Source organism: Coregonus clupeaformis, unplaced genomic scaffold (genome assembly GCF_020615455.1).
Source record: "Coregonus clupeaformis isolate EN_2021a unplaced genomic scaffold, ASM2061545v1 scaf0342, whole genome shotgun sequence".
In the NCBI taxonomy this organism is placed as follows: domain Eukaryota; kingdom Metazoa; phylum Chordata; class Actinopteri; order Salmoniformes; family Salmonidae; genus Coregonus; species Coregonus clupeaformis.
The window spans coordinates 59868-131956 of NW_025533797.1; the positions used below are offsets into that span (position 1 = coordinate 59868).

The window sequence follows — 72089 nt, forward strand, 5'->3', positions numbered from 1 at the left end:
CTCTCGTCCCGCAATAGGTGGAGGCGGAATCGACACGCTATCTGACGTAAGACAATGGACTGCTGGAGGTTGCAAAAAAATTAACATTACTATTGTGATGCATAATTGCCATGGTAATATTGAATGTCTAGTCAATGAACATTAGGGGTAATAAGGCCTAGTCATTCTATAGTTTCAAAATTGATCTACCAACGCTTACATCAAATGCTTTATAAACAGCATCATCTCCCGTAGGTAACGGTGCCATTCCAAACACAAAAACCAAGAAAATTAACTAAATCATCTAATAATAACAAGAGAAAGTAATCCAAGTTAGTTAAAGGCCCTAATTTCTATTTAGAAGCATTTTGCCCAGTGAGCTTTGCAGCCCAAATAACATTCATCTAACCACTAGCAAGAGCCCAAACGTCTCCTACTGCCAACTCTCCTCTTTCGCCTCACGGTCCGAATGGCTCTACGCCTCTGCGGACTGGGCGAGAAGTGGATCGTCTGCATCTGGGAGTGATGATTGTTATACCTGAGTAGCTAGACCAGCGCTTTTATAGGCTTTGCCTTGGGAACAAAAAAAAAAAAAAAAACTGCGGGATATAAAGTAGCCTAATGGATCTAAGAGGATGACACGCTTCCTTTGAGAATAAAATTTAAATTTTACATTTTAGTCATTTTAGCAGACGCTCTTATCCAGAGCAACTTACAGTTAGTGAGTGCATACATTTTCATACAGGCCCCCCGTGGGAAACGAACCCACAACCCTGGCGTTGCAAGCGCCATGCTCTACCAACTGAGCTACAGGGGTAGACACTCCCGTAGCTTAGAATGCTTAGCGTATTATCATTAAGTGATAATGCCCGAAAGGCCGGTTTTTGGAGGATATATTGGCATGGGTGTTAGGCCCGAGACAAGTATTTATTCATACTATTTCATCCTTCCACAAATCTAGGGTTGCTACCCAAGCCGGCTGGTCGTTCTATCGGTTCGGTTGCCAGAGACTCAACCCAGTCATTCAGTGTTTTTGTTCAGTATCTATAGACGAGACCCAGTCATTCGTTCTAAATGTTCCATTGCCATACTGGCTGGCTCATCAAACTTGCAAAATTATTTTCCCTTGCTCGCTAGCTAGCCAACTACGGCAAATTTCAGTGAGGTCAAACGGTGCAGCCAGAATAACAACAAAGTAGCTGCATTTGCATAAGCTGTTTTCTAGTGACATTTATTTGGATATATCCATGACAATGAGCTAATGAGGTATAGAAAATGTGCTCTCGTCAGGACACTGTTGTTCAGAGAGCCAACAACCCAGTTAACACAATCACTTCAAACTGAAGCTGGAAAGACTGCAAACCAGCTGCACTTCGTTTCGTTTTACCTTTTTTCAATTGACGTCTTTGTATATATCCATAAAAATTATGCCAGCTGATTCACGATTTCGACTGGCCGAGAAACGCTGCCTGCCTGTCTCGTTCCGACTCCCGACACGTTCATTACTATGGGACAGCTGGAGATCGAATTTGAACATTCAAAACATGTTGCAAATGTCGGGGAGACAGACAGCAAGTTTTATACAAATCTCCGCTGCTGAAAACTAAATGTTAGTCTAAAAGAAATGTGAGATAATGTCTAGATGCTTTTTTTTTAGTGGAGATCAAGTTAAGAAATTGCCTGGCTGGGCTGATGAGACAGTGGATAGCGCAGTCAGCTGGAACAGAGTAAATAGGCATTTTAACGTCATAGATTTAGCCGGTAGTAACTTGTAGAATAGACACCGGCTGGAATGCGGTTTTAACCAACCAGCATTCAGGTTTAGACCCACTCGTTGTATAATATAGATATTATGGTGTCTGTGAAATGCAATCAATGACTAACAGACAAGATACATTTATACTTTTGTTTATTGAGGAATTCAGGGTACATACATGGTGAACAAGCTTGAGTATATACCGTCAGTAGTATTCACTGTGACTACACTACTGAAAGTCCTAACTGATATCATACCTCACATTATGAAAAGAAACGTCTTGCAAGTTTGATGCTAATGGCAAATGTCAAGAAAAGGTACAGAAATCAATGTCTGTAGTAGTTGGTCGTGTCATCGTCTCAGTATGTCCAGTCATGTCCGTGGTCATGTCCAGTCATGTCCGTGGTCATGTCCGTGGTCACCTCTGCAGAAACAAAAACATTCAGGGTACAGTGAGACATGTGGCTTCTAAAGCTTTCCCTGGCATTGTCACTCAGTTCAAACTGTGACTACCAGCCATCTTCAATATGATCTGGACTGAGGGAGTAAACTTCTGGGTAGTCTCACCAGACTCGGGGCACTCCGCACGCTCCGTGAGAAGAGACTACCTTTTGGTAGAGTGTAATTACACTGTAATTAAACATTGTACCATTTTTGTCTGTGTCATATGTGCCATATTAGTTGATGGTGCTATGTGACCACAGTGTAAACATAACCAGTTGGTTTAGTTAATACTAGAACCGCCAGTGGAGTTTGATTTTGCAAGGACTCGAGCTGTTTCTTCGACAAGCTATGCTACTCGGGCTACACGGAGAAGCAGCACAGCTTGTTTGGGAAAACAATCGAAGTCGCACAAAATGGAATATAACATTACGGATAATGTTTGGAATTATACAATTTCATGTGTATTTTCTAAAGGACGTATTTGGGTGTTTTTGGAGCCTTTGTTCATGTTTTTCGTAGCCCCCATACTGCAGAACGAGCAATGAGGGAGTCTATTGCGGGTGGGGTGTAAGTTTCTCAAAACAAAGTGAAATCGCAAAAAAAAAAATGTCTGGACCCTTTTATAACATACCATTTACATAAAATTTTTTGATTTGGTAGTAAAATAGTGAACCAATCCTTTAAAAAAAAGGTCCAATGCAGCCATTTTTTCTCTCAATATTAAATCATTTCTGGGTAACAATTAAGCACCTATATATTCACTACCGTTCAAAAGTTTGGGGTCACTTATAAATGTCCTTGTTTTCAAAAGAAAAGCAAAAAAATGTATCCATAAAAATAACATTGTTAATGTTGTAAATGGCTAATGTAGCTGGAAACGGCTGATTTATAATGGAATATCTACATAGGCTCTACAGAGGCCCATTATCAGCAACCATCAGTCCTGTGTTACAATGGCACGTTGTGTTAGCTAATCCAAGTTTATTATTTTAAAAGGCTAATTGATCATTAGAAAACCCTTTTGCAATTATGTTAGCACAGCTGAAAACTGTTGTGCTGATTAAAGAAGCAATAAAACTGGCCTTCTTGAGACTAGTTGAGTATCTGGAGCATCAGCAATTGTGGGTTCGATTACAGGCTCAAAATGGCCAGAAACAAATATCTCGCATGGAATAGCTTTCATTTCTCAGAACAAGAATAGACTGACGAAGTTTCAGAAGAAAGTTATTTGTTTCACAGGACTGATTTTTTATAATGGGCCTCTGTACGCCTATGTATATATTCCATTAAAAATCAGCCGTTTCCAGTTACAATAGCCATTTACAACATTAACAATGTCTACACTGTATTTCTGATCAATTTTATGTTATTTTAATGGACCAAAAAATTGCTTTTCTTTCGAAAACAAGGACATTTCTAAGTGACCCCAAACTTTTGAATGGTAGTGTATATACATAGTACCAGTCAAAAGTTTGGACACCTACTCATTCAAGGGTTTTTCTTTATTTTTACTATTTTCTACATTGTAGAACAATAGTGAAGACATCAAAACTATGAAATAAAACACATATGGAATCATGTAGTAACCCCAAAAAGTGTTAAAACAAATCAAATTATATTTTATATTTGAGATCCTTCAAAGTAGCTACCCTTTTCCTTGATGAGAGCTTTGCACACTCTTGACATTCTCTCAACTAGCTTAATGAGGTAGTCACCTGGAATGACAGAAAATAGTAAAAATAAAGAAAAACCCTGGAATGAGTAGGTGTGTCCAAACTTTTGACTGGCACTGTATGCATGTATGTATGAATGTACAGTGGGGAGAACAAGTATTTGATACACTGCCGATTTTGCAGGTTTTCCTACTTACAAAGCATGTAGAGGTCTGTCATTTTTATCATAGGTACACTTCAACTGTGAGAGACGGAATCTAAAACAAAAATCCAGAAAATCACATTGTATGATTTTTAAGTGGTCCTCTGTAGCTCAGCTGGTAGAGCACGGCGCTTGTAACGCCAAGGTAGTGGGTTCGATCCCCGGGACCACCCATACACAAAAATGTATGCACTCATGACTGTAAGTCACTTTGGATAAAGTGTCTGCTAAATGGCATATTAATTAATTTAAAAAAGTAATTAATTTGCATTTTATTGCATGACATAAGTATTTGATCACCTACCAACCAGTAAGAATTCGGCTCTCACAGACCTGTTAGTTTTTCTTTCAGAAGCCCTCCTGTTCTCCACTCATTACCTGTATTAACTGCACCCGTTTGAACTTGTTACCTGTATAAAAGACACCTGTCCACGCACTCAATCAAACAGACTCCAACCTCTCCACAATGGCCAAGACCAGAGAGCTGTGTAAGGACATCAGGGATAAAATTGTAGACCTGCACAAGGCTGGGATGGGCTACAGGACAATAGGCAAGCAGCTTGGTGAGAAGGCAACAACTGTTGGCGCAATTATTAGAAAATGGAAGAAGTTCAAGATGACGGTCAATCACCCTCGGTCTGGGGCTCCATGCAAGATCTCACCTCGTGGGGCATCAATGATCATGAGGAAGGTGAGGGATCAGCCCAGAACTACACGGCAGGACCTGGTCAATGACCTGAAGAGAGCTGGGACCACAGTCTCAAAGAAAACCATTTGTAACACACTACGCCGTCATGGATTAAAATCCTGCAGCGCACACAAGGTCCCCCCTGCTCAAGCCAGCGCATGTCCAGGCCCAACTGAAGTTTGCCAATGACCATCTGGATGATCCAGAGGAGGAATGGGAGAAGGTCATGTGGTCTGATGAGATAAAAATAGAGTTTTTGGTCTAAACTCCACTCGCCGTGTTTGGAGGAAGAAGAAGGATGAGTACAACCCCAAGAACACCATCCCAACCGTGAAGCATGGAGGTGGAAACATCATTCTTTGGGGATGCCTTTCTGCAAAGGGGACAGGACGACTGCACCGTATTGAGGGGGAGGATGGATGGGGCCATGTATCGCAAGATCTTGGCCAACAACCTCCTCCCTCAGTAAGAGCATTGAAGATGGGTCGTGGCTGGGTCTTCCAGCATGACAATGACCCGAAACACACAGCCAGGGCAACTAAGGAGTGGCTCCGTAAGAAGCATCTCAAGGTCCTGGAGTGGCCTAGCCAGTCTCCAGACCTGAACCCAATCGAAAATCTTTGGAGGGAGCTGAAAGTCCGTATTGCCCAGCGACAGCCCCAAAACCTGAAGGATCTGGAGAAGGTCTGTATGGAGGAGTGGGCCAAAATCCCTGCTGCAGTGTGTGCAAACCTGGTCAAGACCTACAGGAAACGTATGATCTCTGTAATTGCAAACAAAGGTTTCCGTACCAAATATTAAGTTCTGCTTTTCTGATGTATCAAATACTTATGTCATGCAATAAAATGCAAATTAATTACTTAAAAATCATACAATGTGATTTTCTGGATTTTTGTTTCAGATTCCGTCTCTCACAGTTGAAGTGTACCTATGATAAAAATGACAGACCTCTACATGCTTTGTAAGTAGGAAAACCTGAAAAATCGGCAGTGCATCAAATACTGGTTCTCCCCACTGTATGTATGTATGTATGTATGTATACACACAGTACCTTATTTGAGCTGTTCTTGTCATAATATGGACTTGGTCTTTTACCAAATAGGGCTATCTTCTGTACCTTGTCACAACACAACTGATTGGCTCAAACGCATTAAGACGGAAATAAATTCAACAAATTAACTTTTAAGAAGGTACACCTGTTAATTGAAATGCATTCCAGGTGACTACCTCATGAAGCTGGTTGAGAGAATGCCAAGAGTGTGCAAAGCTGTCATTAAGACAAAAGGTGGCTATTTGAAGAATCTCAAATATAAAATATATTTTGATTTGTTTAACACTTTTTTGGTTACTACATGATTCCATATGTGTTTTTCATAGTTTTGATGTCTTCACTATTATTCTACAATAAAGAAAAACCCTTGAATGAGTAGGTGTGTCCAAACTTTTGACTGGTAGTGTGTGTATATATATATATACACACTACCAGTCAAAAGTTTGGACACACCTAGGCCGTCATTGTAAATAGGAATTTGTTCTTAACTGACGTGCCTAGTTAAATAGAGGTTCAATAAAATAAATATATATATATATATATTTTAAACAGGAAAATCATGTTGTTGACTGCACTGGGCCTTTAAGCTTCTCCAGCGTCAATCTAGGTCAACCCTGAGGGCATGGTTCTCCTCGAGTTCACAAAACAATATTTTATTCACGTGGATCAGTTTCTAGGATCATAAGAAGCCCCAGTATTGTGTTCTATAAGAATTGCTCATTTTGGTGAAAATGACAAAATTAAGAAAATATAATTTAAAAGCATTACAAAATTAAGGGTTAGGGTTAACAATGTTAATTTAGCATCAACAAAATACATTCATCTTAACTTTAAAAATGACTTACCTCTTCTACCTAGGAGTTGGCTAGTATGTCCGTGGGCGCTTGTGGGACTCCTCCCTTGGTTCCCTCGGCGGGTCAGCCAGCATCACCTTCATCCTCACTCCGTTCACCATTTTACCATGCAAGGCAGCCATAGCTTCACCCGCACTCTCTTTCTCGGCATACTTCATGTAGCCTACGTTCCTCCCAGGCACGAGGTGCACCTCCACAAGGGAACCAAATCGACTGCAGAAAGAACCATCAGTAAGTACTTGTGCTTATTAGGCCTGATTGCTTATAAAACATTATGAAATAGTTTGTTTAGGTAACTGTAAATATTGTAGAGTGGGGAGAACAAGTATTTGATAGAGTGGGGAGAACAAGTATTTGATACACTGCCGATTTTGCAGGTTTTCCTACTTACAAAGCATGTAGAGGTCTGTAATGTTTATCATATGTACACTTCAACTGTGAGAGACGGAATCTAAAACAAAAATCCAGAAAATCACATTGTATGATTTTTAAGTAATTAATTTGCATTTTATTGCATGACATAAGTATTTGATCACCTACCAACCAGTAAGAATTGCGGCTCTCACAGACCTGTTAGTTTTTCTTTAAGAAGCCCTCCTGTTCTCGACTCATTACCTGTATTAACTGCACCTGTTTGAACTCGTTACCTGTATAAAAGACACCTGTCCACACACTCAATCAAACAGACTCCAACCTCTCCACAATGGCCAAGACCAGAGAGCTGTGTAGGGACATAAGGGATACAATTGTAGACCTGCACAAGGCTGGGATGGGCTACAGGACAATAGGCAAGCAGCTTTGTGAGAAGGCAACAACTGTTGGCGCAATTATTAGAAAATGGAAGAAGTTCAAGATGACGATCAATCACCTCGGTCTGGGGGCTCCATGCAAGATCTCACCTCGTGGGGCATCAATGATCATGAGGAAGGTGAGGGATCAGCCCAGAACTACACGGCAGGACCTGGTCAATGACCTGAAGAGAGCTGGGACCACAGTCTCAAAGAAAACCATTAGTAACACACTACGCCGTCATGGATTAAAATCCTGCAGCGCACGCAAGGTCCCCCTGCTCAAGCCAGCGCATGTCCAGGCCCAACTGAAGTTTGCCAATGACCATCTGGATGATCCAGAGGAGGAATGGGAGAAGGTCATGTGGTCTGATGAGACAAAAATAGAGCTTTTGGTCTAAACTCCACTCGCCGTGTTTGGAGGAAAAGAAGGATGAGTACAACCCCAAGAACACCATCCTAACCGTGAAGCATGGAGGTGGAAACATCATTCTTTGGGGATGCTTTTCTGCAAAGGGGGGAGGATGGATGGGGTCATGTATCGTGGAGATCTTGGCCAACAACCTCCTTCCCTCAGTAAGAGCATTGAAGATGGGTCGTGGCTGGGTCTTCCAGCATGACAATGACCCAAACACACAGCCAGGGCAACTAAGGAGTGGCTCCGTAAGAAGCATCTCAAGGTCCTGGAGTGGCCTAGCCAGTTTCCAGACCTGAACCCAATAGAAAATCTTTGGAGGGAGCTGAAAGTTCGTATTGCCCAGCGACAGCCCCGAAACCTGAAGGATCTGGAGAAGGTCTGAATGGAGGAGTGGGCCAAAATCCCTGCTGCAGTGTGTGCAAACCTGGTCAAGACCTACAGGAAACGTATGATCTCTGTAATTGCAAACAAAGGTTTCTGTACCAAATATTAAGTTCTGCTTTTCTGATGTATCAAATACTTATGTCATGCAATAAAATGCAAATTAATTACTTAAAAATCATACAATGTGATTTTCTGGATTTTTGTTTTAGATTCCGTCTCTCACAGTTGATGTGTACCTATGATAAAAAATTACAGACCTCTACATGCTTTGTAAGTAGGAAAACCTGCAAAATCAGCAGTGTATCAAATACTTGTTCTCCCCACTGTATAACCAGCATGGCTACCACAGCATTCTGCAGCGATATGCCATCCCATCTGGTTTGGGCTTATTGGAACTATCATTTGTTTTTCATCAGGACAATGACCCAACACACCTCCAGGCTGTGTAAGGGCTATTTGACCAAGAAGGAGAGTGATGGAGTGCTGCATCAGATGACCTGGCCTCCACAATCCCCCGACCTCAACCTAACTGAAATGGTTTGGGATGAGTCGGACCGCAGAGTGAAGGAAAAGCAGCCAACAAGTGCTCAGCATATGTGGGAACTCCTTCAAGACTGTTGGAAAAGCATTCCAGGTGAAGCTGGTTGAGAGAATGCTGAGTGTGCAAAGCTGTCATCAAAGCAAAGGGTGGCTATTTGAAGAATCTCAAATATAAAATATATTTTGATTTGTTTAACACTTTTTTTTGTTACTACATGATTCCATATGTGTTATTTCATAGTTTTGATGTCTTCACTATTATTCTACAAAGTAGAAAATAGTAAAAATAAAGAAAAACCCTGGAATGAGTAGGCGTGCCCAAACTTTTGACTGGTGCTGTATGTATGTATGTGTGTATGCATGCATGCACGCACACACGCACGCAGCGGGAGGAGTTGTCCCCGCTCCTGCCATAGGCTCTGTCGATGTCGCTATCTGAGGCTCTTATATAAGACCTTTAAATAATGTGTTATCAGAGTAAGGACTTATTGGGATTGTGAACTGAAGGACACAGCTTAGCTATTTTAAGTTCTTCCATACCAGAAGACATCTTCCAAGACGTCCATGGGAAGAGGTGCAGGGCTGAAGACCACAAAGAGACGCTCCTTAACCCGGCTATCTGGGGGTGCCAGGTTCTTCAGAGAGGGAAGTGATACATCTGTCTGGATCCGGGGGCATCGGAGAGGCTGTGCGGTAACCCTGATAGACACACGTCACATTAAGAGATTAACAGAATACCCATTCGCACACCAACATCCTGAAGTTAGTCCTAAAAAGCAAATCATTCTGAGTCTTGAAAATCTACGATCTGTCTAGATGTGATAGTCCATGAAAAAATTAGTTGGAAAGGTTGTGAGCTCCTTTGAGGAGCTATGCCAATCTTGATACTAGAATAACTGCAAGTGCAAGTACAACACTGTTGCTTACTGTGCTCGTCTTCATCAGTTGCTGGCTGGTGGTAGGACCATTCCACACCATTGACATCATCTGAGCAGCAACCAGCTGCATCGCCATCTTCCCGACAGGACTAACAAAAGGACATGACAATTGTCTTACAATGGTGACCCACTCGTTTTTTTACCCTATCAGCATCTCTAGAATGTACTCGAACGGACGGGTAGGGACAGAGACAAACACATAAAGTAGACATACAATTTGATGCATTCATTCTATCGATTTGACATTTATTATTGTGAGTGCTGCTACTTCTAGGGAAACTAGTTGTGAGAGAAAATAAGCTGTGTGTATCCAATTGTAGTTAATACTATTAATAATAACTGATAACGCTTTTCATTGAAAAACAATGACAGTGAGTGCAATAAAATAAATAAAAACAAGAGACGTAGATAAATTAAGGCCACTGACAAAGAACACAGTTGACACTACAAGGGACAAGGAAAACAAGGAACACCGCTATAACTAAGAGAAGGCCTTCCTAAAGAGTGTTTTAACACTAGAACTGTCATAGGCCAACGACCACTGACGTTTGATTTTGTACATTAAAAAACTGCCAAAAGAATTCCAACGTCCTGCTCCTAAATATTTATATTTTACATTGCTCAGTTGTCATAATTTTCAAAACACAAACAGGAAAGTATTTAGATATGGAAGCATGTAGCTGCCTAAAGTCATGTTTTTAGGGTGTACCGGCAACAACAGCCAGTGTGAAACCCCACAGAAGAAGTAGAACAGACTCCTGAGTCTCCTGAGTGGCGCAGTGGTCTAAGGCACTGCATCGCAGTGCTAACTGTGCCACTAGAGATCCTGGTTCGAATCCAGGCTCTGTCGCAGCCGGCCGCGACCGGGAGACTCATGGGCGGCGCACAATTGGCCCAGCGTCGTCCAGGCTAGGGGAGGGAATGGCCGGCAGGGATGTAGCTCAGTTGATAGAGAATGGCGTTTGCAACGCCAGGGTTGTGGGTTCGATTCCCACGGGGGGCCAGTATAAAAAGATGTATTCACTAACTGTAAGTCGCTCTGGAAAAGAGCGTCTGCTAAATGACTAAAATGTAAATGTAAACAGACAGTGTTTGCGAGGACTTTGCGGGAGGGGACTATAAAGCTCAGAGGAGGGGACACGGGGAGATACTAGTAGCTAGCTAATATGGCCAATTGGCTATTATACACTGAGGGTAAAAACATTAGGAACACCTTCCTAATATTGAGTTGCACCACCCCTTTTGCCCCCAGAACAGCCTCAATTCGTCAGGGCATAGACTCCACAGGGTGTCGAAAGCATTCCACAGGGATGCTGGCCCATGTTGACCCAATGCGTCCCACAGTTGTGTCAAGTTGGCTGGATGTCCTTTGGGTGGTGGACCATTCTTGATACACACAGGAAACTGTTGAGCATGAAAAACCCAGCAGCGTTATACTTCTTGACACTCAAACCAGTGCAAGGCTTAAAAATCCTTATTTAACCTGTCTCCTCCCCTTCATCTACACTGATTGAAGTGGATTAAACAAGGGACATCAATAAGGGATCATAGCTTTCACCTGGTCAGTCTATGGCATGGAAAGAGCAGGTGTTCCTAATGTTTTATACACTCAGTGTATGTAGCTAGCCACTGGTAGGTTAGCCAGCTAGTAGCTAGCTTTCTATGAATAGTCACTACTGGCTAACGTTAGCTAGCTAGCTACCTTCACAACAAGACACCATCGTGGAACACCTTTAGGTATGATAAGTGGCTTTTTTGTCTTGTAATTTCACATTTGGAAGGGGCATTGAAACAATTAGCTGGATAACTAGCTAGCATGGTTATTTATTTTCTTAAAGACATCTAGCAAGCTATGATGCACTAAAGTAACCACTAATGGTATGTGGCTATTCAAAAACAAGGCAATTATCTGAAAGCATGTCATCTGACTATATAGTGTAACGTCACATGACGGGAGATGTCAAGAACATAGAGATACATCCAAAGTGTTTGCTCTTGGTAAAAGAAAAACGAATATGTACTTTATCTGCCTTTTCAATAAGAACTAGTAATAGTCTTAACATATACTTTATGGAAAATACATGTTCTATGTTTCTGAACGTTGAACCATGCGGTCTTGTTGACAATATGACCAGGGCACTCCTCCTCACAGCTTTCACCTATTCACGTCACGGGCCATAGCTCGGTGCACCCGGTCCAGCTTAATTAAACTCCCTCAATATACGGACTACTCTACGGCATGGTAGTGTCCACATTAGAATAAAATCTAATTCTATTCATATTGTAGTCCCATGATCCTCCCCACTGAATTCTTGTACGTGACATTTTGCTTATTGCAAGTCAAGCTTTCGTTTGCATGCCAGTAAATATTGTCAGTATTAAATTATTATACCTGCAGGGGACAGTAACAGAGACTCTGTAAGGGGGCAGATGATCTATGATATGTACTGGAACGAGTCGATTCTTATGAGTAGCTGTTGTCTGATTTGAAGGCTACCAAAGTTATTCTGGGAAGAAAAGCCTTTTCTATTTTAGCTCATTTGCCCCAGACCTGTTTCAACCATCAGGAAACTATGATGTCATTGCTGTGTACGGGCAACCCGAGCAGCTCCTCCAGCAGACGCTGCCCCCTCCTGTCTTCCAGATGCTGCTGCCCACCATCAGACAGGTAAAGATACTCTCCCATAGGAAGCAAGGGCTGGAGGGGAACCAAAATGGCTGAAAGATGCCTTGATGCCCTAATTCCCCCCCCCCCCCCCAGTTACCACTAGTCATATGTTCAATAAGATGTTCTGCAAAAATAACAACACAGAAATGTTCCTGCGCTATAATGAGGTTGTCAAACATGTTGGAAACCATTATCAAAGAAACCTACAGTAGTTGAACATTGTGTAGATAGTAAACAAGATCACAACTAAGAAGAATAGCTGTTACCTGTAGGACAATGTCTCTCTCTAAGGTCACCAAGGGTAGCCAGTAAATGTTTAAATTGTGCATGCCTCAGTCAACATGTCAAAATACAGTTATACCTATGGCTTGCATAACCAATTCAGTGCCCTTGTCAGTGTCCTCCCTGAGATTTGAAGGTTGGACAGTTCGACCACTGGCAGAGTCATACCAGACTGTAAAAAAATGGGACCCGATGAGTCTCTGCTTGGCACTCAAGATAGATTGTGGTTAAGGCCCTGCAATAGACTAGCGTCCTATCCAGGGGGTGTACTTGTATATTGCAGCTTTAACAGTATTGAGTCAAGGAACAGCTTTACTGCTCAATAAGTTATGGTGTCACAGTCCTGAAGGGGGATACCCAAAAGGTGCCATGACATGACAACCAGCAGTTTTGGTAAATACTGTCCCACCAAGGACTAACTCAAAAACAAATGGGCAAAAGGGGTCCTTCTCTCTCTCACACACACAGTCAGTGTCAAAATTGTACATCTACATATACAGTGCCTTCAGAAAGCATTCAGACCCTTGACTTTTTCCACATTTTGTTAGGTTAGCCTTATTCTAAAATTGATTAAATTGTTGTTGTTTTTCACATCAATCTACATACAATACCCCATAATGACAAAGCAAAAACAGGTTTTTAAAAATGTGTGCAAAGAAATCAACGAAATATCACATTTACATAAGTATTCAGACCCTTTACTCAGTACTTTGTTGAAGCACCTTTGGCAGCGATTACAGCCACAAATCGTCTTGGGTATGACGCTATAAGCTTGGCACACATGTATTTGGGGAGTTTCTCCCATTCTTATAATAATAATAATAATTATATGCCATTTAGCCATTTGCCATTTTTATCCAAAGCGACTTACAGTCATGAGTGCATACATTTTTGTGTATGGGTGGTCCCGGGGATCGAACCCACTACCTTGGCGTTACAAGCGCCGTGCTCTAACCAGCTGAGCTACAGAGGACCACCCATAGGACCATTCTTCTCTGCAGATCTTCCCAAACTCTGTCAGGTTGGATGGGTAGCGTCGCTGCACAGCTATTTTCAGGTCTCTCCAGAGATGTTAGATCAGGTTCAATTCTGGGCTCTGGCTGGGCCACTCAAGGACATTCAGAGACTTGTCCCAAAGTCACTCCTGCGTTGTCTTGGCTGTGTGCTTAGGGTTGTTGTCCTGTTGGAAAGAGAACCTTCACCCCAGTCTGAGGTCCTGAGCGCTCTGGAGCAGGTTTTCATCAAGGACCTCTCTGTACTTTGCTCCGTTCATCTTTCCCTTGATCCTGACTAGTCTCCCAGTCCCTGGCGCTGAAAAACATCCCCACAGCATGATACTGCCAACCACCATGCTTCACTGTAGGGATGGTGCCAGGTTTCCTCCAGACATGACGCTGGCATTCAGGTCAAAGAGTTCAATCTTGGTTTTATCAGACCAGAGAATCTTGTTTCTCATGATCATTTAGTTGCCTTTTGGCAAACTCCAAGCGGGCTGTCATGTGCCTTTTACTGAGGAGTGGCTTCCGACTGGCCACTCTACCATAAAGGCCTGATTGGTGGAGTGATGCAGAGATGGTTGTCCTTCTGGAAGATTCTCCCATCTCCACAGAGGAACTCTGGAGCTCTGTAAGAGTGACCATCAGGTTCTTGGTCACCTCCTTGTCCAAGGCCCTTCTCCCACGATTGCTCAGTTTGGCTAGGCGGCCAGCTCTAGGAAGAGTCTTGGTGGTTCCAAACTTCTTCCCATTTAAGAATGATGGATGCCACTGTGTTTTTGGGGACGTTCAATGCTGCAGAATTGTTTTAGTACCCTTCCCCAGATCTGTGCCTCGACACAATCCTGTCTCAGAGCTCTATGGACAATTCCTTCAACCTCATGGCTTGGTTTTTGCTCTGACATGCACTGTCAACTGTGGGACCTTATATAGACAGGTGTGTGCCTTTCCAAATCATGTCCAATCTATTTAAATTACTACAGGTGGACTCCAATCAAGTTGTAGAAACATCAAGGATGATCAATGGAACACGATGCACCGGAGCTCAATTTCAAGTCTCATAGCAAAGGGTCTGAATACTTATGTAAATAAGGTATGTTTCTTATTTGTAATACATTTTGATTATTTTTTGCAAACATCTGTTTTTGCTTTGTCATTATGGGATTTTGTGTGTAGATTTATGAGGAAAAAAATGAATTTAATCCATTTTAGAATAAGGCTGTAACGTAACAAAATGTGGAAAAAGGGGGTCTGAATACTTCCCCAATGCACTGTATATGAATGATTTACAAAGCCAGGCACATTTAACAGTTAGACTAATAATTATAGACCTAATTAATTTGGGATTTCCTCTCTCCAATTTTCTTAGACAATTAGGCTAAGGCAAGGACTGTTCTTTGTCTCTGCTGCTGCTGCCTCCGCCGCATTGTTCAACTTTGTTATTATGCACATAGCAACATAGGGAAAGGCGCCAATTCAATGGTGCACTGAAGATTATGTTTTAGAACCGCGGACAGCGACCGTATTCAACGCCGGAGAAAGCACATTTGTTATAAAATGTAATTACATTTAGAGTTGCACCATTATTTTTCAAATAACATAACCATATACAATTTTATGTCTGTGCCATCCTTCGCAAAGGATTAGTCCACTGAGACAGGCGCGAATCAGACAGGTGTCTTGTGCACCATGATAAAATAAACAATTGCGATTGCTCGACTAGAAGAGATCAGTCGATCAACAGTCAATCGACCAAACAATCGACTAAATTGGGTCAGACCTAACATTTAGTGTAAATTGTGTTTTTGTCATCTCTTGGTGTCTTTCATATAAACTCAGCAAAAAAAGAAACATCCCTTTTTCAGGACCCTGTCTTTCAAAGATAATTCGTAAAAATCCATGCTTGTTCAATGAACCATAAACAATTAATGAACATGCACCTGTGGAACGGTCGTTAAGACACTAACAGCTAACAGACGGTAGGCAATTAAGGTCACAGTTATTAAAACTTAGGACACTAAAGAGGCCTTTCTACTGACTCTGAAAAACACCAAAAGAAATATGCCCAGGGCCCCTGCTCATCTGCGTGAACGTGCCTTAGGCATGCCGCAAGGAGGCATGAGGACTGCAGATATGGCCAGGGCAATAAATTGCAATGTCCGTACTGTGAGACGCCTAAGACAGCGCTACAGGGAGACAGGACGGACAGCTGATCGTCCTCGCAGTGGCAGACCACGTGTAACAACACCTGCACAGGATCGGTACATACGAACATCACACCTGCGGGACAGGTACAGAATGGCAACAACAACTGCCCGAGTTACACCAGGAACGCACAATCCCTCCATCAGTGCTCAGACTGTCCACAATAGGCTGAGAGAGGCTGGACTGAGGCGTGTAGGCCTGTTGTAAGGCAGGTCCTTACCAGACATCACCGGCAATAACGTTGTCTATAAGCACAAACCCACTGTCGCTGGACCAGAAAGGACTGGCAAAAGTGCTCTTCACTGACGAAGTCGCGGTTTTGTCTCACCAGGGGTGATGGTCGGATTCGCGTTTATCGTCGAAGGAATGAGCATTACACCGAGGCCTGTACTCTGGAGCATGATCGGTTTGGAGGTGGAGGGTCTGTCATGGTCTAGGGCGGTGTGTCACTGCATCATCGGACTGCGCTTGTTGTCATTGCAGGCAATCTCAACGCTGTGCGTTACAGGAAGACATCCTCCTCCCTCATGTGGTAACCTTCCTGCAGGCTCATCCTGACATGACCCTCCAGCATGACAATGCCACCAGCCATACTGCTCGTTCTGTGCGTGATTTCCTGCAAGACAGGAATGTCAGTGTTCTGCCATGGCCAGCGAAGAGCCCGGATCTCAATCCCATTGAGCACGTCTGGGACCTGTTGGATCGGAGGGTGAGGGCTAGGGCCATTGCCCCCAGAAATGTCAGGGAACTTGCAGGTGCCTTGGTGGAAGAGTGGGGTAACATCTCACAGCAAGAACTGGCAAATCTGGTGCAGTCCATGAGGAGGAGATGCACTGCAGTACTTAATGCAGCTGGTGGCCACACCAGATACTGACTGTTACTTTTGATTTTGACCCACCCTTTGTTCAGGGACACATTTTTCCAAATATTTACACATGTTAAGTTTGCTGAAAATAAAAGCAGTTGACATTGAGAGGACGTTTCTTTTTTTGCTGAGTTTATATACATACATAACTTTTTATATTTGTAAGTAATATCTTGTGTTGTTCTTGTCTATAACTGTTCTGTACTTTATAATGTATTTGTACAGTGAGGGAAAAAAGTATTTGAACCCTCTGCAAAACATGACTTAGTACTTGGTGGCAAAACCCTTGTTGGCAATCACAGGTGGTCCTCTGTAGCTCAGCTGGTAGAGCACGGCGCTTGTAACGCCAAGGTAGTGGGCTCGATCCCCGGGACCACCCATACACAAAAAAATAATAATATGCACGCATGACTGTAAGTCGCTTTGGATAAAAGCGTCTGCTAAATGGCATATTATTATTATTATTATTATTATTATAGATGTCAGACGTTTCTAGTAGTTGGCCACCAGGTTTGCACACATCTCAGGAGGGATTTTGTTCCACTCCTCTTTGCAGATCTTCTCTGAGTCATTAAGGTTTCGAGGCTGACGTTTGGCAACTCGAACCTTCAGCTCCCTCCACATATTTTCTATGGGATTAAAGTCTGGAGACTGGCTAGGCCACTCCAGGACCTTAATGTGCTTCTTCTTGAGCCATTCCTTTGTTGCCTTGGCCGTGTGTTTTGGGTCATTTTCAATGCCCTGGCTGAGGGAAGGAGGTTCTCACCCAAGATTTGACGGTACATGGCCCCGTCAATCGTCCCTTTGATGCGGTGAAGTTGTCCTGTCCCCTTAGCAGAAAAACACCCCCAAAGCATAATGTTTCCACCTCCATGTTTGACGGTGGGGATGGTGTTCTTGGGGTCATAGGCAGCATTCCTCCTCCTCCAAACACGGCGAGTTGAGTTGATGCCTAAGAGCTCGATTTTGGTCTCATCTGACCACAACACTTTCACCTAGTTCTCCTCTGAATCATTCAGATGTTCATTGGCAAATTTCAGACGGGCATGTATATGTGCTTTCTTGAGCAGGGGGACCTTGCGGGCGCTGCAGGATTTCAGTCCTTCACGGCGTAGTGTGTTACCAATTGTTTTCTTGGTGACTATGGTCCCAGCTGCTTTGAGATCATTGACAAGATGTTCCCGTGTAGTTCTGGGCTAATTCCTCACTGTTCTCATGATCATTGCAACTCCAAGAGGTGAGATCTTGCATGGAGCCCCAGGCCGAGGGAGATTGACAGTTGTTTTGTGTTTCTTCTATTTGCGAATAATCGCACCAACTGTTGTCACCTTCTCACCAAGCTGCTTGGCGATGGTCTTGTAGCCCATTCCAGCCTTGTGTAGGTCTACAATCTTGTCCCTGACATCCTTGGAGAGCTCTTTGGTCTTGGCCATGGTGGAGAGTTTGGAATCTGATTGATTGCTTCTGTGGACAGGTGTCTTTTATACAGGTAACAAGCTGAGATTAGGAGCACTCCCTTTAAGAGTGTGCTCTGATCTCAGCTCGTTACCTGTATAAAAGACACCTGGGAGCCAGAAATCTTTCTGATTGAGAGGGGGTCAAATACTTATTTCCCTCATTAAAATGCAAATCAATGTATAACATTCTTGACATGCGTTTTTCTGGATTTTTTTGTTGTTATTCTGTCTCTCACTGTTCAAATAAACGTACTAATAAAATTATAGACTGATCATTTCTTTGTCAGTAGTCAAACGTACAAAATCAGCAGGGGATCAAATACTTTTTCCCCTCACTCTATGTGGACCCCAGGAAGAGTAGCTGCTGCATGTGCAGTAGCTAATCCTAATAAACAAAACTAACTTACACTATCTTTCAACAACTAAACACAACTAACTATGGCCCAGTAACTGCCGTCGAAAGTTTCCAGTCTCAGGTAAATAAATTAGGTGTCTATCATCACATGATAAGTCTGTACCTGGTCCTGTCTTCTCCATCATCTATGTGGGTCACGATGAGGCGGTTTCCAGGGGGATACTCAAAGCCATTCAGCTTCTCTTTGGCGTAGACGGCAGAGCCCAGGTTGTTGTAGCGAATCACAGCATGTCCTGGGGGGGGTGGCCTACAGTTAAAACGTTTTACATGCATCATGAGCAATATCAAACATTAATGTGAACAATTTAAATACAAAATCAGGAGTGTTAACCTTTGTGGGTAACACTACATAAGAACGTAATTGTTTTTTTTTTTATTAACAAAAGAATGAGTAGGCTTATTCTAGAATTTCTTATAAGCATTATAAACATAGTTTATAAACTGTCTTTATAGTCGTGTCTAAAGTGTTACTGTTGATAAATCAATGTGTGATACTAATTTTATTTAACTGCATCTTTCCCTATTAAATACACAATTATCAATGTATCATACCTTTGTTGAGTCCATAATGATCCCGCTGCATCTCGCAGTAATCCATCCCTGGTATGAGGTCACAGAGGCCATAAATCTGCTCCTGGGTAATGCTAGCTCTCGAGGAAACCATTAGGCACCTGGTGATGAGGTCACTGGATCGGTAGTCAGTTACGGCATAACTGCCAGGGTCAGCTGTCATGTAGGGAACACAGACAGATGTCAGACCACAGCTAGGTTAAAGCAAATGCAAACGAAAGCAAATGTCACATTCTGAATCAGAATTTGAAGCACTTCACATACACGCTCCAAAGGAATAGGGGTTCATTCCCAGGTCACTTGACATGTGCTCTGCTCTGCCACTGTTGTGATAGTCATTATCTGCAGATGAGTTCTTGCTTCGGGCTCAGCAAGAACAGCCCTGTAGGCTGGTTGCACAGACAAGGGTTAGATCGATACAAATTAAATACTACAGTGGAGTCAAAGTGTTTTAACTTGAGTTCATCCGTTCTGAAAAGCATTGCTTTGAGGCTTCAATGAGAGGGCTGATGCTTGCTTACCTCTATCACAGTTCTCAATGGCAATGGCTGCTTGTGATGGCTTATGATACCTCACATATCCCAAGCCTTTGCTCTCCCCCGTGGTTTTATTCTTTATGATCACACAGTATTCTATGTCACCATACTCCTACAAGCAAAAAAATAGCATTATCTCTATTGGTCTGCTATCTTATATCATCCAAGTGCGGCAGGTTGCCTAGTGTTTAGAGGGTTGGGCCAGTAACTGAACATTTGCTGGTTCGATTCCCCGAGCCGACAAGGTGTGTAAATTGCTACTGTAAGTCGCTCTGGATAAGAGTGTCTGCTAAATTTCTAAAATGTAAGGGGGGTCACTTAGGGTAAATTGGCCAGTAATATTTCACCAGGTGATCAAATACAATGCAATGGACCTCATACCTTGAACGTGTCTTTCAGATCTTCTTCTGTGAATGTTTTGGGAATCTTTACAAATATTCTGGTGAGCTCTTCATCCTCCACGTCTCTGTGTCTACCAGAGGACCTTGACTGGGCAATGAACACCTGAAACAGTGGTCAAATTCAGTCAAAATGCATAACTTGTATACAGTGCATTCGGAAAGTATTCAGACCCCTTGACTTTTTCCACATTTTGTTACAGCCTTATTCTAAAATGGATTAAATAGTTTTTTTTCATCCATCAATCTACACACAATACCCCATAATGACAAAGCAAAAATAAAAAAAATAAAAAAAACATTTTTCCAATATTAGAAAAAGTATTCAGACCCTTTACTCAGTACCTTTAGCAGCGATTACAGCCTTGAGTCTTCTTGGGTATGACGCTACAAGCCATTGTTCTCTGCAGATCCTCTCAAGCTCGGTCAGGATGGATGGGGAGCGTCGCTGCACAGCTATTTTCAGGACTCTCCAGAGATGGTCGATCGGGTTCAAGTCCGGGCTCTGGTTGGGCCACTCAAGGACATTCAGAGACTTGTCCCGAAGCCAATTCTGCGTTGTTTTGTTTCTCATGGTCTGAGAGTCCTTTAGTTGCCTTTTGGCAAACTCCAAGCGGAGCTGTCATGTGCCTTTTACTGAGGAGTGGCTTCCGTCTGGCCACTCTACCATAAAAGGCCTGATTGGTGGAGTGCTGCAGAGATGGTTGTCCTTCTGGAAGGTTCTCCCATCTCCACAGAGGAACTCTGCAGCTCTGTTAGATTGACCATCGGGTTCTTGGTCACCTCCCTGACCAAGGCCCTTCTACCACGATTGCTCAGGTTGGCCGGGCGGCCAGCTCTAGGAAGAGTCTTGGTGGTTCCAAACGTATTCCATTTATGAATGATGGATGCCACAGTGTTTTTGGGGACCTTCAATGCTGTAGAAATGTTTTGGTACACTTCCCCCATATCTGTGCCTCGACACAATCCTGTCACAGAGCTCTACGGACAATTCCTTCGACCTCATGGCTTGGTTTTTGCTCTGACATGCACTGTCAACTGTGGGACCTTATATAGACAGGTGTGTGCCTTTCCAAATCATGTCCAATCAACAGGTGCAGAAACATCAAGGATGATCAATGTAAACAGGATGCACCTGAGCTCAATTTCGAGTCTCATAGCAAAGGGTCCGAATAATTATGTAAATACGTAAAAAAAAAAAAAAATATATGGGGTATTGTGTTTAGATTGTGGAAAAACATTTGTTTAAATCAATTTTAGAATAAGGCTGTAAAGTAACAAAATGTGGAAAAAGTGAAGGGGTCTGAATACTTTCAGAATGCACTGTATGCCTTAGCCTAAAATAGTGTTTGCCAAACATCGTATGGTTGTATGTCTAACACAGGGTTTTCGTTAGGAAACCCAATTAGAGCATCCACCCACGGTGCTTTAGATTATGGCAAATCATCTTAAGAGAACATGCAAGTCGAGGACGCAACAATGTGCGGTCCTTCTTACCAAATTCTAATGCCCACATTTACTTTTCCTCAGCCAACAAGACTAGTAACGAACAGCAAAATCACTAGCCTATGTCAATCTATTATCCCACATAGTAGAAAAGTTTACCTATTCTATTGGTCATCTTGTCGAGAAGGAAATAGCCTATTCCAAACAGACTTTGACAGTTGTGGGACGATAGATCCCAAATTCATACAACCAGTAGGCCTAGGCTACATAAAAAATAAAATAAAATAAAAAGTTTAAAAAAGCAATGAGTGATGCAACAGATCAGAACGTTCAGCTTAAAAATGTTGATAAACTATAATTTCTTCACATAAGCGCAGCAATGCGCACAAGGCAGTAGGCTACGCGCGAATGTTCGTTCCATAATGCAATTAGCGGGAAAACACGGTTGTCAAAAGCAAGCGGTTTGATGTGACAGATGAAAATATCAGTTATCCACAACAATTACTATTGTTGTGGAAATATGTTGCAGCTCAAGTTGGCTACAAAACCCACAATGCTCTCTATGGGCTGGCTAGCTACACACAATAATACCAAAGTCAATTTCAGCATTTGAAGTATCTAGTTCGCTGTAAAATCACCTAAACAAACTGCAAAATCAATATAGGAGTCTACAATCTCACCATGTTTAACCTGCAGATCGATGTGCCTCACAGAGTGGAGTTTGACATTTGCAACAGCACCATGCAATGCACCCTGGACTAAAGAGGCATACAAATAGAAAAAATGTGTTTAGGGGGGGGTCCATTGGTGGCTTTTAACAATTTCTTTGGAATCCTCATGTCTTACTCATTGTTAGAAAATGTTTTGGTCCAATTCAGATGTTAGAGTGGGGAAAAAAAGTATTTAGTCAGCCACCAATTGTGCAAGTTCTCCCACTTAAAAAGATGAGAGGCCTGTAAATTTCATCATAGGTACACGTCAACTATGACAGACAAATTGAGAAAACATTTCCAGAAAATCACATTGTAGGATTTTTAATGAATTTATTTGCAAATTATGGTGGAAAATAAGTATTTGGTCACCTACAAACAAGCAAGATTTCTGGCTCTCACAGACCTGTAACTTCTTCTTTAAGAGGCTCCTCTGTCCTCCACTCGTTACCTGTATTAATGGCACCTGTTTGAACTTGTTATCAGTATAAAAGACACCTGTCCACAACTTCAAACAGTCACACTCCAAACTCCACTATGGCCAAGACCAAAGAGCTGTCAAAGGACACCAGAAACAAAATTGTAGACCTGCACCAGGCTGGGAAGACTGAATCTGCAATAGGTAAGCAGCTTGGTTTGAAGAAATCAACTGTGGGAGCAATTATTAGGAAATGGAAGACATACAAGACCACTGATAATCTCCCTCGTTCTGGGGCTCCACGCAAGATCTCACCCCGTGGGGTCAAAATGATCACAAGAACGGTGAGCAAAAATCCCAGAACCACGCGGGGGGACCTAGTGAATGACCTGCAGAGAGCTGGGACCAAAGTAACAAAGCCTACCATCAGTAACACACTACACCGCCAGGGACTCAAATCCTGCAGTGCCAGACGTGTCCCCCTGCTTAAGCCAGTACATGTCCATGCCCGTCTGAAGTTTGCTAGAGTGCATTTGGATGATCCAGAAGAGGATTGGGAGAATGTCATATGGTCAGATGACACCAAAATATAACTTTTTGGTAAAAACTCAACTCATCGTGTTTGGAGGACAAAGAATGCTGAGTTGCATCCAAAGAACACCATACCTACTGTGAAGCATGGAGGTGGAAACATCATGCTTTGGGGCTGTTTTTCTGCAAAGGGACCAGGACGACTGATCCGTGTAAAGGAAAGAATGAATGGGGCCATGTATCGTGAGATTGAGTGAAAACCTCCTTCCATCAGCAAGGGCATTGAAGATGAAACGTGGCTGGGTCTTTCAGCATGACAAAGATCCCAAACACACCGCCCGGGCAACGAAGGAGTGGCTTCGTAAGAAGCATTAAGGTCCTGGAGTGGCCTAGCCAGTCTCCAGATCTCAACCCCATAGAAAATCTTTGGAGGGAGTTGAAAGTCCATTTTGCCCAGCGACAGCCCCAAAACATCACTGCTGTAGAGGAGATCTGCATGGAAGAATGGGCCAAAATACCAGCAACAGTGTGTGAAAACCTTGTGAAGACTTACAGAAAACGGTTGACCTGTGTCATTGCCAACAAAGGGTATATAACAAAGTATTGAGAAACTTTTGTTATTGACCAATACTTGTTTTCCACCATAATTTGCAAATAAATTCATTAAAAATCCTACAATGTGATTTTCTGGATTTTTTTCCTCATAGTTGATGTGTACCTATGATGAAAATTACAGGCCTCTCTCATCTTTTTAAGTGGGAGAACTTGCACAATTGGTGGCTGACTAAATACTTTTTTTCCCCACTGTAAACTTCAGACTTCAACTGTACAGTGAGGGAAAAAAGTATTTGATCCCCTGCTGATTTTGTACGTTTGCCCACTGACAAAGAAATTATCAGTCTATAATTTTAATGGTAGGTTTATTTGAACAGTGAGAGACAGAATAACAACAAAATAATCCAGAAAAACGCATGTCAAAAATGTTATAAATTGATTTGCTTTTAATGAGGGAAATAAGTATTTGACCCCTCTGCAAAACATGACTTAGTACTTGGTGGCAAAACCCTTGTTGGCAATCACAGAGGTCAAATGTTTCTTGTAGTTGGCCACCAGGTTTGCAGACATCTCAGGAGGGATTTTGTCCCACTCCTCTTGCAGATCTTCTCCAAGTCATTAAGGTTTCGAGGCTGACGTTTAGCAACTCGAACCTTCAGCTCCCTCCACAGATTTTCTATGTGATTAAAGGTCTGGAGACTGGCTAGGCCACTCCAGGACCTTAATGTGCCTCTTCTTGAGCCACTCCTTTGTTGCCTTGGCCGTGTGTTTTGGGTCATTGTCATGCTGGAATAAATAATAATAATAATAATAATAATAATAATGCCATTTAGCAGACGCTTTTATCCAAAGCGACTTACAGTCATGCGTGCATACATTTTTGTGTATGGGTGGTCCAGGGGATCGAACCCACTACCTTGGCGTTACAAGCGCCGTGCTCTACCAGCTGAGCTATTTTCAATGCCCTGGCTGGGGGAAGGAGGTTCTCACCCAAGATTTGACGGTACATGGCCCCGTCCAACGTCCCTTTGATGCGGTGAAGTTGTCCTGTCCCCTTAGCAGAAAAAAAAACCCCCAAAGCATAATGTTTCCACCTCCATATTATTCTGTCTCTCACTGTTCAAATAAACCTACCATTAAATTATAGACTGATCATTTCTTGGTCAGTGGGCAAACGTACAAAATCAGCAGGGGATCAAATACTTTTTTCCAACTCACTGACCATACATACACAGCATAATATACTTATGACAAATAATACCCCACTACCTTCCGATGTGGGACACGTGTCGCTAAACAGGTACAGTCATTTCAGTGTGACTTAACTCAAATGCTTCTCCTATGTTATACCCCTAAAGGCTGGTTTATCCTTGCTCTAACGACATGTCTGTATTTAATTAGAATGCCTCAAGTGTCGCTGTTGAAAACGTTTAATTTATACTCCAGTGGAATGTCTGTAGACCGTCGCTGCGACTGTCAGTTTCATTGTCCCACAGACGTGAAAAATGTTTATCTGCGACTGTGGCAACATCTGTTGTCATGATTACCAGACTGCCACAGCAACCAGAACAAATCCTCCTGTAACAAGATCCTCCTGTAAAATTATCAGATAGAATGACCTACTATTATTTCGTCACACTGTGGCAGTAAGCTATTTTCTGTAAGCTCGCCATTACCTTGTAAATAATGATGTAGGTTTATTTTCCTGTAATGAAGAAAAAGTAGCTAAAGTTAAGACGTTGTCAGCTATATTCTGGTCATTATCTGAACTAGCTAGCAAGTAACAAACTAAAACATTGTTTGGAAAATTCATTTTAGTTCCCTGGCTTTCTAGATGTACATTTACTGAATACATTTTTAAAACAGATGGGTTTATTGGTGTTAAAATATAGAAAGTATGCTATTTGGAGCACCGGGCTGCTGATGTCATTCATGCAGAGGCTGTCATTTTGTGTTTATACTTTTTCATAACAACAAGTTTGATGTCGCTACGACAATTGTCTACAGACGTTGACAGACTGACTGTAAACCAGCCTGTCGTGGCGACATCATGAACATGCTATTGTCGTCTGACATCAAACTTGTCGTTGTCGTTATGAAAAAGTATAAAGGATGTAGGGCAGGGGTATTCAAATCTTACCCGAGGTCCAGAGTACTGCTGGCTTTCTGTTCTACCTGATAACTAATTGCACCCACCTGCTGTCCCAGGTCTAAAATCAGTCCCTGATTAGAGGGGAAGACTGTAAAAATAAGCAGTGAAACTGTCTTCGAAGTCCAGATTTGAATTTGAGAGATTTAGGGAGAAGTCTTGGCACATTTTGATAGCTCCTTTTGCATTTCATTTTTAAATCCTTACTTTTAGCCATTTTAACTGCGTGTTGTCCACGCATTTATACATTTATTGAAAATACAATTATAATTTTTTTATGCTTTTTTGCCATCATACACAGATGTCCACTAAACAGGGAATCACATTGTTTATCAGTCTCTGACTGCTGCTAACTTCAGAACAAAGTTGACTACAAATAAAGTTGCAAGTCTTTGCAATGGATACAAACAATCTACGTATACAAAGATGCTTCAAATGAAAACCGGAATGACTGCATTAAAATATAAACAGTAGGCTATAGGCCTATTTATTCATACATATTGAAATACATTTTATGTTCAATCAATTGAGTTCTACTTTGCTACTTGCTCTACTTATACTTGCTCTAACGACATGTCTGTAGACAATTAGAATGCCTCAAGTGTCGCTATAGGCCTGTCTAATTTGTCTCAATTTATTTCATGATGTGTAGCCTAACATGCGCACAATGTGCCAAATCTGCGATTTAGTGCATTTGTATTGGGTAATTATTAGAATAAGCCGCCTCAATATGTGCAGCCGCAGGTGGTAATATCTCACTAGGAGCTGATAGTGTCGTCAGTATTGTCAAATAATTTTAATGGTAAGATTTGAATGGAGAAAGCTGTTCGAGAACAGCGCTCCCTTTCGATCCGATCAGTATCGAAACATGGTCCAACGACACACTTAGTGACCGTTCTCTCTGCATGGTGTTTGGGGAAATGCATGTTACATCTTCGGCCTGTGTTGCATAACTTTGTTGATGAAATAAATATATAATTGTTGTGTTACTTGTTCACTTATGTTCCCTTTATCTAATAGTAGGTTTGGTTGAAGATCTGATAACATTCTGTATCACAAATATGCAAAAGTGGAGAAAATTAGAAAGGGGGCAAATACTTTTTCATAGCAATGTATATACTTTTTTACTGCAACCGCCAACCACAGGATTCAGGAGCCCGCTCTCAATGAGTGTAGACATCCTGCTCCTGCCTGCTGCCTCTCGTCAGATGGTGGAGGAGAGGTGGTAGGGGGCACATGTGGGTAACTGGGGGGCCCTGCGTTGATTGGGTACCTGATTAATAAAATAACAAATAAATGTGACTGGTCAATTGTGTGAGTCAGCCCATAGGGCCACACTTTTTGTATTACTTTTTTTTTTTATCCAACCACAGGAGCCCGCTGTCAATGTTCAAATTAGACCAGAGAGCATAATGTAGCCACAGACTAAAAAACATAACTGTGGATTACATTTTATCACAAGCACATACAGGTAACTGCCAAAATAAGGGAAACACCAACATAGTGTCTTAAAAGAGTGTTTGGACACCATGAACTGCCAGAATAGCTTCAATGCGCCTTGGCATAGATAGATTCTACAAGTGGACCTAAACCATGCCAGGGAAATGCACCCCTCACCATAACATTATTTGTATCCCCAATTTACTAAGCGTTTTATTTATTTAGGCAGTTACTGGTTGCCTACAGTCGGGAAGCCCGCAATTTGGCCAGCATGCACGCCAAATATACAGCTTGTAGCGTTGTGGCCATAGAAATAATCCATAGAAGGGGTTTGGAACCTCTTACCCTGGCTATTTGACTATTAAAGCCCCTGCATTAAACCGGCTGCCAGTCCTGATTTAAATGGGAACTGACATCTATGGATTATATTTCTCTGTCCTTTTGCAAATCTCAAAATACTATCGAGGGAAAAACATACTTTGGAAAGCAAATACCTACTGCTGAAATGAGAAGACTAATCTGTCGAACCAATCGATGATTTTTTTCTCAACAACTCCAAATGTTTTGCGAACAACAGCATTGTTTTTCAAAGTAGCTCATCTTGAGATATGCTTTTGCCAAGACGAGCGCATCAGCCAACACTGTGAGTAGTAGCTTATGGCTTGACATTAGGTGAGTCAGTGTGCCACTGGAAATGTTATTTAGTAGCCTATCATACACACACACACACATCTTCCTACTATTGTACAATCTGTATGTCATGTCATTTGCCAGAGCTATTGTTTGTTTGAATTCAAGACCAGATTGATCTGTTTGTCAGTGTCAGATTAGCCACTCATTTCGGTCATTTGTGGTATTAAAAATGATTCAGCTAATGTCTATCATGTAAATATTGTGGAATTGCATCCGGCCCTGGTTAATGAAAATATATCACAGCGGTTTAATTGGTACAATGATTCTCTACACTATACATTGTTTGCTTTGTCAGATAGACTAATTTCAGTTTAACTATTAGAAGCAATCAAGAAATGGCGGAGCGATTTCTGCATAATGCCTCTTCAAGGAAAGATTTGAACGGAGAAAGCTGATCCTAGAACAGAGCTCCCTATATTTCCATCCTATAAATATTGACCTTCTCCGACGACGCACTGTAGCGACCATTTTCTCTGCCTGGTGTTTCGGGCCATTGTAGGAAAAGTGCATCGTTAAAACTTGCGTAAACCTAAATTCCATCGATATCGAGGAAACCGGGCCCAGCATGGAATCAATAAAAAAATTACCCAAGGAAATAAATAGTATATGTTAGAGACTTAGAGGATGATGGCACATATTAAGTTTAGATTTATGTGCATGCAAACCTTAATGGGCTTCGTTCCGTCTAACAGGCATTTTCCATGCATGTCCTCCATGGCGGTGCATGCTTCCGAAGACTTCGCAAATTTAACATAGGAGATCCCCTTCGATTCTTTCGTCTGTTTGTCCTTAACGACCCATACACCTTGGATCTCTCCAAAGACAGAAAATTTCTCTCGAATAACATCATCTGAAACTGATCGACTTGTTACGAGAAACAAGCGACTGTTTGGAGGATTGTCAAGATTTTCTACTGACTGCTTCGATGAGTAGTCCTCCATTTTGGTAATGAAGAGTTGACGTCGTTTGCGTCACATAGTGCATGTTTCATGCCGCGTTCAAGACAACTCGGAAACATGAGCTCTGAGTTTCCCAATTGAAAGTATCAGAATCAACCAATAACAATCTCTACGCAGATAACCTACGTTCGTTTTAACTCGGGACGTTCCGATAGCACGTGAACATAGCGTTTCTCCGAGTTTTCCACTTGGAATGTCCTGTATCAGAATAAATCAATAGGAAGCTCTGAACAAAAATGTACGCACATTTTAACTTGGAGTTTCCGAGTTGTCTTGAAAGCAGTTCACTTTTGTCGCCTTTCATTATGAGAATACACATTTTCAGACGTGCGAACTTTTGTGATCAAAGGTCATGAAGCTTTGACTGCACGTTTCTGCTGTTCCTCTTCACCAACTTCATCCTGCATTGTGGGAGGCTCTATTGTCAACCAATCATTTGTTAGTTTTTGTTTGACCCACACGGAACTTGATCAAAGACTTCATCACTACTTGTATTTGTGAGAGGTATTGACATGTTGAATGCACCAAGCTGTCTGTTTGAACTACTGGCACACAGCTCGGACATCCATGCATACCCCACAAGACATGCCACCAGAGGTCTCTTCACAGTCCCCAAGTCAAGAACAGACTATGGGAGGCGCACAGTACTACATAGAGCCATGACTACATGGAACTTTATTCCACATCAAGTACATTTACATTTGACATTTAAGTCATTTAGCAGACGCTCTTATCCAGAGCGACTTACAAATTGGTGCATTCACCCTATAGCCAGTGGGTTAACCACTTTACAATTTTTTTTTGTTTGTTTGTTTGGGGGGTAGAAGGATTACTTCATCCTATCCCAGGTATTCCTTAAAGAGGTGGGGTTTCAAATGTCTCCGGAAGGTGGTGAGTGACTCCGCTGTCCTGGCGTCGTGAGGGAGCTTGTTCCACCATTGGGGTGCCAGAGCAACAGTTTTGACTGGGCTGAGCGGGAACTATGCTTCCGCAGAGGAAGGGGAGCCTGTAGGCCAGAGGTGGATGAACGCAATGCCCTCGTTTGGGTGTAGGGACTGATCAGAGCCTGAAGGTACGGAGGTGCCGTTCCCCTCACTGCTCCATAGGCAAGCACCATGGTCTTGTAACGGATGCGAAGCTTCAACTGGAAGCCAGTGGAGTGTGCGGAGGAGGGGGGTGACGTGAGAGAACTTGGGAAGGTTGAACACCAGACGGGCTGCGGCATTCTGGATGAGTTGTAGGGGTTTAATGGCACAGGCAGGGAGCCCAGCCAACAGCGAGTTGCAGTAATCCAGACGGGAGATGACAAGTGCCTGGATTAGGACCTGTGCCGCTTCCTGTGTAAGGCAGGGTCGTACTCTCCGAATGTTGTAGAGCATGAACCTGCAGGATCGGGTCACCGCCTTGATGTTAGCGGAGAACGACAGGGTGTTGTCCAGGGTCACGCCAAGGCTCTTCGCACTCTGGGAGGAGGACACAACGGAGTTGTCAACAGTGATGGCGAGATCATGGAACGGGCAGTCCTTCCCCGGGAGGAAGAGCAGCTCCGTCTTGCCAGGGTTCAGCTTGAGGTGGTGATCCGTCATCCATACTGATATGTCGGCCAGACATGCAGAGATGCGATTCGCCACCTGGTTATCAGAAGGGGGAAAGGAGAAGATTAGTTGTGTATCGTCAGCGTAGCAATGATAGGAGAGGCCATGTGAGGATATGACAGAGCCAAGTGACTTGGTGTATAGGGAGAAAAGGAGAGGGCCTAGAACTGAGCCCTGGGGGACACCAGTGGTGAGAGCACGTGGTGCGGAGACAGCTTCTCGCCACGCCACTTGGTAGGAGCGACCGGTCAGGTAGGGACGCAATCCAGGAGTGAGCCGCGCCGGAGATGCCCAGCTCGGAGAGGGTGGAGAGGAGGATCTGATGGTTCACAGTATCAAAGGCAGCAGACAGGTCTAGAAGGACAAGAGCAGAGGAGAGAGAGTTAGCTTTAGCAGTGCGGAGAGCTTCCGTGACACAGAGAAGAGCAGTCTCAGTTGAATGACCAGTCCTGAAACCTGACTGGTTTGGATCAAGAAGGTCATTCTGAGAGAGATAGCAAGAGAGTTGGCTAAAGACGGCACGCTCAATAGTTTTGGAAAGAAAAGAAAGAAGGGGATACTGGTCTGTAGTTGTTGACATCAGTGGGATCGAGTGTTGGTTTTTTGAGAAGGGGTGCAACTCTCGCTCTCTTGAAGACGGAAGGGACATGGCCAGCGGTCAAGGATGAGTTGATCAGCGAGGTGAGGTAGGGGAGAAGGTCACCGGAGATGGTCTGGAGAAGAGAGGAGGGGATGGGGTCAAGCGGGCAGGTTGTTGGGCGGCCTGCAGTCACTAGTCGCAAGATTTTATCTGGAGAGAGAGGGGAGAAAGAAGTCAGAGCATAGGGTAGGGCAGTGTGAGCAGGACCAGCAGTGTCATTAGACTTAACAAACGAGGATCGGATGTCATCAACCTTCTTTTCAAAGTTGTTGACGAAGTCATCCACAGAGAGGGAGGAGGGGGGGGATTCAGCAGTGAGGAGAATGTGGCAAAGAGCTTCCTAGGGTTAGAGGCAGATGCTTGGAATTTAGAGTGGTAGAAAGTGGCCTTAGCAGCAGAAACAGATGAAGAAAATGTAGAGAGGAGGGAGTGAAAAGATGCCAGGTCGGCAGGGAGTTTAGTTTTCTTCCATTTCCGCTCCGCTGCCCGGAGCTCTGTTCTGTGAGCTCGCAATGAGTCATCAAGCCACGGAGCTGGAGGGGAGGACCGAGCCGGCCGGGAGGATAGGGGACACAGGGAGTCAAAGGATGCAGAAAGGGAGGAGAGGAGGGTTGAGGAGGCAGAATCAGGAGATTGGAGGAAGAAGGATTGAGTAGAGGGAAGAGATGATAGGATGGAAGAGGAGAGAGTAGTGGGAGAGAGAGAGCGAAGGTTGCGGCGGCGGCGTTACCATCTGTGTAGGGGCAAAGTGAGTAGTGTTGGAGGAGAGCGAGAGAGAAAAGGATACAAAGTAGTGGTCGGAGACATGGAGGGGAGTTGCAGTGAGATTAGTAGAAGAGCAACATCTAGTAAAGATGAAGTCAAGCGTATTGCCTGCCTTGTGAGTAGGGGGGACGGTGAGAGGGTGAGGTCAAAAGAGGAGAGGAGTGGAAAGAAGGAGGCAGAGAGAAATGAGTCAAATGTAGACGTAGGGGAGGTTGAAATCCCCCAAAACTGTGAAGGGTGAGCCATCCTCAGGAAAGGAACTTATCAAGGCGTCAAGCTCATTGATGAACTCTCCAAGGGAACTTGGAGGGCGATAGATGACAAGGATATTAAGCTTAAATGGGCTAGTGACTGTGACAGCGTGGAATTCAAATGAGGAGATAGACAGATGGGTTAGGGGAAAAAATTGAGAATGACCACTTGGGAGAGATGAGGATTCCTGTGCCACCACCCCTCTGACCAGATGCTCTCGGGGTATGCGAGAACACATGGTCAGACGAGGAGAGAGCAGTAGGAGTAGCAGTGTTTTCAGTGGTAATCCATGTTTCCCGTCAGCGCCAGGAAGTCGAGGGACTGGAGGGTAGCATAGGCTGGGATGAAGTCAGCCTTGTTGGCGGCAGAACGGCAGTTCCAGAGGCTGCCTGAGACCTGGAACTCCAGGTGTGTGTGGTGCGTGCAGGGACCACCAGGTTAGAGAGGCAGCAGCCACGCGGTGTGAGGCGTTTGTGTAGCCTGTGCGGAGAGGAGAGAACAGGGATAGGTAGAGGCATAGTTGACAGGCTGCAGCAGATGGCTACAATAATGCAGAGGAGATCGGAATGAAATGAACTAAACATCTGGGAAAGGAGAGAGCAGGCCTCCTCACCAAAAAAATATAACTCTCCCAACTTCCACCTCAGAAACTATAATTGTTTCACTGAACCACCCGAATAAAACTCTCCCAACTTCCACTTTAGAAATTAGAATTGTTGTAAACTACAGCGGTTCAATGTTTCAATGAATAGACTCAACTTACTTTATTCAGCTAGCTAACTATGACGCCATAGCTAACTAGCATGCTAGCATCCAATAACACACAGTTTAGCACCAATACTTGGTTACAACAAACTACCAATAGTGTGTGAACACACTAAACAGATAATTCGTGTCCGTGTCTAGTTCTTTCATAACGCAGCAATGATTAAATGTTGGCTAGCTAGCACAAAGATATTGTATTTAGCTACTACAGTACAGCCATCTGGTAGTGTTGGCTAGCTAGCAATGGCTGCTGTGTTGACTTTGTTTGAAAAACGGCGTCGCTGCGAACGAATGTAGCTGGCTAAAAGGATATTGTTTTTAGTTGCTACCGTTGCTAATAGCTACTCGCCAGCTAATCCAGGAGGTGAGTTAGCTAGCTAGCTCGTGCTACACCCGGCACCGCCGAATACAAAAGTAACCTACAATAACTACACAACAACTACCCACAACAGCCCACGATGCCTACCTATACTACTTAATAATATACAGCCCACGATGCCTACCTATAATACCTAACTACAATCTAAATACACAGTTTAAGCCTTACTCGACAAAGCCCAAGCTATGTATAAAGCCAAACTGGCAGACTGCAATCAGTAGCTGTAATTAAGTACAGCAGCTACCAACCACCTAACGTTAATGCCTCGGATAATGAGGTTAGAAAAACAGCTGAATGGTGGCAGCTAGCTGGCTCAATCACAGGTACTCTTAAGCGTGAAATAACATTGGAAACAACTAACCACAGTTGCTAAAAGTTACCAGTAGCTACCCGCTAGCTAGCTAGCTAGCTTTGTTGGTCCAAGTAGTGGATAAGCTAGCCTCGTGCTTCGCCGGGGTCCGCCGAATACAATACTTACCTACAATAATTACCTACAATAACCTACAATAACTACCTGAGTAAACTACCTATAATACCTAACTACAATACCTACCTACAATCTAAATACATGGTTTAAGCTTTACTCAACACCATATAAGAAGCCAAGCTTACCTCCTGCTAGAGAAAACACAACCTCTCCCGACAACTCTCCGTGGCCAACGTAACTCATACCAGCAGTAAAATTTGATTTAAAAAACAGATAGAAATACACCTTATGGAACAAAAATAGACACATGCATACAAACACTCGATAACATAAGCACTATACACACATGTACACATGGATTCTGTGTTATAGATATGTAGTAGTAGAGTAGAGGCCTGATGACACACACTTAATATGTTGTGAAATCTGTTATGAATGTATTGTAATGTTTTTCAAATGTATAACTGCCTTAATTTTGCTAGACCCCAGGAAGAGTAGCTGTTGCCTTGGCAGCAGCTAATGGGGATCCATAATAAATACAAAGACGTGACTGGCTGGGGTTGAACCAGCCTATGGCCCTACACGTGACCAGTGAAGCCTCGAGGCGCCCTGCTCAAACAGCAATCTGAAAAGCAGTGGAGGCTGCTGAGGGGAGGACGGCTCATAATAATTTATGGAACAGAGCAAATGGAATGGCATCAAACTATGTGTTTGATGTATTTGATACTATTCTACCCATTCCGCTGCAGCCATTACCACGAGCCCGTCCCCGTCCACCCCAATTAAGGTGCCGCCAACCTCCTGTGCTGCAAAGCTTGTTATGTTGTCACCAAGGGAGCATGAACCATGTTCAGAAACATACATATATTTTCCATAAAATATATGGTTGAATTTTTCATGAACTTTTCATTGTGAAGGCAGATAAAGCGTTTTTATCAAAAGCAATCATTTTTGCATGCATTAGTCCACCTGCTTACCAGGGTTGTAGTGCTGCTGTAGCGCGGGGGAGCGGCGCTCCTCACCTTTTCAATTTGAGAATACACAGAGTTGGTAAAACTATTTCTGGAAAAATCAATTATATTTAATTACCGCAAGAATTGCATGAAAAACTATAGAATGACATACCAAATAGGTTGGCAAATTGTGGTTTCTTCCCTGTCTTCTCTCTGGCGGTGGCGAGAATGATGAAGAACTATGTGTGTGCACTTTGGCCAATCAGAACGCTGAAAAAATAAATCTAAATTCACCTTGTGTCTGTCTTGATGTTTATAAAACTCCACGGACTCCCTCTTGCACAGTGGAACCCAGAACGATATGTAACCTCTTGGTTATGGTGACACCGTTCTGCCGAGGACACCCAAACCAGAGCGGCCACCGCAAAGCCCAAGGAGCCTGACCCTCTCTAGAAGTTGCTGTAGCCCTGCTTGGGATATTTATCCTATATAGGCTATTGGTTGAGACTCAGGGCCCCGTTCTAGCTAGGTATGTTAGGGTGGGAAATTGGAAATGTGAATTGGGCCACATTGGAAGTAATAATGCATTTAGGTTATAGTTTATTAAGATGCATGAATACACCACACCAAAAGCTTGATTTTATGGCTGTTTTAAAAACGAATTTCCTGCAATTCTATGTACAGTGGGGGAAAAAAGTATTTAGTCAGCCACCAATTGTGCAAGTTCTCCCACTTAAAAAGATGAGAGAGGCCTGTAATTTTCATCATAGGTACACGTCAACTATGACAGACAAAATTAGGAAACAAAATCCAGAAAATCACATTGTAGGATTTTTAATGAATTTATTTGCAAATTATGGTAGAAAATAAGTATCTGGTCAATAACAAAAGTTTCTCAATACTTTGTTATATACCCTTTGTTGGCAATGACACAGGTCAAACGTTTTCTGTAAGTCTTCACAAGGTTTTCACACACTGTTGCTGGTATTTTGGCCCATTCCTCCATGCAGATCTCCTTTAGAGCAGTGATGTTTTGGCGCTGTCACTGGGCAACACGGACTTTCAACTCCCTCCAAAGATTTTCTATGGGGTTGAGATCTGGAGACTGGCTAGGCCACTCCAGGACCTTGAAATGCTTCTTACGAAGGCACTCCTTCGTTGCCCGAGCGGTGTGTTTGGGATCATTGTCATGCTGAAAGACCCAGCCACGTTTCATCTTCAATGCCCTTGCTGATGGAAGGAGGTTTTCACTCAAAATCTCACGATACATGGCCCCATTCATTCTTTCCTTTACACGGATCAGTCGTCCTGGTCCCTTTGCAGAAAAACAGCCCCAAAGCATGATGTTTCCACCCCCATGCTTCACAGTAGGTATGGTGTTCTTTGGATGCAACTCAGCATTCTTTGTCCTCCAAACACGACCAGTTGAGTTTTTTACCAAAAAGTTCTATTTTGGTTTCATCTGACCATATGCCATTCTCCCAATCCTCTTCTGGATCATCCAAATGCACTCTAGCAAACTTCAGACGGGCCTGGACATGTACTGGCTTAAGCAGGGGACACGTCTGGCACTGCAGGATTTGAGTCCCTGGCGGCGTAGTGTGTTACTGATGGTAGGCTTTGTTACTTTGGTCCCAGCTCTCTGCAGGTCATTCACTAGGGTCCCCCCGTGTGGTTCTGGGATTTTTGCTCACCGTTCTTGTGATCATTTTGACCCCACGGGGTGAGATCTTGCGTGGAGCCCCAGATCGAGGGAGATTATCAGTGGTCTTGTATGTCTTCCATTTCCTAATAATTGCTCCCACAGTTGATTTCTTCAAACCAAGCTGCTTACCTATTGCAGATTCAGTCTTCCCAGCCTGGTGCAGGTCTACAATTTTGTTTCTGGTCTCCTTTGACAGCTCTTTGGTCTTGGCCATAGTGGAGTTTGGAGTGTGACTGTTTGAGGTTGTGGACAGGTGTCTTTTATACTGATAACAAGATCAAACAGGTGCCATTAATACAGGTAACGGGTGGAGGACAGAGGAGCCTCTTAAAGAAGAAGTTACAAGTCTGTGAGAGCCAGAAAACTTGCTTGTTTGTTGACCAAATACTTATTTTCTACCATAATTTGCAAATAAATTCGTAAAAATCCTACAATGTGATTTTCTGGATTTCTTTTTCTCAATTTGTCTGTCATAGTTGACGTGTACCTATGATGAAAATTACAGGCCTCTATCATATTTTTAAGTGGGAGAACTTGCACAATTGGTGGCTGACTAAATACTTTTTTTCCCCACTGTAGTAATAATTTATCTTTACTACTTGGTCAATTGATTTGATAGTATGTTTAAATCTATGCAAATCAATTATATGAATTGATAGTTCATCTCTGTTTTCTTTTATTCTGTAATAGGGTATATTGTAACTAAGTGTTCATCACTTTTGTTTTGAGCCTACTTCGCCATCGGCCAGGAGGCAGCCTCGTTCCAAAACCAATGCTATCACTTTTCACCTGGTGCAAACTAGGCCTACCCGGGCTCCCGCGGCAGCTTAATAGAATCCCCTCATGTAAACAGGAACCAAATTTGCCGCAATTCATGTATACAGTGGATATGTAAAAATGAATGTGATGTGAATGTGACATGGACAGTGTTTCCCTCCGACACATTGATGCGGCTGGCTTCTGGGTTAAGCGGGCGTTAAGAATCGCGGTTTGGCGGGTCATGTTTCGGAGGACGCATGACTCGACCTTAACCTCTCGAGCCCGTTGGGGAGTTGCAGCGATGAGACAAGATCGAAAAAGGGTGTAAAATCCAATAAATCCATAAAATATACATATATATATACACATTTATATATATACACATCTGTGGAAAAAATTTATAGGTATGTGTTTGGGTACAAATACATTTTTTGTTTTATTCTATAAACTACTGACAACATTTCTCCCAAATTCCAAATAAAAATATTGTCATTTAGAGCATTTATTTGCAGAAAATGACAACTGGTCAAAATAACAAAAAATATGCAGTGTTGTCAGACCTCGAATAATGCAAAGAAAATAAGTTCATGCTCATTTTAAAAAAACACAATACTAATGTTTTAACTTAGGAAGAGTTCAGAAATCAATATTTGGTGGAATAACCTGATTTTCAATCACAGCTTTCATGCGTCTTGGCATGCTCTCCACCAGTCTTTCACATTGATGTTGGGTGACTTTATGCCACTCCTGGCGCAAAAATTCAAGCAGCTCGGCTTTGTTTGATGGCTTATGACCATTAATCTTCCTCTGATCACATTCCAGAAGTTTTCAATGGGGTTCAGGTCTGGAGATTGGGCTGGCCATTACAGGGTCTTGATCTGGTGGTCCTCCATCCACACCTTGATTGACCTGGCTGTGTGGCATGGCGCATTGTCCTGCTGGAAAACCAATCCTCAGAGTTGGGGAACAATGTCAGAGCAAAAGGAAGCAAGTTTTCTTCCAGGACAACCTTGTACGTGGCTTGATTAATGCGTCCTTCACAAAGACAAATCTACCAGATTCCAGCCTTGCTGAAGCACCGCCAGATCATCACCGACACTCCACCAAATTTCACAGTGGGTGCGAGACATTGTGGCTTGTAGGCCTCTCCAGGTCTTCGTCTAAACATTAGACAACCAGGTGTTGGGCAAAGCTGATAATTGGACTCATCAGAGAAGATGACCTTACTCCAGTCCTCTATGGTCCAATCCTTATGGACTTTTGCAAACCTCAACCTGGCTCTTCTTTGCTTCTCATTGATGAAGGGCTTTTTTCTAGCTTTGCACGACTTATAATAATAATATAATATGCCATTTAGCAGACGCTTTATCCAAAGCGACTTACAGTCATCGTGCATAATTTTTTTGTGTATGGGTGGTCCCGGGGATCGAACCCACTACCTTGGCGTTATAAGCGCCGTGCTCTACCAGCTGAGCTACAGAGGACCACAGCCCTGCCCCTAGGAGCCTGGTTCGAACCACCCTCGCTGTGCACTTCACCCCAGCTGCCGTTTGCCATTCTTTTTGTAGGTCACTTGATGTCATCCTACGGTTGTTGAGTGACATTCGAATGAGTTGGCGGTCATCCCGGTCAGTAGAGAGTCGTTTTCGCCTCTCTGCCGGTCTGTAGCTTTGTTGTCCCCAATGTCTGCTGCTTGACCTTGTTCTTATGAACCGCCGTCTTTGACATTTTAAGCTCACTGTATCCCCTCTGCCAGTAAAGCCAGAATTGAACCCTTCTTTTCCCTCACTCAAAAATGTCCTTTTCAACTCTTTTGGCATGGTCAATAGTTATTTTTTGATTAATATTACGTTTGAGGTACTATTAGCACTGTTTTTGCCATCCAGCTGGTCCTATTGCAAGAGGATAGTGATGACCACAGCAGTGGTTTTTATACTTTTCCTCGTTAAATAAGATTTGGTTCAGGTGATCACCTAATCAGTACCTAATTCAGTAGAATGAGGTGTGCCTGTGTTGGAATTCAACAGACACTGGAATGGAATGGCTGCCATACATGTAGAGATGCTGATTTAAGAAACATTTGCAGTGGTCTCTTAATTTTTTCCACAGCTGTATATATATATATATATATATATATATATATATATATATATATATATATATATATATATATATATATATATATATATATGTATACAGTGAGGGAAAAAGTATTTGATCACCTGCTGATTTTGTACGTTTGCCCACTGACAAAGACATGATCAGTCTATAATTTTTATGGTAGGTTTATTTGAACAGTGAGAGACAGAATAACAACAACAAAATCCAGAAAACGCATGTCAAAAATGTTATGAATTGATTTGCATTTTAATGAGGGAAATAAGTATTTGACCCCTCAGCAAAACATGACTTGGCAAAACCCTTGTTGGCAATCACAGAGGTCTTTGTATCACGATTCTTGGTTGTCGATACGATTCAAGGGACGATATTGGTTCATTTAGAACGATCCGATCCGAAACGATTCAGTGACTTGAAATCGATTCAGTAACCTTTTAGCCAAAAATTCAACCAGTGTGACTGAAATAAATACCTGGATACTGGACAGTGCAGGTGAAGTTTCCTAGATTCCTGTTTCTTGTAAGGACCGCAATGGTGGCTTGATAATTTCTCGCTCGTCGGCTTCTCCTCTGTCATCCGCCATGCTATGTTTTGTTGTCTTTGCGCCTTTGCGCTGCTGTTGGTGCGATGACGTCACGGATAGGCAGACTGAATCGAGTAATGTTTAAAGCCTTTATCATTAAAAGTGCTAAGAAAAAAACATCCATATAAAGTCTGACGTGCTTAAATCCAATGGGTTATTTCCTAGTATCGATACAATCGATTTATTACATTTTAAAACGATGTTAGATCGATATATGTTGTCCAAAAAGGCCAACTCACGAGCACAGATCGATGTAGTTGGATCATAGGGAATATGAATCGATACATCGATGTAGTAGATGGATCGTTACACCCTAAATATATATATATATATATATATATATATATATATATATATATATGTATATATATATATATATATGAATTTGTTGAATAGCGACAAAAATCTCCGGTGTGAACCATTAATTCAAAAGATTAGAAATTGCTTTACAAAAAACAAGATAATTTTTTTATGAAAATAAAACAGGTCAAGGGGGCGAAACATCGCGTAGAGACCAGGGGCCTCATTTATAGAGTACCACAGTATCAGTCATAATACCCATAAAACCTAGCGGTCAAACAGGGAAATGGTTTCAATCGTTTTTTTCCACCATTCATTTTTTCCCATAAGGGATTGTTTTATGGGTATTATGACACCTCCACTGTGGGGCTCTATAACCGTTGCTTAAATGTAACACTAAATATCTGCGCCATTTCTGAAAAGACAGTGCATGCACAAAAATATTTAGATTTATAAACTTGGAGGACGCCATACATACGTATGTTTCCCCATTACAAATCAGACCAGTCGTAAACTGTGCACGTGTGAACGAGGATTATAACTCCGCCTGAAAAACGCCCATCATTCATCTTTTATGGTGACAATAATGCCCTTATTTGCTGTATAGTTTGTAAGTATTAGTTAGCTAGCTATCTAACGAAACACAAAACACTATACTATACTACGTACTGTATAGTACTATTATATACAGAAAAAAGCACTTAAATATATATATATGATACTTCTAGCAATGCTAATATACCTCATGCATGTTTGCTTCAGACATCGGATGCGTCGTTAAAGTCTTCCAAATCCATGTCTTGACTCTCACTCACAGCTCCTGCAGCCTAAAGAGGAACACAATTGTTACACTGTCCTTTTACGTGCAGACTAGCACTGTAATGCTTTATTAACTTAAGCCTACCTCTGTGTGTGTGTGTGTGTTTGTGTCCAACATGCCACACATTTACAGTTGAAGTCGGAAGTTTACATACACTTAGGTTGGAGTTATTAAAACTAGTTTTTTAACCACTCCACAAATTTCTTGTTAACAAACTATAGTTTTGGCAAGTCGGTTAGGACATCTACTTTGTGCATGATACAAATAATTTTTCCAACAATTGTTTACAGACAGATTATTTCACTTACAATTCACTGTATCACAATTCCAGTGGGTCAGAAGTTTACATACACTAAGTTGACTGTGCCTTTAAACAGCTTGGAAAATTCCAGAAAATTATGTTGTGGCTTTAGAAGTTTCTGATAGGCTAATTGACATAATTTGAGTCAATTGGAGGTGTACCTGTGGATGTATTTCAAGGCCTACCTTCAAACTCAGTGCCTCTTTGCTTGACATCATGGGAAAATCAAAAATAAATCAGCCAAGCCATTTTTTTGTAGACCTCCACAAGTCTGGTTCATCCTTGTGAGCAATTTCCAAACGCCTGAAGGTACCACGTTCATCTGTACAAACAATAGTACGCAAGTATAAACACCATGGGACCACGCAGCCGTCATACCACTCAGGAAGGAGACGCGTTCTGTCTCCTAGAGATGAAAATGCTTTGGTGCGAAAAGTGCAAATCAATCCCAGAACAACAGCAAAGGACCTTGTGCAGATGTTGGAGGAAACAGGTACAAAAGTATCTATATCCACAGTAAAAGCGAGTCCTATATCGACATAACCTGAAAGGCCATTCAGCAAGGAAGAAGCCACTGTTCCAAAACCGCCATAAAAAAAGCCAGACTACGGTTTGCAACTGCACATGGGGACAAAGATCGTACTTTTTGGAGAAATGTCCTCTGGTCTGATGAAACAAAAGAGAACTGTTTGGCCATAATGACCATCGTTATGTTTGGAGGAAAAAGGGGGGCTGCTTGCAAGCCGAAGAACACCATCCCAACCGTGGAAGAACGGGGGATGGCAGCATCATGCTGTGGGGGTGATTTGCTGCAGGAGGGACTGGTGCACTTCACAAAATAAATGGCATCATGAGGAAGGAAAATTATGTGAATATATTGAAGCAACATCTCAAGACATCAGTCAGGAAGTTAAAGCTTGTTCGCAAATGGGTCTTCCAAATGAACAATGACCCCAAGCATACTTCCAAAGTTGTGGCAAAATGGCTTACGGACAACAAAGTCAAGGTATTGGAGTGGCCATCACAAAGCCCTGACCTCAATCCTATAGACAATTTGTGGGCCGAACTGAAAAAGAGTGTGCGAGCATGGAGGCCTACAAACCTGACTCAGTTACACCAGCTCTGTCAGGAGGAATGGGCCAAATTCACCCAACTTATTGTGGGAAGCTTGTGGAAGGCTACCTGAAACGTTTGACCCAAGTTAAACAATTTAAAGGCAATGCTACCAAATACTAATTGAGTGTATGTAAACTTCTGACCCACTGGGAATGGGATGAAAGAAATAAAAGCTGAAATAAATAATTCTCTCTACTATTATTCTGACATTTCACATTCTTAAAATAAAGTGGTGATCCTAACTGACCTTCTAGGATTAAATGTCAGGAATTGTGAAAAACTGAGTTTAAATGTATTTGGCTAAGGTGTATGTAAACTTCCGACTTCAACTGTAGATGTACCTCATGCACGTTTGTTTCTGGCTCGGGTGTCGCTCCCATCCCCATCCACAGCTTCAGCAGCCTAAAAAAAATGAATTGTCATGAAAGGAGCTGGCTAGGTGGTTTCATAACAGAAAACAATTAGTGGAAAAGGAAATACAATTCAAGTTTAATGACATGTCTTTATGAATGACATGAGGTCTTTCTGAAATAAAATAATCTATTTATAATTTTCAGTAATCACATGTTGCCTAAGCAGCTTCAAGGCAAGTAAAATCAAATATTATCATTAATCCAAATATTTGCTCTGCAGGAGCAAATTCCGACAGCAACCTGCAGAGCAAATAAATTGATTATTGATGATTATTTTTGATGTGCTGGCCATCCCATTCACTAAAGTACTGGAATCAAGTTATGATAAATAACTTAGCCTGGACCCTGTTTACTGCATACAGTTTGTCACCATCTTTGTAAGATAAAGCTAACTTACAGCTGGAGCTCGTCTTGATGCTGCGTTTCTAGGGGTTTCCTCACTGTCCTCCTCTAAGAAAACGTTATATCTTTGATGCCTGGGATGCCACATGTCTGAAACCTTTATCTCTCTCTCTCTCTCTCTCTCTCTCTCTCTCTCTCTCTCTCTCTCTCGCTCGCTCGCTCTCTCTCTCTCTCCCTCCTTTTGTACAAACACAGACAACTAGAGAATCTGATTAAATATCATTCATTCTTATCAAGCTTATATGAAATCGCCTTTGGCCAAATCATGAGAGAAATGTGGGCCTATAGGTAGCATCTAGCTATATGTAGCCAGCTAACGTTGTTTTTCAACTTAAACTTTGTTGTCTCACATAATATCCAGGGGTTAAACCCATTAATGATCAAAGTCAACAATATAGCAAATAATTGTAACTATACATTTTAGAGTACATCAAAGATTTTCTGTCAGTTACTCACCATTCATCGAGTCCTTGCCTGGTGTCCACTGTCCATGCTGAATGATGTGCCAATATATTTCCCGCGAGTGGCAATTGCCACAGCCCTGCCTCGAGCTCTCCCGGTGTCCACTCACTGTCCATGGTGCTGAGTAATTTCAAATCAAATCAAATTTTAATTGTCACATACACGTGTTTAGCAGATGTTATTGCAGGTGTAGCGAAATGCTTGTACTTCTAGCTCCGACAGTGCAGTAATAACTAACAATTAATATCTAACAATTTCACAACATATACCCAATACACACAAATCTAGTAAGGAATGGAATTTAAGAATATATACATATATGGACAAGCAATGACAGAGCGGCATGGACGAAGATACAGTAGAATATTATAGAATAGAATACAGTATATACATTTGAGATGAGTAGTGCAAGATATGTAAACATTATTAAAGTGACTAGTGTTCCATTTCTTAAAGTGGCCAGTGATTTCAATAGGCAGCAGCAGCCTCTAATGTGCTAGTGATGGCTATTTAACAGTCTGATGGCCTTGAGATAGAAAGCTGTTTTTCATTCTCTCGGTCCCAGCTTTGATGCACCTGTACTGACCTCGCCTTCTGGATGATAAGGGGTGAACAGGCAGTGGCTCGGGTGGTTGATGTCCTTGATGATCTTTTTGGCCTTCCTGTGACATCGGGTGCTGTAGGTGTCTTGGAGGGCGGGTAGTTTGCCCCCGGTAATGCGTTCGGCAGACCGCACCACCCTCTGGAGAGCACTGCGGTTGCGGGCGGAGCCCGACAGGATGCTCTCAATTGTGCATCTGTAAAAGTTTGTGAGGGTTTTAGGAGCCAAGCCATATTTCTTCAGCCTCCTGAGGTTGAAGAGGCTCTGTTGTGCCTTCTTCACCACACTCTCTGTGTGGGTGGACCATTTCAGTTTGTCAGTGATGTGTACGCCAAAGAACTTGAAGCTTTCCACTTCTCCACTGCGGTCCCATCGATGTGGATAGGGGGGTGCACCCTCTGTTTCCTGAAGTCCACGATGATCATCTCCTTTGTTTTGTTGATGTTGAGTGAAAGGTTATTTTCCTGGCACGACGCTCCCAGAGCCCTCACCTCCTCCCTGTAGGCGGTCTCGTCATTATTGGTAATCAAGCCTACTACTGCTGTGTCGTCTGCAAACTTGATGATTGAGTTGGAGGCGTGCTTGGCCATGCAGTCATGGGTGAACAGGGAGTACAGGAGGGGGCTGAGCACCTACCCTTGTGGGGCCCCAATGTTGAGGATCAGCGAAGTGGAGATGTTGTTTCCTACCTTCACCACCTGGGGGCGGCCTGTCAGGAAGTCCAGGACCCAGTTGCACAGGGCGGGGTTCAGACCCAGGGCTTCAAGCTTAATGATGAGCTTGGAGGGTACTATGGTGTTGAATGCTGAGCTATAGTCAATGAACAGCATTCTTACATAGGTATTCCTCTTGTCCAGATGGGATAAGGCAGTGTGCAGTGTGATGGCGATTGCATCGTCTGTGGATCTATTGGGGCGTAAGCAAATTGAAGTGGGTCTAGGGTGACAGGTAAGGTGATATGATATGATGATATGATGAGGTGAGGTGATATGATCCTTGACTAGTCTCTCAAAGCACATCATGATGACAGAGGGGTGAGTGCTACAGGGCGATAGTCATTTAGTTCAGTTACCTTTGCTTTCTTGGGTACAGGAACAATGGTGGCCATCTTGAAGCATGTGGGAACAGCAGACTGGGAAAGGGAGAGTTTGAAATTGTCTGTAAACACACCAGCCAGCTGGTCTGGCATGCTCTGAGGACGCTGGCTAGGGATGCCGTCTGGGCCGGCAGCCTTGCGGGTGTTAACATGCTTAAATGTCTTACTCACGTCAGCCAAGGAGAAGGAGAGGCCACAGTCCTTGGTAGTGGGCCTCGTCGGTGGCACTGTATTATCCTCAAAGCGGGCGAAGAAGGTGTTTAGCTTGTCTGGAAGCGAGACGTCGGTGTTGGCGACGTGGCTGGTTTTCCTTTTGTAGTACGTGATTGTCTGTCGACCCTGCCACATACATCTCTTGTCTGAGCCGTTGAATTGCGACTCCACTTTGTCTCTATACTGATGTTTTGCCAGTTTAATTGCCTTGCTGAGTGAGAACCTACACTGTTTGTATTCTGCCATATTCCCAGTCACAATGCCATGGTTAAATGCGGTGGTTCGAGCTTTCAGTTTTGCGTGAATGCTGCCATCTATCCACGGTTTCTGTTTAGGGTAGGTTTTAATAGTCACAGTGGGCACAACATCACCTATACACTTCCTGATAAACTCAGTCACCATTTCAGTGTATTCGTCTAAATTATTTCCGCAAGCTACCCGGAACATATCCCAGTCCGCGTGATCAAAACAATCTTGAAGCGTGGATTCCGATTGGTCAGACCAGCGTTTAATAGTCCTTAGCACGGGTACTTCCTGTTTGAGTTTCTGCCTATAAGAAGGGAGGAGCAAAATGGAGTCGTGGTCAGATTTGCCGAAAGGAGGGCCTTATAACCATCCCGGAGGTTCGAATAGCAATGGTCGAGGATTTTAGCAGCGTGAGTACAACAGTCGATATGTTGATAGAACTTGGCAGCCTAGTCCTCAAATTTGCTTTGTTAAAATCCCCAGCTACAATAAATGCAGCCACAGGATATGTGGTTTCCAGTTTGCATAAAGTCAAGTGAAGTTCTTTGAGGGCCGTCGTGGTATCGGCTTGAGGGGGGATATACACGGCCGTGATTATAACCAAAGAAAATTATCTTGGGAGATAATACGGTCGCCATTTGATTGTGAGTTAGTCATGAAACACACATGTTGCTTCCCAGAGAGATATTTATTCCTGTCTGCATGATGAACTGAGAACCCATCTGGTTGGACCGATTTCGACAGAATATCCCCAGAGAGCCATGATTCCTTGATGTCTCTTTGGAAAGAAATCCTTGCCCGGAGCTCATCGACCTTGTTAACCAGAGACTGAACATTAGGGAGTAGTATACTTGGAAGTGGTGGGTGGTGTGCGCGCCTCCTAAGTCGAGTGTTTTGGGTCAGCCGCTGGAATCAGTTCAATTGCCCTGGGGAGAGCAAACAAAGGATCTGCTTCGGGAAAGTCGTATTCCTGGTCGTAATGCTGGTGAGTTACCACCGTTCTGATATCCAATAGTTTTTCCCAGCTGTATGTAATGATACAAAACACTTTCTGAGCTAATAATGTAAAAAATAATACATAAAAAAAACTAAATATCGCAAAGTTTCCTAAGAGCTAGTCACAAGATATTTACCGTAAGTGGCGCTTGCCACAGCCCTGCTCAAGCACTCTTCTGCCGTCTCTTCAAATTCTATGGTTAAATAACTGATGATAAATTAGCTTCCTGACAAGCTAGACAACGACGCAGATATGGATCGTAAATTCGCATTAATTTAGTTTTTTTTATGAATACTCACTTCACATTTGTTTAGTTCATGAAATAAAAAAGTGCCCATGCCGAGTTATGCAATTTAGTGGTACGTTTATTTCCTCCTGTTTCTTTCCTATTTTAGATGGCTACTTGCAATGTGTTTTATAGCTATCATTAATATGAAAATAATAATATGACATTTCTTCATTTGATGACTTATCCAACCACTGCAGTCACTTGAGGCCCCAAGCTATAGGCCTAAATCTGTGTTAGCTAACATATTAGCTAGCTAGGTATGTAAAACAGGTTTAGGCCGATAAGTTAACTAGGGGCCTCATTTTAGAAGTGACTGCAGTGGTTGGTTCTTTAAGGCCCTTACAAATGAAGAAATGTCACTTTCAAGAGACAATGAAATTGGACCCCTGCCGTGCAACTTATGTCCTGTCAACTTACTATGAACATCTATTTACCTTGTAGATGATCGCCAGCTGCTTATTGGGCTAAGGACTAAGTTTGAAAAGGGACAGCGGGAAAAAACCTTGAAGAGGCCAATTGAGTCTTCACAGGTTGGTATAAATTAACTGACATTGTAATTGACTTAATGTGGTACTAATTATTTACAGATAACTAGCTAATGGTGGGTTATTGTTTCTAAAGGTGGACATGCCTGTACCTCTAAAAATCTGCAAGAACTTGAAGAAACCCAAACCAATGGAACAGCATAAGGTCATGGACCAAGTGAGAAAAACATTCCAGACAAAACTGAGAGATGTGGCAAGATTCTCTTAATGTAATTCATTCGTTTAAAAACGAGTTAGTTACAGGTATTTATATGATATGTGATAATATATAACATTGATGCAGGACCTTTGACTTTACACCATCTAGACACCACCAACACCTGAAAGTGAGGAACTTGGAGAACTTGAGGGAGATTTTTTAGTGGACTATGAGATAAAACTGAGTTAATCACAAACATATACAGTGGGGAGAACAAGTATTTGATACACTGCCGATTTTGCAGGTTTTCCTACTTACAAAGCATGTAGAGGTCTGTAATTTTTATCATAGGCACACTTCAACTGTGAGAGACGGAATCTAAAACAAAAATCCAGAAAATCACATTGTATGATTTTTAAGTAATTAATTTGCATGTTATTGCATGACATAAGTATTTGATCACCTACCAACCAGTAAGAATTCCGGCTCTCACAGACCTGTTAGTTTTTCTTTAAGAAGCCCTCCTGTTCTCCACTCATTACCTGTATTAACTGCACCTATTTGAACTCGTTACCTGTATAAAAGACACCTGTCCACACACTCAATCAAACAGACTCCAACCTCTCCACAATGGCCAAGACCAGAGAGCTGTGTAAGGACATCAGGGATAAAATTGTAGACCTGCACAAGGCTGGGATGGGCTACAGGACAATAGGCAAGCAGCTTGGTGAGCAGGCAACAACTGTTGGCGCAATTATTAGAAAATGGAAGAAGTTCAAGATGACGGTCAATCACCCTCGGTCTGGGGCTCCATGCAAGATCTAACCTCGTGGGGCATCAATGATCATGAGGAAGGTGGGGATCAGCCCAGAACTACACGGCTGGTCAATGACCTGAAGAGAGCTGGGACCACAGTCTCAAAGAAAACCATTAGTAACACACTACGTCGTCATGGATTAAAATCCTGCAGCGCACGCAAGGTCCCCCTGCTCAAGCCAGCACATGTCCAGGCCCGTCTGAAGTTTGCCAATGACCATCTGGATGATCCAGAGGAGGAATAGGAGAAGTTCATGTGGTCTGAGGAGACAAAACAATAGCTTTTTGGTCTAAGCTCCACTCACTGTGTTTGGAGGAAGAAGAAGGATGAGTACAACCCCAAGAACACCATCCCAACCGTGAAGCATGGAGGTGGAAACATCAGTCTTTGGGGATGCTTTTTCTGCAAAGGGGACAGGGACGACTGCACCATATTGAGGGGGAGGATGGATGGGGCCATGTATCGTGAGATCTTGGCCAACAACCTCCTTCCCTCAGTAAGAGCATTGAAGGTGGGTCGTGGCTGGGTCTTCCAGCATGACAACGACCCGAAACACACAGCCAGGGCAACTAATGAGTGGCTCCGTAAGAAGCATCTCAAGGTCCTGGAGTGGCCTAGCCAGTCTCCAGACCTGAACCCAATAGAAAATCTTTGGAGGGAGCTGAAAGTCCGTATTGCCCAGCGACAGCCCCGAAACCTGAAGGATCTGGAGAAGGTCTGTATGGAGGAGTGGGCCAAAATCCCTGCTGCAGTGTGTGCAAACCTGGTCAAGACCTACAGGAAACATATGATCTCTGTAATTGCAAACAAAGGTTTCTGTAACAAATATTAAGTTCTGCTTTTCTGATGTATCAAATACTTATGTCATGCAATAAATGCAAATGAATTACTTAAAAATCATACAATGTGATTTTCTGGATTTTGTTTTAGATTCCGTCGATTTAAGCCGCCATCATAGACAAAGGAAGTGGGCGGAGCGATAAAGAGCAGGAAACTGAAGAGGGAGGGATTTTAAGCTAGGATGTGGGTGTGAAGGAGACTATATAGATGGGGAGCAGAGAGAGAGAGGGGGCTAAATCTGCAGACTAGCCTGGCTTTGTTGAAACTGTGATAAAGTCATTATTGATTCTACAAAAACTCTGGAAGAACTTTGATTTTTAATAAAGTATAGTGATTATTTTCCACAACATAATTGGCGCCCAACGTGGGGCTTGAAAGAGATTGTTGAGTGCTTTACTTTCGGAGGAGGTTTTGACGAATCACACAGATACAGTGGCCACTGTTAAACAGGTAAGCGGCGTTCTTACTATTAGCATAGAACTGTGTGATTCGAACAAGCTGAATCTGAGGGTGGGGGTACGGAAGGGGTCTCTCCAGCATTAAGGACTAAATTTAGGTAGTAGTCAGCCACCAATTGTGCAGGTTCTCCCACTTAAAAAAGATGAGAGAGGCCTGTAATTTTCATCATAGGTACACGTCAACTATGACAGATAAATTGAGAATTTTTTTCTCCAGAAAATCACATTGTATGATTTTTAATGAATTTATTTGCAAATTATGGTGGAAAATAAGTATTTGGTCACCTACAAACAAGCAAGATTTCTGGCTCTCACAGACCTGTAACTTCTTCTTTAAGAGGCTCCTCTGTCCTCCACTCGTTACCTGTATTAATGGCACCTGTTTGAACTTGTTATCAGTATAAAGACACCTGTCCACAACCTCAAACAGTCACACTCCAAACTCCACTATGGCCAAGACCAAAGAGCTGTCAAAGGACACCAGAAACAAAATTGTAGACCTGCACCAGGCTGGGAAGACTGAATCTGCAATAGGTAAGCAGCTTGGTTTGAAGAAATCAACTGTGGGAGCAATTATTAGGAAATGGAAGACATACAAGAACACTGATAATCTCCCTCGATCTGGGGCTCTACGCAAGATCTCACCCCGTGGGGTCAAAATGATCACAAGAACAGTGAGCAAAAATCCCAGAACCACACGGGGGACCTAGTGAATGACCTGCAGAGAGCTGGGACCAAAGTAACAAAGCCTACCATCAGTAACACACTACGCCGCCAGGGACTCAAATCCTGCAGTGCCAGACGTGTCCCCCTGCTTAAGCCAGTACATGTCCAGGCCCGTCTGAAGTTTGCTAGAGTGCATTTGGATGATCCAGAAGAGGATTGGGAGAATGTCATATGGTCAGATGAAACCAAAATATAACTTTTTGGTAAAAACTCAACTCGTCGTGTTTGGAGGACAAAGAATGCTGAGTTGCATCCAAAGAACACCATACCTACTGTGAAGCATGGGGGTGGAAACATCATGCTTTGGGGCTGTTTTTCTGCAAAGGGACCAGGACGACTGATCCGTGTAAAGGAAAGAATGAATGGGGCCATGTATCGTGAGATTTTGAGTGAAAACCTCCTTCCATCAGCAAGGGCATTGAAGATGAAACGTGGCTGGGTCTTTCAGCATTCATCATTTAGTCATTTTTTTTAGCAGACGCTCTTATCCAGAGCGACTTACAGTTAGTGAATACATATATATTTTTTCTATACTGGCCCCCGTGGAAACGAACCCACAACCCTGGCGTTGCAAACGCCATGCTCTATCAACTGAGCTACATCCCCTGCCGGTCATTCCCTCCCCTACCCTGGACGACGCTGGGCCAATTGTGCGCTGCCCATGAGTCTCCCGGTCGCGGCCGTCTGCGACAGAGCCTGGATTCGAACCAGGATCTAGTGGCACAGTTAGCACTGCGATGCAGTGCCTTAGACCACTGCGCCACTCAGGAGCATGACAATGATCCCAAACACACCGCCGGGCAACGAAGGAGTGGCTTCGTAAGAAGCATTTCAAGGTCCTGGAGTGGCCTAGCCAGTCTCCAGATCTCAACCCCATAGAAAATCTTTGGAGGGAGTTGAAAGTCCGTGTTGCCTAGCGACAGCCCCCAAAACATCACTGCTCTAGAGGAGATCTGCATGGAGGAATGGACCAAAATACCAGCAACAGTGTGTGAAAACCTTGTGAAGACTTACAGAAAACGTTTGACCTGTGTCATTGCCAACAAAGGGTATATAACAAAGTATTGAGAAACTTTTGTTATTGACCAAATACTTATTTTCCACCATAATTTGCAAATCAATTCATTAAAAATCCTACAATGTGATTTTCTGGAAATGTTTTTCTCATTTTGTCTGTCATAGTTGACATGTACCTATGATGAAAATTACAGGCCTCTCTCATCTTTTTAAGTGGGAGAACTTGCACAATTGGTGGCTGACTAAATACTTTTTTTTCCCCACTGTAAGAAATAAGCATGCATGCAATGTTATTGTTTATAAGTGTAAATACGTTTGAGCAGGCTAGTGGACAAGCCGGCTAGCTGACACGCAGGCTAGGGAAAAGAAGTGTGTCCTGATTAGAAGAAAATCAGAAGGAGTGTGTGTGTCCTGATGAGAAGAAAATCAGAAGGAGTGTGTGTGTCCTGATGAGACGAAAATCAGAAGGAGTGTGTGTGTCGTGATGAGAAGAAAATCAGAAGGAGTGTGTGTGTCCTGATTAGAAGAAAATCAGAAGTTGTGTGTGTCTTTTCCCGGAGGGGTATGATACATCTTGTTGGAGGAACAGGTCATGTGTGCGGGTGTGATCATATGACGTCAACACATTGTATTTCGGTCAAGCTTTTAGGGGGTCATTACATTTGGGAAATTTAGAAGTAATGTAGGATTGTGGTCAAATTGACCATAGTGAAATGTCAAAATTCCAAATCTGGGCACTTTTATAGAGGAAAATATTCCTGCAGGTTATACGAAGATTGATTGTGTGTTGGGAAATAGCGTTGTGTGAATGTGATATGAGAGTCGTGTGGATATGGGAATTAGTTAATCTGAAGTTTGGAGAATAAACTGTTGATATAATGATATCTTGGGGTTTGTAAAAACACTGCCTGTCATAGAATATTGTGAGATGTTAGTTCAGGGAATAGTGACCAGTCTATAGGATTCTGGGAGGATTTTAGGACTAAGTGTCACGGTTTCGGCCGAGACTGCTCCTCCTCCTGGTTCGGGCAGGCAAAGGCGTTCGCCGTCCCCGGAGTACTAGCTGCCACCGTTGGATGTTTCATGTACGATTGCTTTTGTCTGTCCTGTTCACCTGTGTCTGGTTTACGTTGATTACATGTCCTATAAGTTCCCTGTGTTTGTATGGATTAGTTGTGTGTTGTTTCGCCAGTCGTTTTGTGTTTCGTGTCGTGTTTTGTATTTTGGTATTTACGCTTGTGTGTGCGTAATTGCGCTTAGTCGCCACCTTGTTTGTTTTGTGGCCGTGCATAGTGTTTGTACTTTGTTCATTTTTGGACTTTAGTAAACGTTTTGGACTTAGCCTCGGTGTCCTGCGCCTGACTTCAACCCCACCTACACCTCACATTATGACAGAACAACACACCTTCATGGAGTCAGCAGGAGCAGTGGCGGCACCCAGGTTGCTGGAGGAACAATTACGATATCAAGACATTTTGTTCCAGCAACTTGAGGCCGCCCTTGACGAGGCGTCCAACAAGCTGTGTCATTTGGTGACTAGGGAAGTGCCCACGCCATCGCCCACTATCCCATCACCAACGACCAGTCCTCCTCTCTCAGCACCGGGACCCAGTGGCATTCGGCTCTCGCTCCCGAGGGCATATGACGGTTCTGCAGCCGGGTGTCAGGGGTTCCTCCTGCAGATAGAACTATACCTGGCTACAATACACCCAGCGCCCTCGGGATACGAGAGCGTCTCCGCCTCATCTCCTGTCTATCCGGCAAGGCGTTGGAATGGGCCAACGCCGAATGGAGGAGAATAGACGCAGCTACCATCACCTACGCTGAGTTCTCCCGCCGCTTCCGGGCAGTCTTCGATCACCCACCTGAAGGGAAGGCGGCGGGGGAGCGTCTGTTCTACCTCCGACAGGAGAAGAGGAGCGCACAGGAGTTCGCACTGGAGTTCCGGACGTTAGCTGCGGATTCGGGATGGAATGAGAGGGCCCTCATCGACCAGTACCGGTGTAGCCTGCGAGAGGACGTCCGTCGTGAGCTGGCCTGCAGGGACACCAATCTATGCTTCGACCAGCTGGTGGACGTCTCCATCAGGCTTGACACCCTGCTGGCCGCCCGCGGGCGTCCCCGAGTGGGGGGTCGTCCATTCCATCCTCCAGCACCTCTGAGCCCATTCCATGGAGCTCGGGGTTGCTGGCGCTAGAGAGAGGAGGAGGAGAACCCGAGGAGGGCCAACCCCTGCACCAACTGTGGCCGTGGAGGACACACCGCGGCCAGGTGCTGGGGAAGGTTTTCTGAGAGAGGGACAACAGGTCACGCACTGGGGAGTCATTTCCAGGTGAGTAGGCGCCCCACTTACCCAGAGCTCTCTGTTGGTCACATGAGCATTCCTGTGCGTTTCCCACAGGTGGCACCTCATTCCCAGCATAAGGCGCTAGTAGATTCAGGCGCAGCTGGGAACTTTATTGATAGGGCATTTTGTGCTAGGTTAGGAATTCCCCTTCGGCCGGTAGAAGTTCCATTCCCTGTCCATGCATTAGACAGCCGGCCGTTGGGGTCAGGTCTGATCAGGGATGTCACAGCACCGCTGACGATGACTACGCAGGGGGGTCATGAGGAAGTCATTCAGTTCTATCTGATAGACTCTCCTGCGTATCCAGTGGTGTTGGGGCTTCCCTGGTTAAGCACCCACGATCCTACCATAGCGTGGCAACAGAGGGCTCTTATGGAGTGGTCTGCCCAGTGTGTAGGGAGATGTCTAGGTGTTTCCATAGGGGCGACCTCGGTAGAGAGTCCGAACCAAGTGCCCGCACTGCGCATTCCCCCCGAGTATGAGGATTTAGCACTAGCGTTTAGCAAAGCGAGGGCAGCACGGCTACCTCCTCATAGACAGGGGGACTGTGCGATAAATCTCCAGACCGGAGCAGCTCTTCCCAGGAGTCATGTGTATCCCCTGTCTCAAGAGGAAACTGCGGCTATGGAGACTTACATAGCCGAGTCCTTGGCACAGGGATACATACGGCCCTCTACTTCTCCGGTCTCCTCAAGTTTCTTCTTTGTGAAGAAGAAGGACGGGGATTGCGCCCGTGTATTGATTACCGTAGTCTCAATCAGATCACAGTAAAATACAGTTACCCACTTCCACTGATTGCGGCGATGACGGAGTCATTACGCGGAGCGCGTTTCTTCACAAAGTTGGATCTCAGGAGCGCGTACAATTACGTGGACCAGTGGATTGCAAGTAGCTTGAACTATTATGCTGATGGGATAGCACCAACTTATTGTGGGTTCTAGATTTGTTAAACAACAAATTTATATTTTAACTAAAGTAATCCAATAAGCTACAATTATAACATTATCAGGAAAAGGCACAAGCTAATGGGAAACAGCTATTACCTATGTCGTTGATTCAGTAATGAGACCAGGATGATAGTAATAATATAAATCTAGGTAGGAGAATTTACGATAGGGACTAGCTGTCCAGATATAGACAAGTAAAAGAGAAAGACAAAAAGGATGAGCTAGGGAATAAATGCCAAGACGAAGATTAGAACGAGAACCAGCCGCATTTATGTGTAAGATAAGTGGAGATAGAATAGTGGATTACACAGTGACGGGAAACATAAAAATAATAACGTATGATATACAGTGAGGGAAATAAGTATTTGACACCTCTGTAAAACATGACTTAGTACTTGGTGGCAAAACCCTTGTTGGCAATCACAGAGGTCAGACGTTTCTTGTAGTTGGCCACCAGGTTTGCACACATCTCAGGAGGGATTTTGTTCCACTCCTCTTTGCAGATCTTCTCCAAGTCAGTAAGGTTTCGAGGCTGACGTTTAGCAACTCGAACCTTCAGCTCCCTCCACAGATTTTGTATGGGATTAAGGTTGGAGACTGGCTAGGCCACTCCAGGACCTTAATGTGCTTCTTCTTGAGCCACTGCTTTGTTGCCTTGGCCGTGTGTTTTGGGTCATTGTCATGCTGGAATACCCATCCACAACCCATTTTCAATGCCCTGGCTGAGGGAAGGAGGTTCTCACCCAAGATTTGACGGTACATGGCCCTGTCCATCGTCCCTTTGATGCGGTGAAGTTGTCCTGTCCCCTTAGCAGAAAAACACACGGCCAAGGTGCTGATGGTGTTCTTGGGGTCATAGGCAGCATTCCTTCCTCCTCCTCCAAACACAGCGAGTTGAGTTGATGCCAAAGAGCTCCATTTTGGACTCATCTGACCACAACACTTTCACCCAGTTCTCCTCTGAATCATTCAGATGTTCATTGGCAAACATCAGACGGGCCTGTATACAGTGGGGGGAAAAAGTATTTAGTCAGCCACCAATTGTGCATGTTCTCCCACTTAAAAAGATGAGAGAGGGCCCTGTATATGTGCTTTCTTGAGCAGGGGGACCTTGCGGGCGCTGCAGGATTTCAGTCCTTCACGGTGTAGTGTGTTACCAATTGTTTTCTTGGTGACTATGGTACCAGCTGCTTTGAGATCATTGACAAGATCCTCCCGTGTAGTTCTGGACTGATTCCGCACCGTTCTGCATGATCATTGCAACTCCACGAGGTGAGATCTTGCATGGAGCCCCAGGCCGAGGGAGATTGACAGTTATTTTGTGTTTCTTCCATTTGCGAATAATCGTGTGGTGTCGAGACAACGATGCTGATATGCTGTGATGACAAGAAATCCGCTGACACTGTCCTTGATTATAATGGTTTATTACATCAAAGATTACAGTATCAATTTACAGACTCCTGCAGACATCTGGAGAACATCTGACCCAATCTCTAATATGTTATTCTCCCGTCCTTTGTTCCAACCATGGTATTTATAACATGTAACATAATATTGGTGGTTTTTTATAGACCAATCCCTGGCCTTTACACATCCGAATCTCCTCTGTCTTAGGGGGCCCCTATAGTAATGTTTTCCAGATGTTTCCGCAAGCAGAGCCAAATTCCTCTGACACACCATTTGCAAACATCAGCAAAATCATAAACTGTTTAGATACTACACTGACAAGAAAGGACAAAAGAAAACACAAGCCCCAGTGATCACTCCAGCATTGCCAGAGGAGGGCGCCATGGCACCTGTTCTCCAAGGAGGTCAACCAATACCGCCTCAGCAGCAAGGCCAAAGAGCTCCTGCCTTACCAGTAGTGAACGTGTACACACAACAATCCCCTGAACAGTGGCAAAACAGAGGAAATGGAAACAGACCAAGGAATCAATGGTACCGACCACAGCAGCAGACACACCAGAATGGTGGACCAAGAAGACCAGGTGTCTGCTGGAGGTGCAATAAATCAGGACATACAAGAAGGAATTGTCCTACCAAGCCGTCGTGGCCTAGGCAACCACAACAGGGTAATTGGCAAGGAAATGGGCCCAGCTTAGCTGAATGGCAGCAGTCTCAGACACAGGCTCCACAGGGCCCAGTGAACCCGTGGGGAGGAACAAATCATGGATACTAGGAATGCCAAGGGAATCCTAAAGGGGAGGGTCAGCTAGTGGCAGTAACTATGCAGGCTGATGAAGAACATATGCTGCAGGTTCAGGTGAATAATAGAGGCACACCAATGATGATAGATACTGGAGCAACTTACTCATGTTTAAGTCCAAATTATGCCTCTCACCTCCCCATGTCAGGCAAAGATGCACAAACAGTACACTATTCATGACAAATGCAGTTAATACATATGACAGTTCCAGTAAAGTAAGAAGCAGGAAAAAACTACATGTATACCTATATTGGTATCAGAACAAACTCCAGTTATTCTATTAGGAAGAGATGCACTGTGTAGAATGGGGGTCCAAATTAAATGCATATCAGAGGGACTAATAATAGTTCAGGAAGGGGTATGTCCACAGAAGATGATGGGCCAGACCATCATCACACTAGTAAACTGGTTTGGTAGAAGAGAGGCCACAGGGCATGTGGGAAAGTACAAAAAACTAGGCAAGAGATAGCATATTTGGGGATTTGAGTTTTCGAAGTCACAAAGCATGGTGGGCGTGATCGAGTGGGAGCAGTGCGACTAGGGAAAAGCCTAGGGGTTTAAATCTCATGAGACTTTATTTCATTTATGTACACTGGATTGTGGAATTCACCGGGGAAGGGAGCAGTCATGAGTGATGTTCTTGAGGGTTTTCTGAGTGGGGGATCAGGAGATGTGGCAATAGAGAGTGAGAATTTCGAATTAAAATTGTTTGGACTGGTTGAGAGGTATCAAAATGAAAACTAAATAAATGTGTACTTTTTCTTCCAGGAAAAAGGGGGAGTGATTTTTATTTTCTTTAAAATATTTTCAGAGAATATAAATAAGGCCTGGACATTTTTTGTTTGTTGTTTTACTATATGTTTTTCAAATAAGCACAAACAACCCACTTAGTATGAAAGGTTAGCTGTATATTATTTTTATTTTTATTTTAGGGTTATTTTCATGGGATAGAAGTGATATATCTTAAATGGGCAAACACATTTAATTTTAGGTTTTATGTACTGAGTGAGTTTTAAGTAAATACATGTGATTTCTTTTGAAAAGAGCTGTACTAAGGACTTACTGTACCCTCGGGATACAACATTTATGAAATGTTTTGACGGTTGTTAATGATTAGTCTACTATAGTCTACTATTTGAAACACTTATTTGAAAAGTTTGAATGACCTCTGACCTTTGTCCTGACTTTCTAGTGTGATTTGATCACCCACACTGGAAAACCGAGTGACATAGGATGATGAGTTTAAGGTAATTTATACCGAGTTAAGGGTAATTTATAATACTGATCATTATTAAGAAGATTATAATTTGGCAATAGTCCTATATATCATTCCAAACAGGACAAGGATGAAGTGAGAGAGTTAGTCCTGAATGAGGGATATTCCTTGAATAATATTATGGAATACAATTAGGTTAAGATATTATCAAAGGTTGTCATTTTAAGTTCAGTTATTATTTTGGTTTAACAGGCAATATTGCTGTTGTTTTGTTTTTTGAACACATGAATCACGATGTGAGGCATGTGTCCAAAGGGGGGAAGTATTGGTTACATGGGGGACTTTAAATGGCCCCACAAACCGCCGACCCAGCTTCCGGCAGTGCAGGCGAAGGGGCAGGTTTCGAGTCGAGAGCCAGACTCGATCTCCAGGTGCATACACTGGACCCTCACTGCGGTGGCGCTCGCCTTCTGCCTACGGATAGCCCACTGCAGATGGACATGCGCAGCGTTCCATGTCTACTCAGAGCGCTGAAACCATTCATCCACCGCAGGAGCCTCGATCTGGCTCTGATGCCAGGGTGCCAGAACCGGCTGATACCCCAACACACACTGAAAAGGGGTCAGATTCGTAGAGGAGTGGCGAAGGGAGTTCTGGGCAATCTCTGCCCAGGGGATATACCCCGACCACTCCTCCTGCCGGTCCCTGGCAATAAGACCTCAGAAACCTACCCACATCCTGGTTCACTCTCTCCACCTGCCCATTACTCTCAGGGTGGAAACCCGAGGTAAGGCTAACCGAGACCCCCAAGTGTTCCATAAATGCCCTCCAGACTCTAGAGGTGAACTGGGGACCCCGATCAGACACTATATCCTCAGGTACCCCGTAGTGCCGGAAGACGTGAGTAAACAGGGCCTCAGCAGTTTGTAGGGCAGTAGGGAGACCCGGCATTGGGATGAGGCGACAGGCCTTAGAAAACCGATCCACAACGACCAGAATAGTGGTATTCCCTTGGGAGGGGAAGGTCCGTGACCAAGTCTACCGATAGGTGAGACCACGGCCGTTGTGGAACGGGTAGGGGTTGTAACTTCCCCCTGGGCAGGTGTCTAGGCGCCTTACACTGGCGCACACCGGCAGGAGGAGACATAAACCCTCACGTCCTTTGCCAATGTTGGCACCAGTACTTTTCACTAAGGCAGTGCACTGTCCGGCCAATACCAGGATGTCCAGAGGAGGGTGACGTATGAGCCCAATAAATTAGTCGATCACGAATCTCGAGCGGCACGTACTTCCGCCCCTCCGGACACTCTGGAGGAGTAGGGTCGGTACGTAATGCCCGCTCGATCTCCGCATCGACCTCCCATACCACCGGTGCCACCAGACAAGACTCCGGCAGTATGGAGTGGGCTCAATGGACCTCTCCTCTGTGTCATATCGCCGGGACAGGGCGTCTGCCTTAACGTTCTGTGACCCTGGTATATAGGTGAGCTTAAAGACAAACCCGGGCCAGAAACATGGCCCACCTAGCCTGACGAGGGTTCAGTCTCCTAGCTGCCCAGATGTACTCCAGGTTACGATGGTCAGTCAGAATGAGAAAAGGGTGTTGAGCCCCCTCAAGCCAATGCCTCCACACCTTTAGGGCTTGGACCACAGCTAGCAGCTCCCTGTCCCCCACGTCGTAATTACGTTCCGCCGGGCTGAGCTTCTTAGAGTAAAAGCACAGGGCCGGAGTTTAGGAGGCGTGCCTGAGCGTTGAGACAGTACAGCCCCAATACCAGCCTCTGACGCGTCCACCTCCACTTGGGAACGCCAAAGAGGGGTCGGATGTGCCAGCACCGGAACCGAGGTGAACAGGTCCTTTAGTTGTCTAAACGCCCTGTCCGCCTCAGCCGACCACTGCAAAGCGCACCGGGCCCCCCTTTAGCAGGGAGGTGATGGGAGCTGCTACCTGTCCAAAACCCCGGATAAACCTCCGGTAGTAATTGGCAAAACCCAAAAAGCCACTGCACCTCCTTAACCGTGGTAGGAGTCTGCCAATTACGCCACGGCTGAAATGCGGTCAATCTCCATCTCCACCCCTGACGCGGACAACCGATGGCCCAGGAAGGAGATGGACTCCTTGAAAAACAGGCATTTCTCCGCCTTCACATACAAGTCATGCTCCAACAGCCTACCCAACACTCGACGCACCAGGGCCACATGCTCGGCTCGTATAGCAGAGTATACTAGAATGTCGTCAATATACACCACTACACCCTGCCCATGCAAATCCCGAAAAATCTCCTCCACAAATGATTGGAAGACTGAAGGAGCATTCATTAACCCGTATGGCATGACGAGATACTCATAGTGACCCGAGGTGGTACTAAATGCTGTGTTCCATTCATCTCCCTCCCTAATGCACACCAGGTTGTGGCGCTCCTGAGATCCAATTTTGTGAAGAAGCGCGCTCCGTGTAATGACTCCGTCATACTCGCAATCAGAGGGAGAGGATAACTGTATTTAACAGTGATCTGATTGAGACTACGGTAATCAATACACGGGCGCAAACCTCCATCCTTCTTCACAAAAAAGAAACTCGAGGACGCAGGAGAAGTGGAGGGCCTATGTATCCCTGTCTCAGAGACTCGGCGATGTATGTCTCCATAGCCGCCATCTCCTCTTGAGACAGAGGATACACATGACCTCTGCGGGAAGTGCAGCACCTGCCTGGAGGTCTATCGCACAATCCCCCTGTCTATTACATTTAAGTCATTTAGCAGACGCTCTTATCCAGAGCGACTTACAGTTAGTGAGTGCATACATATATATATATATTTTTCATACTGGCCCCCCGTGGGAATCAAACCCACAACCCTGGCGTTGCAAACGCCATGTTCTACCAACTGAGCTACATCCCTGCCGGCCATTCCCTCCCCTACCCTGGACGACGCTGGGCCAATTGTGCGCCGCCCCCATGGGTCTCCCGGTCGCGGCCAGCTACGACAGAGCCTGGATTCGAACCAGGATCTCTAGTGGCACAGCTAGCACTGCGATGCAGTGCCTTAGACCACTGCGCCACTCGGGAGACCACTGCGGCAATCGCGTCGCCCTCTTCTTACTGAACACGAGTGCCAAATCATCATACTCAGGAGGAATGTGCAGTGCGGGCATTTGGTTCGGACTTTCCACCGTGGTCGCACCTACGGAAACACCTATACACCGCCCGACACACTGATCAGACCACTCCCTGAGAGCCCTCTGTTGCCACGAAATGGTGGGGTCATGAGAGATTAACCAAGGAAGCCCCAGCACCACGGGAAACGCAGGAGAGTCGATCAGATACAACTGTATGATTTCTTCATGACCCCCCTGCGTCTTCATCTTTAGTGGCGCCGTGACCTCCCTAATTAAACCTGATCCCAAAGGACAGCTATCTAGGGCATGAATAGGAAAAGGCACATCTACTGGTAGGAGGGGAATCCCTAACTTAACACAGAAATTATGATCAATAAAATTCCCAGCTGCGCCTGAATCGACTAGCGCCTTATGCTGGGAATGAGATGAAACCTTTGGGAAATTCAACTTGAATACACAAGTGGACAACAGAGAGCCCTGGGTGAGTTGGGCGCCTACTCACCTGAAATGACTCATCAGTGCGTGACCTGTTGCCTCGATCCCCAGGGAGACCCTCCCCAGCACCGAGCCGCAGTGTGTCCTCTCGGCCACTGTTGGTGCAGGGGGCGGCCTCTCTCCGGGTCTCTCTCCTCCTCTCTCTAGACCAGCACCCCGAACTCCATAGGGCTCGGCTCGGAGGTGCTGGGGGGATGGAATGGGACGGCCCCAACTCCGGACGTCCGCGGGTAGCCAGCAGGGTATCCAGACGGATCGACATGTCCACCAACTGATCGAAGCTTAGGTTGGTGTCCCTGCAGGCCAACTCTCGGCGAACGTCCTCTCGTAGGCTGCACCGATAGTGGTCGATGAGGGCCCTCTCATTCCACCCCGCATTAGCCGCCAGAGTCTGGAAGTCTAGGGCGAACTCTTGTGCGCTCCTCTTCCCCTGTCGGAGGTGGAACAGAGCGCTCCCCCGCCGCTTTACCCTCTGGGGATGATCGAAAACCACCCTGAAGCGGCGGGAGAACTCCGCATAGCTGATGGTGGCGGCGTCTATTCCCCTCCATTAGGCATTGGCCCACTCCAATGCCTTGCCGGATAGACAGGAGATGAGGCGGAACGCTCTCGTATCCCGAGGGCGCCGGGTGAATGGTTGCCAGGTAGGCTCCACTTGAGTAGGAAACCCTGACACCCGGCTGCGGTGCCATCATATGCCCTCGGGAGCGAGAGCCGAATCCCACTGGACTCCGGAGATGGAGCGATGGGTCTGACCAATGGTGGTGGTAGAGTAGGAGGAGGTGTGGGCAAGCTCAGAGTGTCCATCACAACTTCATGGCGTTGCCAAGTCTACGGATCATGGCGTCCTGGCTGCTGACCCGATCCTCCAGAGACTCAGTTACCACCGCTGGTCCTGCTGACTCCATGGTTGGTGTGTTATTCTGTCAGATGGGGTGATGTGTATGGGCGGTGAAGTCAGGCGCAGGACACAGAGGATCAATATGACTACTTTACTTCAAGTAAACACGCACAAAACAAAAGTCTCCACAACACTGGAGGAGTAACACGCGCTGTGCGTAAAAGGCGAACTAGAATTGCCGAACATCAAACAGGACAAAATGACAATAACACACAAAGGCCAAACGTAAAACAAGGGAACTTATATGTTACACAATCAACACAAAATAAGTAACAGGTGTACAAACTAGACAACACAAGACAAACACCAAACATCGATCGGCAGTAGCTAGTATTCCGGGACGACGAACGCCGAAGCCTGCCCGAGCAAGGAGGAGGAGCAGTCTCGGCGGAATCCGTGACAAAAACATAATAATTTGTCATATAGTCAATGCTTATAGAGATGTTTTGGATTGGAAATGAACTCAACCAAACTGTTATGATCTGTCCTTTCTCGGGGTTACTACAGATGGTGTCTTGATGCATAGCAGAGATAATTCGGTCCAGAGAGTTGTGAACCTCAATAAAAACAAAAAACCCTCTACCCGGCTGAACAGGAGCAACAAAGGCGTTGAAGACGTTCCTGTCCAGCACGACCTCTACCAGGAGACCTGAATCAGAACCAGCATCCAATCGAAGCAATCAACTGCCTTTTCTCTTATGCCTTTTCTTTCAAGAATGTGACAGGAGTCCATGTGGAGTGGGCAGGAAGAGAGATCTATTCAAATACAACATTTCTCATAGTTTGGGTATAGTGGTTGGCAAAATGGACAAAACAGAATGGAGGTAGAGGTGGGGGCGGCTCAGGTGTGACATTGGAATTGGGACATTGCCATGGGCAATCCAAGATGAACTATGAAGCTATCTGAAGAACATAATGAAGACACGCCAGAAGATTGAGTGCCGGGGAGGAAGGGATTGTTATTTGAGGTAGTAGGTTGATTAAGGAGGTATTATACACTGCTAAATGTATAGTAATTTAGACTAGGAATGCATTGAGATACTGATCTGTTGTAATTCTCTTTATGAGGAAGCTAATGCTAGAATTATGGATAATATAAATGTACATTCTGCCAGTGTCAATATGTGCCAAGGTGAGAGTTTTAACTTTGAGTGATGGAACCAAGGTGACTAACTAAGAATTGTCATTCTAAATTTGTTTTGGGTCGTTTTTTTTTACATTTTTAGCAGACGCTCTTATCCAGAACGACTTACAGTTAGTGAATACATATATATTTGTTTTACACTGGCCCCCCATGGGAATCAAACCCACAACCTGGCGTTGCAAACGCCATGCTCTATCAACTGAGTTACATCCCTGCCGGCCATTCCCTCCCCTACCCTGGGCCAATTGTGCGCCGCCCATGAGTCTCCGGTCGCGGCCGGCTGCGACAGAGCCTGGATTTGAACCAGGATCTCTAGTGGCACAGTTAGCACTGCGATGCAGTGCCTTTGACCACTGCGCCACTCAGGAGCAAATGCAACATGCATTGGCCGTTCATTTGATTATGATTATGAATTGTAAGCTGACTGATTGATCTGAATGAAGTTATGTGATTTAAAGATGTTGACACTATTCTCAACATGTCCTAGATATTATGGTTAAAACAAAGTTGCATTTATTTTAGGTATGGTGTGTGGAATTGTTTTGAGTCGAAATATTGATATAGTTCATTGTGAGTATAACCTTGAATGCAAAGAGTGTGATTGATAACATAATATACTTTTGTAAGTTTATGGGACTAGTAATCCCATATGGGGGATATGAGGGAGATTTATTAGTGGACTATGAGATACAACTGAGTTAATCACAAACATATAAGTTAGAATTCTCTGTTGCTAGGCAGGAACTTAATTGGGTCATTTCACTGTGTGTGTATGGGTGAAATGGGAATCTGACTTAGGGTCGAATTGTTCGCTCTTACTTAAATCCATGGCTGTCCTACCTTATCAGAGACTGAAACCAGACTGTGGCCTTTGCCTCTCTCCTCAAACAAATTGGAGGGAGAGCCGGGGTTAAACAGAGTTTAAACTAAACATGAGTGTTTTGCAAGATAAGGGATTGATTGATTGTATTACTATTGATTCTGAACTGAATGAAAGGCGAATTTAGCCGCCATCATAGACAAAGGAAGTGGGCAGAGTGATAAAGAGCGGGAAACTGAAGAGGGAGGGATTTTAAGCTAGGATGTGGGTGTGAATGTGACTATATAGATGGGGAGCAGAGTGAGAGAGGGGGGCTAAATCTGCAGACTAGCCTGTCTTTGTTGAAACTGTAATAAAGTCATTCTTGATTCTACAAAAACTCTGGAAGAACTTTGATTTTTAATAAAGTATAGTGATTATTTTCCACATCATAATCAAGCAGGAAATTGAAGACCTTAAGCAGAAAATGGAGGACCTGAGGGCAGACTAGAAATATGAAAAGCGACAGAGGATTAAAGCAGAGAAGGACCTCAAGGAGTGGAAAGGTATGCTGGCTGCCAGCGCTCCCATTCAAACCTAAAATCTTTTACAGAGTTTCTCCAGACTTCCAACACGAGCCAACGTGACAAGGTTTGGAAGGATGGCCACCGCAGACTACACCACACAATCTCCAGCACCCCTGATAAGCAGCACAGATTATTTTTCACTCACCATAAATATCACCACACAAATGCTTTTGAAATAGGCCATAGACAAATGTATCCCATATGTATATGAATTATGTATGAATTGAATTTTCTGTACTAACTGTAACTTGAATTCCCTCCCGCAGAGATAAAAAATATTCTGAACCATATGAAAGGAGCAGTGAGGAATCTTGAGGATCTGCAACAGAAAGGGCCCATGGGGGGCTACACGGCGGCCATGGATAGACATGGCCCGATGACAGAGAGAAGGAGACACCATTGAGGTAATCTCTTTGACTGATAGAAGGGTTGATTTAATTGTAGTTAGCAGAAACAATTCATCTATTAACAATGAGTGTACACTTTGTAAAGCAAATAAATCATATTTTAACTTGCCCTTGTCATATTTTTTAGGTGCACAACCCTTGTGTGCATGACACTGCCAACCCAACCACAGACACATCCCTTGGTGAGTCTTGTGAAGTTTCTCCCCTTTCGTTCACTCAAACTCAAACAAGCACAGTAGCAGAGAAGGGAAAGAGATTTACCTTGATAGTAGGGTTGATTTACACTCAACACTATACAGTATATATATATATATATATATATATATATATATATATATATATATATACAGTGAGGGAAAAAAGTATTTGATCCCCTGCTGATTTTGTACGTTTGCCCACTGACAAAGAAATGATCAGTCTATAATTTTAATGGTAGGTTTATTTGAAAAGTGAGAGACAGAATAACAACAACAAAATCCAGAAAAATGCATGTAAAAAATGTTATGAATTGATTTGCTTTTTAATGAGGGAAATAAGTATTTGACCCCTCTGCAAAAACATGACTTAGTACTTGGTGGCAAAACCCTTGTTGGCAATCACAGAGGTCAGGCGTTTCTTGTAGTTGGCCACCAGGTTTGCACACATCTCAGGAGGGATTTTTTCCCACTCCTCTTTGCAGATCTTCATTAAGGTTTCAAGGCTGACGTTTGGCAACTCGAACCTTCAGCTCCCCTCCACATATTTTCTATGGGATTAAGGTCTGTTGACTGGCTAGGCCACTCCAGGACCTTAATGTGCTTCTTCTTGAGCCACTCCTTTGTTGCCTTGGCCGTGTGTTTTGGGTCATTGTCATGCTGGAATACCCATCCACGACCCATTTTCAATGCCCTGGCTGAGGGAAGAGGTTCTCACCAAAGATTGGACGGTACATGGCCCCGTCCATCGTCCCTATGATGCGGTGAAGTTGTCCTGTCCCCTTAGCAGAAAAACACCCCAAAGCATAATGTTTCCACCTCCATGTTTGACGGTGGGGATGGTGTTCTTGGGGTCATAGGCAGCATTCCTCCTCCTCCAAACACGGCGAGTTGAGTTGATGCCAAAGAGCTCGATTTTGGTCTCATCTGACCACAACACTTTCACCCAGTTCTCCTCTGAATCATTCAGATGTTCATTGGCAAACTTCAGACGGGCCTGTATACAGTGGGGGAAAAGGTATTTAGTCAGCCACCAATTGTGCATGTTCTCCCACTTAAAAAAGATGAGAGAGGCCTGTAATTTTCATCATAGGTACACATCAACTATGACAGACAAATTGAGGAAAAAAAATCCAGAAAATCACATTGTAGGATTTTTTATGAAGTTATTTGCTAATTATGGTGGAAAATAAGTATTTGGTCACCTACAAACAAGCAAGATTTCTGGCTCTCACAGACCTGTAACTTCTTCTTTAAGAGGCTCCTCTGTCCTCCACTCGTTACCTGTATTAATGGCACCTGTTTGAACTTGTTATCAGTATAAAAGACACCTGTCCACAACCTCAAACAGTCACACTCCAAACTCCACTATGGCCAAGACCAAAGAGCTGTCAAAGGACACCAGAAACAAAATTGTAGACCTGCACCAGGCTGAGAAGACTGAATCTGCAATAGGTAAGCAGCTTGGTTTGAAGAAATCAACTGTGGGAGCAATTATTAGGAAATGGAAGACATACAAGACCACTGATAATCTCCCTCGTTCTGGGGCTCCACGCAAGATCTCACCCCGTGGGGTCAAAATGATCACAAGAACGGTGAGCAAAAATCCCAGAACACACGGGGGACCTAGTGAATGACCTGCAGAGAGCTGGGACCAAAGTAACAAAGCCTACCATCAGTAACACACTACACCGCCAGGGACTCAAATCCTGCAATGCCAGATGTGTCCCCTGCTTAAGCCAGTACATGTCCAGGCCCGTCTGAAGTTTGCTAGAGTGTATTTGGATGATCCAGAAGAGGATTGATATGGTCAGATGAAACCAAAATATAACTTTTTGGTAAAAACTCAACTCATCGTGTTTGGAGGACAAAGAATGCTGAGTTGCATCCAAAGAACACCATACCTACTGTGAAGCATGGGGGTGGAAACATCATGCTTTGGGGCTGTTTTTCTGCAAATGGACCAGGACGACTGATCCGTGTAAAGGAAAGAATGAATGGGGCCATGTATTGTGAGATTTTGAGTGAAAACCTCCTTCCATCAGCAAGGGCATTGAAGATGAAACGTGGCTGGGCCTTTCAGCATGACAATGATCTCAAACACACCGCCCGGGCAATGAAGGAGTGGCTTCGTAAGAAGCATTTCAAGGTCCTGGAGTGGCCTAGCCAGTCTCCAGATCTCAACCCCATAGAAAATCTTTGGAGGGAGTTGAAAGTCCGTGTTGCCCAGCAACAGCCCCAAAACATCACTGCTCTAGAGGAGATCTGCATGGAGGAATGGGCCAAAATACCAGCAACAGTGTGTGAAAACCTTGTGAAGACTTACAGAAAACGTTTGACCTGTGTCATTGCCAACAAAGGGTATATAACAAAGTATTGAGAAACTTTTGTTATTGACCAAAAACTTATTTTCCACCATAATTTGCAAATAAATTCATTAAAAATCCTACAATGTGATTTTATGGATTTTTTTTCTCATTTTGTCTGTCATAGTTGACGTGTACCTATGATGAAAATTACAGGCCTCTCTCATCTTTTTTAAGTCGGAGAACATGCACAATTGGTGGCTGACTAAATACTTTTTCCCCCACTGTATGTGCTTTCTTGAGCAGGGGGACTTAACGGGCGCTGCAGGATTTCAGTCCTTCACGGCGTAGTGTTTTACCAATTGTTTTCTTGGTGACTATGGTCCCAGCTGCCTTGATATCATTGACAAGATCCTCCCGTGTAGTTCTGGGCTGATTCCTCACCGTTCTCATGATCATTGCAACTCCACGAGGTGAGATCTTGCATGGAGCCCCAGGCCGAGGGAGATTGACAGTTATTTTGTGTTTCTTCCATTTTTGCGAATAATCGCACCAACTGTTGTCACCTTCTCACCAAGCTGCTTGCCGATGGTCTTGTAGCCCATTCCAGCCTTGTGTAGGTCTACAATCTTGTCCCTGACATCCTTGGAGAGCTCTTTGGTCTTGGCCATGGTGGAGAGTTTGGAATCTGATTGATTGATTGCTTCTGTGGACAGGTGTCTTTATACAGGTAACAAGCTGAGATTAGGAGCACTCCCTTTAAGAGTGTGCTCCTAATCTCAGCTCGTTACCTGTATAAAAGACACCTGTGAGCCAGAAATCTTTCTGATTGAGGGGGTCAAATACTTATTTCCCTCATTAAAATGCAAATCAATTTATAACATTTTTGACATGCGTTTTTCTGGATTTTTTTGTTATTATTCTGTCTCTCACTGTTCAAATAAACCTACCATTAAAATTATAGACTGATAATTTCTTTGTCAGTGGGCAAACGTACAAAATCAGCAGGGGATCAAATACTTTTTTCCCTGACTGTATATATATATATATATATTTGGGCAGTGAAGTTAATTATTTTTATTTGGCTCTATATGTCAGCATTTTGAATTTGAGATCAAATGTTTCATATAAGGACAGTACAGAATGTCACCTTTTATTTGAGGTTATTTTCATGATCAGCTTTACTGTTTAGAAATGTAATTACAAATGAAAGCACTTCATGCATCTAGTGCCCCCCATTTTAAGAAGTCAAATTAACTTATGGTGTATTAAAGTAGTCAAAAGTGTTGTATTTGGTCTCATATTCATAGCACGCAATGCGTTATGTACTGTCGCCTCATATGAAACATTTGATCTCTAACCCAAAATGCCGGAGTATAGAGCCAACTTTTAAATTATAGCTTCACTGTCCAAAATATGGTGTTGAGTGTAATTGTATTTAAAACAAACATCAATATATCAACATTGTCACGGTTTCGGCCGATGCTGCCTCTCTTCCTTGCTTTCGGGGCAGGCTTCGGCGTTCGTCGTCTCCGGAATACTAGCTGCCACCGTTGTATGTTTCTATGTTTGTTTGGTTTTGTCTGGATTATGTACACCTGTTATCGTTTAGCGTCAATAGTGTCCTATAAGTTCTCGTTGTGTTTGTCAGGTGTTGTGTGTGATTGTTTTCGCTGTCGTGTTGGTGCGCTACTATTTTCAGTGCGCTATTGTAGCTTGCCTCCTTTGTGTAGGAGAGTATTTTCGCACATGTTTAGTGCGCCCTTTTGTTTACGCCTGTGTGCGCATTTTCTCGCCTCCGGGCTGTTGGATTGTGTTTTGTGTGTGCATTACTAAAGTCTTTTGGACTTATCTTCTGCGTCCTGCGCCTGATTCCCACACCACACCCACCTACAGCACCCGTTGACAAACAATGAGTGTACACTTTGTAAAGCAAACAAATTATATTTTAATTTGCCCTTGTCATTTTTTCAGGAGCAAAACTCTTGTTTCCTGACCGAACAGACAGTTCTGGTAAGTAATGTGAAGTGTCTCCCCTTCTCTCTCTCATTCCCTCCCTGTTGCTCACTCAAATCACACTCACATGCAAATGCAGAGAAGGGGAAAAGATTTGCCAATTACATTAATTCCTAACAACCTTTGTCATATCCGTGTGCATGCCAGACAGTAATGCCTGATTTGTCCATGTCTGATTTTCAATGGAGTATCATGACTCACTTTGACTTAAACCTCTTGACACCGTTGGGAGCATAGGGCGTCCACCATGGCTCTCCACCTCACTCCTGTGCGAGGGCTTTTGCCTCTAATGCAATATTATATCTGGCTCTATTCATTTATGATATGCAAATATAAAGCCACTGTTGTATTAACAGAAACACTCATTATTTTTATTACACCTTTCTTCTGTTAGAAATCGGTGGAAATGGTCCCACTGTCAGGAGGCCTCACAGTTAATAAGTCATTTTTGACAGAATACAAGGGAAAGATTATAAAAAATACACCAACACATTTTTAACAGTTGGATTTGGTCGCGAAATGTTGGCAACACGTTAGCTGAATGGGAGGAGGGCATCCAACGCGACCGAGGACGTTGTAAAGGAGGCCCTACCCAAAAGAGAAGTGCAGTAATTAATCAGTATGTCATTGTCATCATTAGCACTGCACAGGGGTTGGGATTGTACACAGACTTACAAAAGGCTTAGCTACATGTAGACGTACGAAGGCTTAAGCACGGAAGAAGGTTCTTTACACTATTCAGATTTTTTTAGACGTTCAACTAACTATCAACAAATAGCTTACTTACTATCCACAACCTTAATGTCACGCCTACTCCCGATCCCTCTCTCCAGCGCTCGACGTCGCTGGTCTACTAACCACCGGTCCTAGCAACCATTATTACGCACACCTGCTCCCCATCATTACACACACCTGGACTTCATCATCACCTTGATGACCTTCCCTGTATTTAGCCCTCAGAAGCCTCAGTCATCAGGCAGTATTGGTTTGTTTTCATGTTCAGTACACATTTCCTGTTTTGTTCATTTGCCTTGCATCATTGTTATTAAACTCTCCTTCTGCACCTGCTTCCTTACTCCCTTACAATCAGTTGTGATGTGACAAGGTAGGGGTGGTATACAGAGGACCGCCACAGGAAAGGAAGACCCAGAATTACCTCTGCTGCAGAGGATAAGTTCATTAGAGTTAACTGCACCTCAGATTGCAGCCCAAATAAATGCTTCACAGTTCAAGTAACAGACACGTCTCAACATCAACTGTTCAGAGGAGACTGCGTGAATCAGGCCTTCATGGTCGAATTGCTGCAAAGAAACCACTACTAAAGGACACCAATAAGAAGAAGAGACATACTTGGGCCAAAAAACACAAGCAATGGACATTAGACCGGTGGAAATCTGTCCTTTGGTCTGATGAGTCCAAATTTTAGATTTTTGGTTCCAACCACCGTGTCTTTGTGAGACGTGAGAGTAGGTGAACGGATGATCTCTGCATGTGTGGTTCCCACCGTGAGGCATGGAGGAGGAGGTGTGATGGTGTGGGGGGTGCTTTGCTGGTGACACTGTCTTTGATTTATTTATAATTCAAGGCACACTTAACCAGCATGGCTACCACAGCATTCTGCAGTGATGCGCCATCCCATCTGGTTTGCGCTTAGTGGGACT

At 43.8% G+C, this 72089-nt stretch overlaps 1 protein-coding gene across 1 annotated transcript; it reads right to left on the minus strand.

Annotated features, from left to right (window-relative positions):
- Nucleotides 1-1871: 1871 nt before the first annotated feature.
- Nucleotides 1872-29011, minus strand: LOC121561333 (RNA-binding protein 45). The gene is given in 12 exon segments (XM_041873926.2): nt 1872-2159; nt 6639-6860; nt 9318-9449; nt 9451-9476; nt 9705-9804; nt 18706-18835; nt 19155-19328; nt 19437-19535; nt 19538-19561; nt 19694-19820; nt 20090-20212; nt 28714-29011. Coding segments are annotated over 11 exon segments (1413 nt in total). The 5' UTR covers nt 28990-29011; the 3' UTR covers nt 1872-2159; nt 6639-6658.
- Nucleotides 29012-72089: the final 43078 nt, after the last annotated feature.